The 72,089-nt window shown below is 43.9% G+C and overlaps 1 protein-coding gene across 1 annotated transcript; it reads left to right on the forward strand.

Moving 5' to 3' along the window:
• Positions 1 to 4,505: 4,505 nt before the first annotated feature.
• Positions 4,506 to 56,389, forward strand: PLEKHO2 (pleckstrin homology domain containing O2). The gene is given in 7 exon segments (XM_070763476.1): positions 4,506 to 4,589; positions 28,526 to 28,678; positions 32,843 to 32,920; positions 32,922 to 32,960; positions 41,713 to 41,817; positions 51,840 to 51,938; positions 52,940 to 56,389. Coding segments are annotated over 7 exon segments (1,599 nt in total). The 5' UTR covers positions 4,506 to 4,580; the 3' UTR covers positions 54,056 to 56,389.
• The last annotated feature ends 15,700 nt before the right edge of the window (positions 56,390 to 72,089 follow it).

A 72,089-nucleotide genomic window follows, 5' to 3' on the forward strand; every position in this document is an offset into this window, starting at 1 on the left:
CACCCCGAGTCTTCGGAGAGGGGCGGCATACAAATCTAATAAATACAAATACAAATACAAATAATAGTAATGCAGCCTTAATGAATAGTTTGACAGTAGTGAGGGAATTACTTGTTTAGCAGAGTGATGGTGTTCGAGGGGAAAACTGTGTCTAGTTGTTTTGGTGTGCAGTGTTGCTGCAAAGATGGCAGGACACCTGAAGTCTTGGAGAAAGCAATATACTAATGGCTATCATCCCTTCAATAGATATATTTTTAATTTTAAAAACTTGTCAAACTGGTTTGAAACAGATATAGGCTCATCCTTCTTGGCAAAGAAGAACATCAAGGTTTTGTACGTGGGCAGGTGTGCGGTTTTTCTCTCCCATGGTATTCAAAACGTCATAACGTTAAAACAACACAGCTGGAAAACACAATGGTTTAGTGCTGGCTCCATGCCTTGCTTGGCACATAAGCATATTTTTAATAGTATAAACATGGTTGGCATGTTTGATACTAGAGATTAACAAGATGTCCTTAAACAAATTTCCTCCACTGGACGAGTGTTAAAGGACAGAAACTGTACAAATCTTCAGTTTTTGACATCTTCATACAGTGCCAAGTCACAGTTTCCTTAATTGTGATTTAATAACTGTTGGCACAACCCATACCACATGCCATATCATCTAATTATAATTTACCTACGTTGGCTGGCTGGATGTAAGATGACGATGTTATCCATTCAGCCATGTCCGGATCGTGACAATTCTATGAAGCCCAAATTTAACCATAGTTTACATCCTGGTTCATGCGGTGGGCAAAGGTATAAGTTATGGCGGACGGGTCAAGTTCACGACATGTAGGATGGCAAGGCAGCATTTAAACCTAGGGGGCTGAATGAACTCAACTGCATAAGCCGGGGTGGCGCAGTGGTTAGAGTGCAGCACTGCAGGCTACTTCAGCTAACTGCTAGCTGTAGTTCAGCAGTTCGAATCTCACAACCATCTCCAGGTTGACTCATCCTTCCATCCTTCCGAGGTGGGTAAAATGAGACCCCAGACTGTTGGGGGCAAGATGCTGATTCTGTAAACCGCTTAGAGAGGGCTATAAAAGCGCTATTAAGCAGTTTATAGGTCTGAATTCTATTGCTATAATAGGGGATCCAGACCAGTAGTGGGTTCTAAAACCAGTTGCTACTGGTTTATGTGCGGGCTCCCATGTGCAGAAGCATCCTGGGCGGGTGGGAAGAGTCTCCCGCCAACAGCGATACCAGTTCAAAGAATTGAGCTGAACCAGGAGCAAACCGCCACTGATCCAGACCCAGAAAAGTGGGTCAGTTAAATAACCCTGACCCAATCGGGTATCTGTAATTAGATTTTCAGGGATGGGGAGGGCTGAGGATGGCCAAATTCCTGTTTCCAACAATAAAATTAATTCTATGTGATCTGGGTTTCTGCCTCCCCCTCCTTTCCGAATGGCTATCGTATTCTCTAGAACAGAGGTCTTCATAGCCGGCTGGAGAATTCTGGGAGTTGAAATTCACAAGTCTTAAAGTTGCCAGGTTTGGGGACCCCTGCTCTAGAAAAGATATAAAAATAGAAAAGATATATGAAAGGAAGAAAAGATATATGAGATATGAGATAAGGAGAGACAGTTGGACAGGGGACGAAAGGCACACTAGTGCACTTATGTACGCCCCTTACTGACCTCTTAGGAACCTGGAGAGGTCAATTGTAGATAGTCTAAGGCAGTGTTTTTCAACCAGTGTGCAGTGGCACACTAGTGTGCCGTGAGACATGGTCAGGTGTGCCGCGAAGAAGGAAGCTCAGGTTCTGGTCTCGCAACTTTTTGCTGAGAGAGAGAGTGAGAGAGAGAGAGAAAGAAAGAAAGCAAGAGTGAGAGAGAAAGAGAGGAAGAGAGAGAGAGAGAGAAAGAAAGAGAGAAAGAAAGCAAGAGAGATAGAGAAAAGGAGAGGGAGAGAGAGAGAAAGAAAGAGAGAAAGAAAGCAAGAGAGATAGAGAAAAGGAGAGGGAGAGAGAGAGAAAGAAATGTGCAAAAAGGGGAGGAAAAAAGAGAAATGAGAAAATGATTGAGATAGAGAATGAGAGGAAAGAGAGAGAAACAAAAGAGAGAGAGAAGTGAGTCTTGATTTAAAGCATATGATAAAAGGCACCCAAAGGATAAGAGGGGAAAAAAACCCCAGCCCTCACCTGGTTTTGGAAATGGTTCAAGAGTGTGTGTATACACACACACACACACACACACACACACACACACAGAGAGACAAGGGTGGGGAGGAGACAGGGGTGGAAAAAGAGAGGAGAGTGTCTTAGAGTGTCATTTTGTGTCATTTTGGTTGGTGATGTGCCCCAGGATTTTGTAAATGTAAAAAATGTGCCGCGGCTCAAAAAAGGTTGAAAATAACTGGTCTAAGGAAGAAATGTTGTGGGTTAGGGGTTGACACTACTGAGTCCGGTAATGAGTTCAACACTTCGACAACTCGATTGCTAAAGTCATATTTTTTACACTCAAGTTTGGAGTGATTAATATTAAGTTTTAATCTGTTGCGTGCTCTTGTGTTGTTGCGGTTGAAGCTGAAGTAGTCATTGACCGGTAGGACATTGCAGCATATGATCTTGTGGGCAATACTTAGATTGTGTTTTAGGCGCCGTAGTTCTAAGCTTTCTAGACCCAGGATTGTTAGTCTATTTTCGTAGGGTATTCTGTTTCAAGAGGAGCAGTGAAGGGCTCTTCTGGTGAAATATCTTTGGACGTTTTCAAGGGTGTTGATGTCCGAGATGTGGTATGGGTTCCAGACAGATGAGCTGTATTCAAGGATGGGTCTGGCAAAAGTTTTGTAGGCTCTTGTGAGTAGTGTGAGATTGCCGGAGCAGAAGCTACATAGGATCAGGTTAACAACTCTAGAAGCCTTTTTGGCGATATTGTTGCAGTGGGCTTTAGCACTTAGGTCATTTGATATTACTATTCCAAGGTCTTTTACTGAGTGGGGGTAGGCTGTGAGATTTTGTTTATTCAGTTTATATATGAGGTTTGGATTCTTTTTGCCGATGTGGAGGGTAGAGCAACTTTTGCCGATGTGGAGGGTAGACTTTAGCAAGTGTGTCTGGAGGCTGTTGAGGTCTGGATGGGTGTCAACAGACTCAAATTCAACCCTGATAAGACGGAGTGGCTGTGGGTTCTGTCTCCCAAGGACAATTCTATCTGTCCGTCCAGCACCCTGGGGGGGAATCATTGACCCCCTCAGAGAGGGTCTGCAACTTGGGCGCCCTCCTCGATCCACAGCTCACATTAGAGAAACATCTTTCAGCTGTGGCAAGGGGCGCGTTTGCCCAGGTTCGCCTGGTGCACCAGTTGCGGCCTTATTTGGACCAGGAGTCACTGCTCACAGTCACTCATGCCCTCATCACCTCGAGGCTCGACTACTGTAACGCTCAGATCAGATCATGCAGAATGCAGCTGCGAGAGCAATCACGGGCTCTCCTAGGTATGCCCATGTTACACCAACACTCCACAGTCTGCATTGGTTGCCGATCAGTTTCTGGTCACAATTCAAAGTGTTGGTTATGACCTATAAAGCCCTTCATGGCACCGGACTAGAATATCTGCGAGACTGTCTTCTGCCGCACGAATCCCAGCAGCCGGTTAGGTCCCACAGAGTTGGCCTTCTCCGGTCCCGTCGACTAAACAATGTCGGCTGGCGGGGCCCCAGGGGAAGAGACTTCTCCGTGATGGCCCCGACCCTCTGGAACCAGCTCCTCCCAGAGTTTAGGATTGCCCCCACCCTCCTTGCCTTTCATAAACTTCTTAAAACCCACCTCTGCATGGGGAAACTGAGGCATGGGGAAACTGAGACATCTCCCCTTGCCTATGTAGTTTTATGTATGGTATGTTTGTTTGTATGCTTTTTATATAGTAGGGTTTTTAGCTTTCTTATGTAAATTGTTATTTTAGACTTCAATATTAGATTTGTTATGGTATATTGTTTTGTCACTGCTGTGAGCCGCCCCGAGTCTGCGGAGAGGGGCGGCATACAAATCTAATAAATAAAATAAAATAAAATAATAAAATAAAATAATAAATAAAATAAAATAAAATAAAATAACATAACATAACACAACATAACATAAAACAAACAAACAAACTTTCTTGCGCTTTTGCGCAAAGTTGCCCCAAAGGGTTCGAAGGGGGCGCCCCAAGCGGCGGCGTTTCGAACCCAGGACTTCCCTCCCTGCCTGCCTTTTTATAAAGTTACACCCCCTCGGCTCCGCCTTGTGCCTCCGCCTTGCCCTGCCCTGCGCCGGCTTCCTTCGCGGGGAACCCGGGGCGGGAAGAGCGAGCGCGTCCGTGCGGCGATGGAGGAGCCGCCCCGAGGCGCGTGAAAGCGGCAGGAGTGGCGGTGCGGGGCGGGCTGGGGGGGCGGCGGCGGCGCTGCTTCCTTTCATTTTCGGCGTGCCGGGCGAAGAAAAGAAGCCGCCGCCGCCTCCACCGGATCCCTGGGCCTTTTCAAGCCGGCCAAGTGGAGAGTTAGTAGTGGGAGAAGAGGAGAGAAACTGGTCGCCGGGCTCCTTCCCCCTCCCGACCATGGAAGATGTGAGTAATGCGGAGTTTGTGTGTTTGTTTTCCTAAAAGCGTCCGGAGTTGCAACAAAGTTAAGTTGCTAGTCCTTTAGGGCTTGGCTGGCTTTAAAATAAAAGGGGAGGGGGTCCCCAATCCGGGAGAGACCCTCCCCTCTCTCTTCCTCCCCCCCCCCCTCTGTTCCTCTACAGCAGTGTTTCCCAGCCTTGGCAACTTGAAGATATTTGGACTTCAACTCCCAGAATTCCCTGGCTGGGGAATTCTGGGAGTTGAAGTCCAAATATCTTCAAGTTGCCAAGGTTGGGAAACACTGCTCTACAGCTTTTAAAAATATATACTGTATATGTGTTATTTTAAACCCGGACTTCTGTTTTTGCTCCCAAGTTAAAACTTGGGTGAGTTTCAACTGGCCGAGGAGGAGGAGAAAGAGAAAAGGATCTTAAGGAGGCTTTGTGTGTGTGTGTGTCTTGTTGTGTTGCTTCGCGGGTGTGTTTGCAAGAGTTGATGGAGAGGGAGGATGGAGGCCCTTACAGGGCCTGTGCCGTGAGGGGGAGTGGGCGAGGGAGGGAGGGAGGGAGGGGAGAGAAGCGGAGGAAGGCCTTTGCTTTCCTTCCTGCCAAGATTGCAGCTGACACCAAGGAGGGGAGGGGGAAGGCTGGGAAGGGTTGTTTTCCTGCTTTTGTGGGGGGCAATAGTCTGGGCGGTGCAAGCGGGGGAACCATTGAGTAGTCTGATAGTCCCCAAAGTTGATAAAAATGAACCGCAGGAAAAGTTTTGCTTGGTTGGTTGCAAAATGCTCCTAGGTTCCTTATTTTAACTTTATTTATTTGTTTTGTCAAGTACATATTGGTAGTACTGTATACAAAGATATAACAGTGTTGATATACATGATACTAATAAGAGAGAAACATTAGGATAGGGGACGGTAGGCACGCTGGTGCACATATGCACACCCCTTACATTAGGACGTAACAATGTTTATATACATGATACTAGTGAGAGAGAAACCTTAGGACAGGGGACCAAAGTTACTTTGATGCACTTATACACGCCCCTTACTGACCTCTTAGGAATCGGGAGAGGTCAACAGTGGATAGTCTAAGCAGGGTAAAGTTTTGGGGGTTAGGTGATGATACTACAGAGTCAGGTAGTGAGTTCCATGCATCAACTATTCGGTTACTAAAGTGGTATTTCCTGCAGTTCTGAGTTTGGTACGGTTTATTTTAAGTTTGTATTTGTTGTGTGCTCGTGTGTTGTTGTGGTTGAAGCTGAAGTAGTCGTTGACAGGTGGATTTCGGGTTCAAACCCGGCCTGGAATTTGGGCAGGCAAGCCATCAGCAAGTAGCTCTTCACCTTTAATAAGATGGGAAGAGTGTCTGGCATTCGGATAAGAAGTGGCTATGGATTGAACTAGCTCTTGGGAATGCAGTGAACAAGCAGCTATCTATGGTGGTTGGAGAACCCCAAAGCAGAGTCTCTGGCCATTCAACCTGCCTTCCCTCCCAGCAGTTTCTGTCCCATTCAATCCTGTCTTTTTGCATTCTCTTTCGGCCCTTTGGCTACCCTGGCTGTGTTCATTAAGGGCACGTTCACCTGTGTTTAAAATAATCATGGTTTATTCATGGAATCTCATTTCCTGGGTTTGTGCATAAACGATGTACCCAGCAGCCTGATTTGCAAAACAATACAGTAATGATAATAATTATTATCTGGGAGCCAAACTAACTCTCCTTTGGAATGTTGCATAAGTGTAGCCTGCTGGTTTTTCTATTTTCTTTCTTTTTGCACCGATGGGGAAGTGGCGGGGAAGGGTTGGACTAGATGACCTCTTGAGTTACCGTCTAACATTCCAAAGACAGAGAAGAAATATAAGTGTATGGGGGACAGGACTTGGGGTAAGTTATGGAGCACAATCTGCCATCCAGTACTTGACAGCATAGAAACATAGAAAATTGACAGCAGGAAAAGACCTCGTGGTCCATCTAGTCTGCCCTTATACTATTTTCTGTATTTTATCTTAGGATGGATATATGTTTATCCCAGGCATGTTTAAATTCAGTTACTGTGGATTTACCAACCACGTCTGCTGGAAGTTTGTTCCAAGCATCTACTACTCTTTCAGTCAAATAATATTTTCTCATGTTGCTTCTGATCTTTCCCCCAACTAACCTCAGATGGTTCACTTTCCTATTAAAAAAACTTCCCTCCTTAACCTTAACATATTTAAATGTTTCGATCATGTCCCCCCTTTCCCTTCTGTCCTCCAGACTATACAGATGGAGTTCATGAAGTCCTTCCTGATAGGTTTTATGCTTAAGACCTTCCACCATTTTTGTAGCCCGTCTTTGGACCCGTTCAATTTGATCAATCTCTTTTTGTAGGTGAGGTCTCCAGAACTGGACACAATATTCCAAATGTGGTCTCACCAGCGCTCTATACAGCGGGATCACAATCTCCCCCTTCCTGTTTGTTATACCTCTAGCTATGCAGCCAAGCATCCTACTTGCTTTCCCTACCGCCTGACTGCACTCTTCACCCATTTCAAGACTGTCAGAAATCATGACCCCTAAATCCTTCTCTTCTGAAGTTTTTGCTAACACAAAACTGCCAATACAATACTGAAGCATTTCTGTATCCTTTTCTGTAAGATTCTTAGCTGCTTAGGTAGCCCAATAAAATGAAAGTTTGGCATCCTTTCTTTGAACTCCAGATGCCCATGGAGGTTAGGATTACCATAGTAAAATGGCTGTGCCTAAAAACCAAAGGTAAATCAACTTAAAGGGCCCTTTTTGATTGGAATTTCCATCCTTTTTCTCTGCTGAGATCTATAGCCCAGAAACAAAAATGTATGCAAATTTCTCATTTCTGATTTAACCAGTTACTCAACTCAGCACGTGATTTAGAAGATGCCCCTATTCATTCTTCGCCAGTTGCATTAGGAAGCCTGGGCATATAAGGGGAAAAAAAAGATGCATCGATTTAAATTTGCATTTCTGCAAAAAACCCACAAATCTGCAACAATGGTCTTTGCCCAAAACTGGGAAAAAAATGAGGAAACCTGGAAGAAGTGATTAAGAAAATTATGACCAGAGATGGATAGATTGACTTTGGAATTGAAAAATAAAGGAGAGACGGAATATTACGAGATACAGAATAAATTTTATCAATGGTGGGGACGGAAAAGAAGGATGTAAAATATGAAATGACTAGGAGTTATAAAATGGAGAATTCAAGAGATGTATGCATGTAACTACAATAAATTGAGAGTGGGTAAGATAAACTGAATCCGCTAGGAGAAAGGCGGCCTGCAAATTTAATTAATTAATTAATTAATTAAACTTTTAAAAAATAGTGAGAGAAATGTGTTTGTATATATATAAAAAAGAAAGAGTCTTTGGAAAAGGGCAGGATACAAATCTAATTAATAATAATAATAATAATAATAATAATAATAATAATAATAATAATAAAATACTGAATAGACTAAATGTAGATAAGTAGTATATATTAAGTTACATGATATTTTAGTATGCATGGCAAAGATAACACCAGGATGGCAACACTGTGTTCAACATTTTAAATATAATTTTAAAAATTGGAAAAGAAAGAGAAAGAGAAAAAGAAAGAAAGAGAAAAGAGAAAAAGAGAGAAGGAAAGAAAGTGAGAGAGAAAGAAAGAAAGAAATCAGTGTTGCTGTCTTAAAGGAAGTATTTCTTCCTGTGTGCCTAAAAGGAATTGCTTTCTAGAAGGGATTCCAGAGTGAAGCCTAGTCTAGATTCAGCTGAAAGGGAAGATAAGGAAGTCTCTTTTCTCTGAAGCCGATTGATTCTGATGTGACTTGTGGGAAAGTGATGTGAGGAATAATCAGGATTATTAAGGAGAGAGCTTCTGGCTTAACATGTCGTGAGAACCTGGTTGAACATAGTTTATTCAGGAAATATACCAACTGCAACTTAACACAACTTGTGGCACACATTGTTCCCTGTTTCCTGAATTGTAACTGTTGTCTGGCTGGGCTGATGTCGCAAAAAATGGAACTTATAGATGGAAAAACTCCAAAGAGTTTGTTTCGGTCTCATCATTATTATTATTTTTAATCTTTGGCCTGGGAACTTTGTAGAACAGGCAGTGCTTGTCCTGCAAATAGAATGCCATTCCTTTCAAAAGAATTTGCAGTATCTTTTGTGCATCTGAATCTGAATAGGCCCAGATGGGGAGCAAGCCATTCCTATCCTTGACCTTAAAAGAGTTTCAAAGGATTTGTTTGTGCTTCATACTTTTTATTATTATTAATATTTCAGTTCTGCTGTCTCTCCTCTGGTCCCCTGTTTTGTTTTGTCTTTCCTTCTTCCGCTTTACGACTCTTGTCTCTTCAAATAGGGTCTTGCCTTCTTCTGCCAACAACCCGTTTGCATTCGTTCTATCAGAGTGCTTCTATCTTGGCACCACAAGTCTTCTCCTTCTCCTCCTCCTCCTCCTTCTTCTCCTCCTCCTCCTCCTCCTCCTCTTCTTCTTCTTCTTCTTCTTCTTCTTCTTCCTCCTCCTCCTCCTCCTCTTCCTTCCTTCCTTCCTTTCCCCTTCTCTCTTCTTCCATGTATCTTCTTCCTCTTCCTCTTCTTCTTCTTCTTCTTCTTCTTCTTCATCTTCTTCTTCTTCCTCCTCCTCCTCTTCCTTCCTTCCTTTCCCCTTCTCTCTTCTTCCATGTATCTTCTTCTTCTTCTTCTTCTTCTTCCTCCTCCTCCTCTTCCTTCCTTCCCTTCCCCTTCTCTCTTCTTCCATGTATCTTCTTCTCCTCCTCCTCCTCCTCCTCCTCCTCCTCCTCCTCACAAGGGCTGTTTCGCACACAGAAAAAAAAAGGTTTTTCACAAGCCCTTCAGCTGTTCCGCCTTCTCAGAAGAGGAAACTGCCTTTTTAATGCTTTATAAGGATATGGTAATGGTACGGTTTGAATCTGCTGATCTGGCTATCTTGCTTGCTCCCTGCCTGCCTCCTAGAGCAGCAAGGTAGATATGTAAGCTTCACACTTGGAAAGATCTGACATCGCTTGAGAATAGGGAGGTGATCCCAAAAATCTGAAGCTGCAATCAGTAGTCCACAGGCAGCTGTTACAAGAGCTGTCAAGGACAATACACTTAAAGTAGCCTATTGATAAATCAGATTAGAGGGACCTTGGAGGTCTTCTGGCCCAACCCCCTGGTCAGGCAGGAGATCCTATGCCAGTGATGGCGGGACCTTTTTCCCCCACACCAATAATTCAATGCCTGGGGAGGGCGAAAACAGCTTCCCCCACCCCCAGAGGCCCTCTGGAGGCCAAAAACAGCCTGTTTCTCAACTTATGGTGGGCCCAGTAGGCTTGTGTTTCACCCTCCTCAGGCTACAAAGGCTTCCCTGGAGTCAGGGGAAGGTAAAAACGCCCTTCTCCACCCCACAACCCCAGAGGCTCTCTGCAAGCCAAAAACGCCCTCCCAGAGCCCCTGTGTGAGCCAAAAATCAGCTGGCTGGCACACAGATGCACATTGGAGCTGAGCTAGGGCAATGGCTCACATGCCAGCAGATATGGCTCCGCGTGCCCCCGGTTTGCCATCACTGCTCTAGGCCTTCAGTTGTCTTAGTTGCTGTTCTCTGAAAGCAGGTTGCCTTTAAAACCAGGGCAGGGAATTTATTTTCCCTCAAATTACTACGAACAAGGTGCTCCTGGCCTTCTCTCATCAATGGCCAGGAGGATCCAGAGTATCTCTCAACGCTGGTGAGTTAACCAGAAAATTGCAGCTGAGCAACGTCGGCAAGTTTCCATTCCAAGCTTGACCCAACTAGATCCATTATCTGTCCAGCCCAGGATTGGCTTATGGTAGCTGGTAATGATTTTCCCACTAGAAAATGAGCTGGTGATGAAGCACCGTTCCTGGTTCCCCTAACCACCCTTTGCTCAATTAATAAACCAATTCCCTGAATTCAGGCAACGTGGAAGCTAAAACATTGCTACCTGGAACTGCACAATTCATTTGCCTAAAACATGGCTGGCTACTTTGTGGTGCAAATCCACTCATTTCATGCAAATTATTCCTTTCAACCGTTCTGCTGCTAGGGAGTGACCAGAGGGAGATTTCCTTCCTGTAATTTCTGTTGGTAAAAACCAGGAGATTGTAACTTGTGGCATTTGGCCCCCAAATGAATTAACATCCAGAGTAAAAATCTGGCCACTACTCCTGTATTTTGAACTTATGTCCTTGAGGACTTAAGGTATATAATACAGTGGTACCTCTACCTACAAACGCCTCTACTTACAAACTTTTCTAGATAAGAACCGGGTGTTCAAGATTGTTTTGCCTCTTCTCAAGAACTATTTTCCACTTACAAACCCAAGCCTCCGAAACTGTAACCGGAAAAGGCAGGGAGAAGCCTCGGTGGGGCCTCTCTAGGAATCTCCTGGGAGGAAACAGGGCCAGAAAAGGCAGGGAGAAGCCTCGGTGGGGCCTCTCTAGGAATCTCCTGGGAGGAAACAGGGCCAGAAAAGGCAGGGAGAAGCCTCCGTGGGGCCTCTTTAGGAATCTCCTGGGAGGAAACAGGGCCGGAAAAGGTGGGGAGAAGCCTCTGTGGGTCTCTCTAGGAATCTCCTGGGAGGAAACAGGGCTGAGAAAAGCGGGGAGAAGCCTCTGTGGGGCCTCTCTAGGAATCTCCTGGGAGGAAACAGGGCCGGGAAAGGAGGGAAGAAGCCTCCGTGGTGCTTCTCCAAGAATCTCCTAGGAGGAAACAGGGCCGGAAAAGGTGGGGAGAAGCCTCTGTGGGTCTCTCTAGGAATCTCCTGGGAGGAAACAGGGCTGAGAAAGGCAGGGAGAAGCCTCTGTGGGGCCTCTCTAGGAATTTCCTGGGAGGAAACTGGGCCGGAAAAGGAGGGAGAAGCCTCTGTGGGGCCTCTCTAGGAATCTCCTGGGAGGAAACAGGGCCTCCACCCTCCCTGTGGTTTCCCCAATCACACACATTATTTGCTTTTACATTGATTCCTATGGGAAAAATTGCTTCTTCTTACAAACTTTTCTACTTAAGAACCTGGTCACCGAACGAATTAAGTTCGTAAGTAGAGGTACCACTGTAGTTACCTTGCTAGATCATTTGATACAATTTTATGGGTTACGCCCTCCCCCCCTTCCAAATAACTGGACAGTCCGATGCTTCTGAACATGTTCATAATGTTCTCGTCCTTATGTTATTGTTTCCTTTCGGCATCTGGAATATTTTTTTTTAATTGCCAAAGGAATGCAGAATATACGGATCGGTTGTACGTATTTTTAAAACCTTTGTGGCTCAGCCCGCGCCTCTTCATTTCCTTTTTAGACAGGCTTTCTTTACTCAAAACAATTTCTTCCTTATTTCATAATGCTGTTTTTATGAGGTGTGACAACTTCGTTCTGGCTGCGGAGTCCTCAGCCTGCCAAACAGCGTGAAGAAATAGGACATCGTAACAATTCTTTTATGGGCATTCTGTAACTCTGCAAGTTGTGCTACTTGGAGCCCAACTGTTCGTGCACAAAGGGGGGTTTTTTTGTCTCAAAAGGGTTTTTTTGTGGAGGTGATATTGGAAAAAACAACAATAACAAAAACCTAGAGCTGCCACTTTCAGTTTGTGGGTGGCCTTAAGCTAATGTGCAATCCTGGGTGTTCCCCCTTCTTCATACTGACATCCTTCGTCTTCACTTCTCCGGGTGTCATGGAAACCATACAAACAAACCCCAGCCTCTATTTTAACTTAATGGTTAGAATGGGAAGGGATGGTTCTGCATACTGACCTGGCTTATACAGCAGTCTAAGCCAGTAGGTTCTCAACATAAATACCTAAGCAATCCTAAATTTCAGTAACAGAGGGATATAATCTAGGACAGTGATGGCGAACCTTTTTTTCCTTGGGTGCCGAAATAGTGCATGTGCGCACAATTGCACTCGTGTGTGCCCGCACCCATATTCAGTGCCCCTCCAAGTGCCCCCATTTCCTGACTTCCAGTGGGCCCAGTAGGCCCATTTTTCAACCTCCCCATGCTCCAGAGATTTTCATGGAGCTTGGGAAGGGCAAAAACGCCCCCTACTGCCTCCTTGGATGTCCTCCGGAGGCCAAAAATGCCCTCCCAGAGCCTCCATGCGAGCCAAAAATCAGCTGGCAGACGCCCACATATGCACTGGAGCTGAGCTAGGGCAACGGCTCGCATGCCAGCAGATTACCTCTGGAATTGCCTGCTACCGCACGAATCCCAGCGACCGATAAGGTCCCACAGAGTTGGCCTTCTCCAGGTCCCGTCGACTAAACAATGTCGTTTGGTGGGCCCCAGGGGAAGAGCCTTCTCTGTGGCGGCCCCGGCCCTCTGGAACCAACTCCCCCCGGAGATTAGAACTGCCCCCACCCTCCCTGTCTTTCGTAAACTACTCAAGACTCACTTGTACCGCCAGGCATGGGGGAGTTGCGATATTCCTTCCCACTAGGCCATTACAAGTTATGCATGGTATGTTTGTGTGTATGTTTGGTTTTATAATAAGGGGTTTTAGTTGTTTTATTATTGGATTGTTACATGTTGTTTTTATCATTGTTGTTAGACGCCCCGAGTCTACGGAGAGAGGCGGCATACAAATCCAATAAATTATTATTATTATTATTATTATTATTATTATTATTATTATTATTATTATTATTATATGGCTCCGCGTGTCACCTGTGGCACTCGTGCCGTAGGTTCACCATCACGGATCTAGGACTAGGGAGGTACTAATACCACTCTATAAAGCCTTAGTTGGACCACACCTAGAGTACTGCATTTAGTTTTGGTCACCGCTTTACAAAAAAGATATTGAGATTCTAGAGAAATTGCAGAGGAGAGCAACTAGGATGATAAGGGGACTGGAAACTATAACATATGAAGAGCGGTTGCCAGAACTGGGCATGGTGAAGAGAAGGACCAGGGGAGACATGATAACAGTGTTCCAATTCTTGAGGGGCTGCCACAGAGGGGGGGGGGGGGTCAGGCTGTTTTCCAAGGCACCAGATGGCCAGACAATGAATAATGGATGGAAGCTGACCAAGGAGAGATTCAACCTGGAGATAAGAAGGAACTTTCAGATGCTGAGTGCGATCAACCAGTGGAACAGCTTGCCTGCGGAGGTCATGAGAGCTCCAACCCTTGAGACTTTCAAAGGGAGACTGGACTGCTATTTGTCTGAAATGGTGTAGGGACTCCTGCTTGAGCTTGGGGTTGGACTAGATCCGGGTAGGCAAAGTTGGCTCTTCTATGACATGTGGACTTCAACTCCCAGAGTACCTGAGCTAGCATGATTGGATCAGGAATTCTGGGAGTTGAAGCCCACAAGTCACCGAAGAGCCATCTTTGCTTACCCCTGCACTAGATGATCTAGTCCAAGATCCCTTCCAACTCTAATAATAACCTAACCTAACCTTTTGTGGCCATAGGTTACCCTAACCCTAATCCCAAGACTTAACATTTAAATCAGGGATCCTCAAACTTGGCAACTTTAAGACTTGTGGCTGGAGAATTCTGGGAGTTGAAGTCCACAAGTCTTAAAGTTGGCAAGTTTGAAGACCTCTGATTTAAATCAACATTTCTTCAAACATTTGTGAACACCCTGCGTTGACAGGCTGAGAACTATTGTTCTAAACTATTCTGTAGTTTACGGGTAATCCTTGATTTACAAGCTTACCATTTGATGTCATGTCAAAAAAAGGGGGGGGTACTTACGACTCAGATTAAAAGTTCTGACTGCTGTCCCTCCCATAGTTAGGTGGGATGGTTGCATTTTAAACCCTTGGCAAAGGGCCCCCATTTACAGCTGTTTGCAAGGTCCTGTGGTTACAGTCTGATGATTTCCAGGTAACATTCAGATGCCAAGGGAAGAAAGTTTACACTATTTCAATATGTGGTTTACTGTGGCTCAGTCATTATATACACAAGAGATGGAAAGATTCAGCATCACTCACTATGGAGGAATGGTCAGCGAAATTGACAAATCTTGCAGAGCTGGATAAACTAACTTCTCTGATTAGAGACAGCATTTTATTTATTAATTAATTTTAATTTTAATTATCTACACGTATGTGTGACTGGAAGATTCTTAGGGACAGAAATGAAAAACAAAACCTAAACACTAACTTGTGATTTACGGTTCTGAGAATTAGACAGGATGGATTCGGTGATGGTGAAGCTTTTTTGGTTCACAGGCCAAAAAGGGAGTGCAGGGGGGTTATGTACACATGTGCCAAGACCCATAATTCCATGTGGGGGGGCACGCATCCATGCATGACTTCCCCCCCGTTCCTGGCACACGATGGCACACCCATTTTTCGCTCTCCCAGGCTTCAGAGCCTTTTTAGGAGCCTGGGGAGGGTGAAAATGGCCTTCTCCATCCTTCCCAGAGGTCCTACGAAGGCCAGAAATGGGATTTCCCAACTTGAAAGGACCATTTCTGGCATCCGGAGGCCCTCTGTGGGAGAGGCCATTTTGGCCCTCCAGAAGCTCCTAGAAAGCCTGGGGAGAACTAAAAAAATGGGACTTCCGGTCCAACCAGGAGTCGGCAAATGGAATGTTTCTGGCCTCCGGAGGACCTCCAGGAGGAAGGAGGAGGCTGTTTTTGCCCTCCCTAAAAGGCTCTGGAGCTTGTGAAGAGCAAAAAATGGGCCTTCCCCACCCCCTCCGGAGACTGGAAATAGCCTGTTTCCTGTATCCTGGTGGACCCAGAAGGCCCCAAAATCAGCTGGCCAGCGCCTCACGTGCCTGCTGAAATGGCACCACGTGTCATATATTCGCCATCACAGAGATAGATCGTAGAGAAAAATGACACAACTATAGAGAGGTTGCTTAAAATATAATTGTGCTGATGCCTGCTGGGGAGAACGTCAAAAGCCACTGCTTTGTATTTTTTTAGAATTCCTTTCTATTTCTCTTTAATTTCCCCCCCTTTCTTGCATTTTCTTTCCTTTCTTTTTCTCTTCCTTATTCAGGTAGTGCTCAACTTTTGGGACCGTCTTCTGACGCACGAAACCCAGCGTCCGATAAGGTCCCACAGAGTCGGACTGCTCTGGGTTCTGTCGACTAAACAATGTCGTTTGGCGGTACCCAGGGGAAGAGCCTTCTCTGTGGCGGCCCTCTGGAATCAACTCCCCCTGGAGATTAGAACCGCCCCCACCCTCCTTACCTTTTGTAATCTACTCAAAACCCACCTATCTCACCAGGCATGGGGTAACTGAGTTGCCCCTAGGTTATACTAAGGCTATGGTAGAATTGTGTATGGTCTGTCTGAGTTGTATGGTTTTAATAACGGGTTTTTAATGAGTTTTTAATATATTGGATTTGTGACATTGTATTTTGTTGTGAGCCGCTCCAAGTCCTTGGAGAGGGGCGGCATATAAATCTAATAAATAATAATAATAATAATAATAATAATAATAATAATAATAATAACTTTCAACCATTAATTTAGTGGCTGTTCAGTTACAGCAGTGCTGGAAAAAAGGGACTTATAATAATTATAATGCAGTACTGCAGGCTACTTCTGCTGCCTGCCAGCTGCCTGCAATTTGACAGTTCAAATCCCACCAGGCTCAAGTTTGACTCAGCCTTCCATCCTTCCGAGGTGGATAAAACGAGGACCTCAAATTGTGGTGGGCAAGATACTGAGTTTGTAAAGTGCTTAGAGAGGACTGTAAAGCACTGTGAAGTGGTACATAAGTCTACGTACTGTTGCTATTCCTATTTTAGTTTTGCCTTTTGTGTGAATTTAGTCCATTGGGTTTAATGCATCATGAAAATCAGATTAGAAACATAGAAACATAGAAGACTGATGGCAGAAAAAGACCTCATGGTCCATCTAGTCTGCCCTTATACTATTTCCTGTATTTTATCTTACAATGGGTATATGTTTATCCCAGGCATGTTTAAATTCAGTTACTGTGGATTTATCAACCACGTGTTGCTTTTGATCTTTCCCCCAACTAACTTCAGATTGTGTCCCCTTGTTCTTGTGTTCACTTTCCTATTAAAAACACTTCCCTCCTGGACCTTATTTAACCCTTTAACGTATTTAAATGATTCGATCATGTCCTCCCTTTTCTTTCTGTCCTCCAGACTATACAAATTGAGTTCATGAAGTCTTTCCTGATACGTTTTATGCTTAAGACCTTCCACCATTCTTGTAGCCCGTCTTTGGACCCGTTCAATTTTATCAATATCTTTTTGTAGGTGAGGTCTCCAGAACTGAACACAGTATTCCAAATGTGGTCTCACCAGCGCTCTATATAAGGGGATCACAATCTCCCTCTTCCTGCTTGTTATACCTCTAGCTATGCAGCCAAGCATCCTACTTGCTTTCCCTACCGCCCGACCACACTGCTCACCCATTTTGAGACTGTCAGAAATCACTACCCCTAAATCCTTCTCTTCTGAAGTTTTTGCTAACACAGAACTGCCAATACAATACTCAGATTGAGGATTCCTTTTCCCCAAGTGCATTATTTTACATTTGGAAACACTAATGGCTAATTCAATAATTAGGGAGCATGCTGGTTATGAAATGTGGGAGACAGTATAACATGGGGGTTAAAGTATTGCAATATGATTAGAGATCCAGGTTTAGGTTTCAAGAGAGATGGTGGTGCAGTGGTTAGAATGCAGTAGTGCAGGCTACTTCTGCTGACTGCCGGAGTCTGTGGAGAGGGGCGGCATATAAATCTAATCTAATCTCATCTGACTGCAATTTGCCAGTTCAAATCCCACCAGGCTCAAGGGTGATGCAGCCTTCCATCCTTCCGAGGCAGGTAAAATGACAACTCAGAATTAATGGGGGCAAGATGCTGACTTTGTAAACTGCTTAGAGAGGGCTGTAAAGCACTAAAGCAGTATATAAGTCTAAGTCCTATATAAGTCTTAAAAGAGCTGAGGTGGCGCAGTGGGTAGAGTGCAGTACTGCAGGCCACTAAAGCTGACTGCTAGATCTGCAGGTCAGCGGTTCAAGTCTCATCACCAGCTGAAGGTTGACTCAGCCTTTCATCTTCTGAAGTGGGTAAAATGAGGACCCAGATTGTGGGGGCAATATGCTGGCTCTGTTAAAAAGTGCTATTGCTAACAAACTCCTGAGTCTATTATTATTATTATTATTATTATTATTATTATTATTATTATTATTATTATTATTATTTATTAGATTTGTATGCCGCCCCTCTCCGCAGACTTGGAGTGGCTCACAACAATGATAAAAAACAATATATATCGACAAATCTAATAATTAAAATCTAAAATAACAATTGTACATTTAAAAATCTAAAAGCAAGGAACCCCAATATAAAAAACATACATACAGTCATATCATGCACTAGAACTACATAGTCTAAGGAGAAGGGCGGGATAAAAAAAATCGAACAAACAAACAAACAAACAAATAAATTTAAAAAGTGCTATTGCTATTATTTTTTTCTCCCCAGAAGTCTTGACATATGCCTGTCAATTGAAGTCTCAAGTTTCACCAACCACACATTTTTTTATTTGCTGCTTGGAAGCTTGGAAGCTTAGACAAGGGAGGAAAGGCTTCATGTAATCTTGACTTGTGGTATTTAGACTTGATTTGCACCCAGCCAGGGGAGGGTCAGAAAGAATTGAGCTAACTCGGCTGCACGTGTACCACGCTCCTGGCTAAAGGGAGTCACATGAATCTCTGTCAAAACATGTGCCAGGTGCATCCCTTTCTGGTTCAATTGGACAAATTACAAAAACATGAATTAGGAGGGACAAAGCTTGCAGATTCCAGCAACTGGAAAGACTTCTTTTCAAAGCTGTTGCGAGCATCTATCAGTGACATATACCTGGGGTCAGTTATGCAGAAAAATGCAATTGCCGTTTTTACTTCAAGCTGAAGTTCTTTGTGACACTTTCATGCAAGCACCCTTGTGCACGGTATCATTTGGGAGCAAAGCAGACGTCAGAATTGCAATGTTTTGTGTAAATTGTTTGCAAGCTGTCTTGGTTGAAAGGTGCAACAGCTTAAAGCCGTGCGTGCAAAAATAAGTGTTAAAAAAACCACCCTGTTTCTAAAAATGGCATCAAAAAAGGCTTCTGTTAGAAGTCCCAGTTATGCCTAAATTTGTACACAGATCTGAAGGTTACAGGAAAGACACAACTTCCTGATATCTACAGTAGATTTTTTTTTAGAGCCCTATCTCTAAACAAGCTCGAAAGCACGAAATTTGATTATATCAAATTGATTTCAAATTACGGGTCCAAGTTCACCTTAGTTTGTTACTAGTCCTCTGGATGTTGTTGTTCTTGTTATCACGGCAGCATAAGAATGATTCTGTTGACCCTCGAAAAGGTTCACATTTCAGGGTGTCTTACAGCGCTCAGTTACGCAGTTCTGCTCAGAAATAAAATCCTATTGCCTTGTAGAACATGCTCCAGGCTAAGACTTGTGATGCGTTTAAAGCCTTAGGTTCTAAAAATACAAACTGAGCAAATGTCACTTGCATCCTGAAACTAGCAAAATAGCAAAGGGATTTTTGTATCCAAAAATTCTTGGCCGTACACAAACCGTATTTATTTACACGGTGGCCATGATGGGGTCTTAATGCTTTATGACCTCAGCACATTGTTTGGCGTGAGTGTATATGAGGATCTGATGGATTTTGTGCTTTGACAGATCGCAATAACAGTTTACATACCGCTTCACAAGTCTTTACATCTCTCTCTAAGCGGTTTACACAGTCAGCCTCTTGCCCCAACAATCTGGGTCCTCATTTTACCCATTTTTGAAGGATGGAAAGCTGAGTCAACCTTGAGCTGGTGGTGAGATTTGAACTGCCAAATTGCAGATAGCAGAAGTAGCTTGCAGTACTTCACTCTAACCACTGTGCCACCACGGCTCAGATAATAAGTTATGTGGTCTTAGACTGCTTTGCCCATTGCACTAAGCCATGGTTTATTTTATAAACCACAATTAGATGAAGTTCTGCAACAAGTAAAACCAACACAAACTATTGGTATTGTTTAGTGGAGTGATGGATACAATATACTAAATGGTGATGAGAGTGCTCCATCATTAGAAGATTTTAAGACGAGATTGGACAGCCATTTGTCCAAAATGGTATAAAATCTCCTGCTTGTAGAGAGGGTTGGACTAGAAGACCTCCAAGGTCCCTTCCAAGTCTGTTAATTCTGTATGATCAGTATGGGAGTGGTCCATGTTCAATTCAATTCAATTCAATTTATTAGATTTGTATGCCGCCCCTCTCCGAAGACTCGGGGCGGCATACATGTTGTTACTTCCTTAATTTATTGCTATCAAAATTAACACGGTATGTGATTCTGATAGGCTAGAAGCTTAAAGAAACTGGTAGCTGAGCTGAATTGATTTCTCTGTTTCATTTCATGTCTCATTTCCCTTCTCCCCTCTCATTTCTGTATATTAATCTCTTTGGTTATTTGTATTCATTTTTAAGATGTTCTTTACAGCCTCGGTCAGTCAGTCTGAATTCCGAACAAGGGGAGGGTTACTGGGTGATTGATAAACTGTCCAGTCTGTTTCCGGTAAATCCAACTTCTCTCGAAAAGCATAAACGTTTGATGTGCGTCCCAAGTGCCTTTGAGAACACATTTAGGGAATCTTCTTTCTTGTCTTCCATTCAATCTTGTTCAATTCTCTTGGACCGCCTGGACAAAACCGTGCAGTTTTCCTGGCCAGGGATTTTCAGAAACCATTGCCTCCTTCCTGGGACCGAAAGAAAGTGACTGGCCCAAGGTCACCTAAGGTCCAGGACCAGAACTCACAGTCTCTCATTTTTTCACTTAATGCTTCAATCACTAGATCAAAACCGAGTCTCGATGTTGCAGCATAGCATAAAAATGTTAGAATAGGATTATATCATAATTATATATATCTGGACCTGTAGCATAAAAATGCTCTGCTCACCCTGATTCTATTATAAGCCAGGATAGGACGGTACTAACTTGCCTAGTCTGTATTTCTGGTAATTACAACAGGGAAACAAAAGGGCTCAATAAACATCTCACTGATAAACAGGTTTACATCACTCCAGACAGGACATTATACGATCAAAGGGGGAGATTTACATTGCCTGAAGCAAACACAGGAGGAGAGGGTGATTAAGGAGATTAGTTGTGATAAGGCAGAAGGCTTCAGAGAAATTAGGTGTGAGAAACATTTGCTCTGAGGAAGTGTTTCTAGGAAATTGGGTTTGTGATATCTGGGGGAAAGGAAGAACTCAAAGATATGTCATGTTTGAAGTTATGTTATTGGATGTTTGTGTATCACTTGACATGTACGTGTAATTATCCCCATTTTGCTTATGCTCCCAAATAAAAAGAGATACACGGCTCCATACTGTGTCACTTCACCCAGAGAGAGAATGTGTCCAAGTCTTCTTTCTAGGATTCGCGTTCGTGAGTGATCCCACACGGCTGGGTTGCTCTTAGCCCCTTTGAAGACATTGTCTTCATCAGGGACTTTGACAGCATCCACATCTCTAAAGCTATGATAGCGAACCTATGGCATGCATGCCACAGGTGGCACGTGGAGCGAGACCTTGCCCTATGTCAGCCAGCGCACTGGCCAGCTGATTTTCGGCCTTGAGAAAGGCCGTTTCGCCCTCTGGACGCTTCAGGGAAACTTCCTTGAAGCCCCGGAGTGCCAAAAAGTCACCGAACAGACAAACCGGAAGTTCGGACAACAGACTTCCTGTTTGCCTGTTGTGCTGTTTTTTGCACTCTGGAGGGTTCAGGGAAGCTTCTTGAAGTCCCAGAATGTAAAAAGCAGCACAATGGGCAAACAGGAAGTACATTTTCTGAACTTCCGGTTTTCTTGTTTGGCTGCTTGTTCACATTCTAGGCTTCAGTGAGGCCTGCGCGTGGGGGCAGCGCGGAGTGTGGGTGAGTGTCTGCGCATGAGTGGGGAAGAGGAAAGGGGTGTGGGCAGGTGCACGCATGCTAGCATAGACACACAGACCCTTTTGGTACGTGAACCAAAAATGTTTGCCATCATTGGTCTAAAGCAGTGTTTCCCAATCTTGGTAACATAAAGATGTCTGGACTTCAATTCCTAGAATTCCCCAGCCAGCATTGTTGGCTGGGGAATTCTGGGAGTTGAAGTCCAGATGCCAAGATTGGGAAACACTGCTCTAGAGTCATGTCTGCCACCTTAAAAACCCTCAATGAAAGCTTTGAGGTTCTGGAAAAGAATATTAGTTTTAGCACAGATCAAAATCAACTTCTTCAATATTGCACTTTTCAAACTTCGTGCCTTTCCTATAATCTTGAATTCCTTAACAAGCTTCTTCTAGGATACGAGAGTCAAACTCAAGGCCTGGGGCCTGGATCCAGCCCGCAGAGTACTTAGAAATGGCCCGCAGGGCTGCTCTGGAAACAGTGAAGGACTGGTCTGTGGCAGGGTCAGTTTCCTCTTCCTTCTACACATGCTCAGAGAGCAAAAAAATCACCTAAAATTAGGGAGGGGGAAGTGGCAGCACGCATAGACAGCACTGGAGCTATCGCGTCCAAATTGCACAATTGGCAGGCCACTATTGGAGCAGCGCAACAGACTGCACCGGAAGGAACCCACCTCTGGTCTGCAGGGCTTCTATCGTTGAAAACGGAGCTTGGAAGGGCTGCATGCGGCCCACCAAGCTCCATTTTCATTGGCAGGTGGTTGCAGGAGGTCGTCGCAGCAAAAAATAATAATAATAATAATAATTTATTAGATTTGTATGCCGCCCCTCTCCGAGGAGGTTGGGAGCCTATTTTAGCTGGCAGTGCGCTCGGGCCACCACAGCCGCCCCAGAAGGTGTGACGATGAGCTGGTCACACCCACCCTGGCCACGCCCACCCTGGCCATGCCCACTCTGGCCTCCCAAAGTCAAACAATCCTGATGTGGCCCTCAAGGAAATTGAGTTTGACACCCCTGTTCTAGGGGTGTAGTGCGGTTGGAGAATGATGGCTCTTTTATAACTTGTGGACTTCAGTTCCTGAACCAGGAATTTTGGGAATTGAAGTCCACAAATCATTAAAGGGGCCACAGTTCTCCACCTCTTTTGTAGGTGCTCAATTCATAGCGTTGAACTTGAAAACATCCAGTAGTCCTTTAAGAAGATGGGTTAGTTAGGATGTGCAGATGGTCTTTTCAGCAAAATAATTTCTCATACTAAACATCTTGGTAAGAAGCCACAGGTAGAACCAACATTTTGTGTGGCAGATCTGTGGCTCACTCCTCTAAGTTTTCCACCTCTATTTTCCACCTCTGTTTTAAACCACAGTAGAGAAATGAAAACTCCACCAGATGTCTTGAACTTCAGCCTTCGTAATTCCTAGTTATTATAAGCCGAAAATGCATTGGGCTTTATTCTCATCTTCATTTACAGAGAAGTCATCTCCTGAATTTTGTGTGTTATCTTCTTCTCCACCTTTCCATCAACACAAGCTCATCCATATCTAACCTTCCCTTCCTGCCCACCTTCCCTTTATCCAGTAAATGGCCAGGAAGGAAGGAAGGGTTTTCCACAGATCTGAACAGATTTACTGGCAGAGGGCTTTTGAAGAATGCTGAATAGTGTTTCATGCTAGTTGGTAAATCCTGAATCCTAAAGGTTGTCCACTTTATTCTAAGAAAAATAATTGGTGGTAGTTCTGTCTGGTATAATGAGGACTTATGGTAACTCATTACCTTTTAGCTTGATTAAACTTCCTTTGCAACCATCCGATTCCAAATAGGTCTTTATTTCCAACATATCATGTCCTTTTCAGTTCCTCTCTATGCATCAACATCTTTGAATACATAAACTAATTATTACGATTATTTCTTTCCCTCCCTCAAGGGATTTGCCCTTTTTAAAAAAAAAAAAAAGTCTGGATGCAAAACAATGTAAAGCATTATTCAGGAAGTTCTAATTTTGGAAATCTGATCAAGAAGGGATAGCCAAGTCTCTTCTCTCTTCAGCATCAATGTAGACGTCGTGAAATAGAACAGAGCGATGCTTGGCTTGGACAATGGAAACCTCTTGCCTTTAGGAAGCTGGGAGGAAATCACACGGAGCATAAAGCATAAAGATTCTGATGAAGTGAGGTATTCAAGCATGGTCCTTTGTTAACACTTAAAAGTGGCTGTTGGACAGCGTGGCACAATTACTCAGCTGCCCAGGTATAGCTCAATGGCCAATAAGAAGACACAGATGAGGTCACTGTCATGGACTACATTACCCAGAGTGCAATCTGTTACTACAGTCGCCTAATGCAGGGGTAGGCAAAGATGGCTCTTTTGTGACATGTGGACTTCAACTCCCAGAATTCCTGAGCTAGCATGATCGGCCCAGGAATTCTGGGAGTTGAAGTCATAGAAGAGCCAACTTTGACTACACCTGTCCTAATGCAATCTCTTAAAGAAACAGCTCTTAAACTGAGCTAAATATCCCTTTAATCTATCAGCACAACCGGGACCCTGCAGTGGTCATAAGTGTGAAAAACGATCCTAAGTCACTTTTTTTTCAGGGGTGTTGCAACTTCCAAGGTGTCCAGGGAAATCAGGGAATTATCAGGGAATTCATGAAAAAAAACCTGGACTAAATCCGGGGGGAAATCCAAACTATTAAAATGTTTAAAAGCCAGGGGAAAATTATGTGAAAAAAAACCAAAGGATCACGTTGCTTGGCAGATTCAAGCAAAATTGAGCATCACTGTCCTATTGTCTCTCCTATATCTCATAACTCTTTTCTTTTATTCCTATATCCTTTCTCTATTCTTTCATTGATATATTTTATTCCTATATCTTCTCTTCTCTTCTTTCTCTGATATATTTTACTACAAATATATCCTCTATAACCTTCATTGCATATTGGACTAAATAATTAAATCAAATAAATAAACAACTTGCTTCCTCAGCTACCGATATTTCTCCATGGCTTAGCCGTTTGGTGTGACATTATCTATGACTGCACCTTAACAAAATCGCAAGTTGCAGGGAAATGTCAGGGAATTTCAAAATGCTTTCCCCCTGGACACCCTGAACTTCGAACAGTCTCTGTTGGAAGTTGAGAACTAACTCTATTCCTCCTTGCCCAGGAATAAACATTGGCAAAAGTGGAACAAAGTTTTTTTTCTGGTTACAGAAATGTTACCTTTCGCAGCTTGCAAGCAAGCACGGCTCATTTTTGTACCTCTCTGGTGCTATGGGACAATGTCTAAAATCAGATTTTAATCTGATTTGAGTCTTTAAAATCAGATTCAGCAGTGTGTGTGGGAGGGGGGGATGGACTAGAAGACCTCCAGGGTCTCTTCTAGCTCATTCATACTATTCCAAATTTAGAAACAGATTTGCCCATGTGTGAAGTTTCCCAATCAGCTTGAGTCAGAAGAGGAAGTCTTGGATCTAATTATTTAGGTGAGTGGCCCAGTGTTCGGAAACTTCAGGTCGTGCAGAATGCAGCTGTGAGAGCAATCATGGGCTTTCCCAAATATGCCCATGTTACATCAACACTCTGCACTCTGCATTGGTTGCCGATCAGTTTCCGGTCACAATTCAAATTGTTTCGTTATGACCTATAAAGCCCTTCATCGCACTGGACCAGATTATCTCAGGGACGGTCTTCTGCTGCACGAATCCCAGTGACCAGTTAGGTCCCACAGAGTTGGCCTTCTCCGGGTCCTGTCAACTAAACAATGCCGCTTGGCGGGACCCAGGGGAAGAGCCTTATCTGTGGCGGCCCCGGCCCTCTGGAACCAACTCCCTCCAGAGATTAGAATTGCCCCCACCCTCCTTGCCTTTCGTAAGCTTCTTAAAACCCACCTCTGCCGCCAGGCATGGGGGAACTGAGACACCCTTTCCACCTAGGCCTTTACAATTTTATGCATGTTATGTCTGTATCTATGTTTGGTTTTATAATAAGGGTTTTCAACTGTTTTAATATTGGATTGTTATATGCTTTTTTAAATTACTGTTGTTAGCCGCCCCAAGTCTATGGAAAGGGGCGGCATACAAATCCAATAAGTAAGTAAGTAAGTAAGTAAGTAAGTAAGTAAGTAAGTAAGTAAGTAAGTAAGTAAGTAAGTCAGAGGCCTTATATTTCTGCCCCGCCAAGAAGCCAAACTAGTATATTAGACTTTCATTCCTTTTCCCCCCATATAATTCATACTAATGAGGAGGAATCTTTTAATTTTTGGTTTTGTTTTTCCAAAGGAGGAGAAGAAAAACTCAGCAATGTCCTCTTGGCTTCAGAGTACTACTACTTGCATTGATTTCATTATAAATTGGCCAAGGGGACTTTGTCTATGGACATCTTGTCCTGCAATGTATAATTATCTTTCCAGTATTCCAACAACCCCCCCCCCTTCCTTCTTTGGCTTCTCACCCTCCATTCAAGCTCAAGGGGAGACTTGGGATAAGTAAACACAGAGAGCTACTGACTTCTTGTCCTGATATTCCTGTTGGTACTGCCTCTGGTGGGAAGAGTTAGTAAAATAGAAGAGGGTTTCCACATTGCAATAAGAGAGGCATTCAGGGCCAGCCCTACCACGGGGCAATGTGAAATTGTGGTTGCAAATGGTAGAGGTTGCAAACACTCCTTTGTGGAGGAGGAGGGCACAATTGCCTGAGCCTCGCAGCTTGTCCCAAATCGACTTTTTGGTTCTCAGATGTGTTGGTGGACCTTTTAACAGTAGTTCTCAGCCTTTCTAATGCCGCAACCCCTTAGTACAGTTCCTCGTGTTGTGGTGACCCCCAACCATAAGTCTAGCGCCAATTCTCCCAACAGAGTTTTAAGCTGATTGGCAGGGAGGTCAGACAAACACCCCCAGTGTAAACGCCTGATTGGTCAGATTGTAAAAATACATTCCAAGGCGCCAGAATAGAAGCTTTAGTTCCTAACACCATGAGAAATTTGTCTTTTTCTCTGGTCTTAGGCAACCCCTGTGAAATGGTCATTCAACCCCCAAAGGGGTCCCGGCCTTATACCATCAATCTTCACCTGTTTGGTTGGTATCTGGACCTAGAACTGATGGAAAGGGCACCATAATACTTTGACACAGGCCCCCTAAACTTTTCTTGGGCAAGTTTAGATTAGATTAGATTATTATTAGAGTTGGAAGGGACCTTGTGGGTTATCTAGTACAACCCTGTGATCAAGCAGGAGTCCCTACTCTATTTTGGACAAATGACAGTCCAAACTCCCTTTAAAAGTCTCAAGTGTTGGAGAGCTCACAACCTCTGCTGGCAAGCTGTTCCACTGGTTGATCGCTCTCACCATTAGAAACTTCCTCCTCACTTCCAGGTTGAATCTCTCCTTGGTCAGCTTCCATCTGTTGCTCCTTGTCTGGTGCTTTGGAAAACGGTTCGACCCCCTCCTCTCTGTGGCAACCCCTCAAATATTGGAACACTCCTGGTTGCATGCCCAACAAATACTTTCTGTTAAGTCAGTAATGACACCGAATCCGTTGTAGCTTAACTTGTATTTATTGAACAAGAGCTGTAACGATACCCGGTAACTAACACTACAAAAAAAACCACAACCCGTGCCGACAAACTGTTCCTCTATTTATACCTTTCAAAGCGGCGGGAAATGATTGAGACAGCCATTTATTTTTGGCGGCAATTATCTCGACCAATTAGCGGCTGCTGCTGGTGGCTGCTTGGGACCAATCAGATGAATAGATTGTTTAACTGTCAGACATAACACCTTCCTTTTCACCTTCGACAGGTGAATGTCAAAGTTGAGGCATCTTTTGAGAAAGTCAGATGTTTTATTTATATTTTAGCAATGTATCGGGATACTAGAATGGCTCTGAATTCAGCTATTATTTAAACCACAACAGTCTTGTTTAGAAACATAGAAACATAGAAGACTGACGGCAGAAAAAGACCTCATGGTCCATCTAGTCTGCCCTTATACTATTTCCTGTATTTTATCTTACACTGGATATATGTTTATCCCAGGCATGTTTAAATTCAGTTACTGTGGATTTACCAACCACGTCTGCTGGAAGTTTGTTCCAAGGATCTACTACTCTTTCAGTAAAATAATATTTTCTCATGTTGCTTTTGATCTTTCCCCCAACTAACTTCAGATTGTGTCCCCTTGTTCTTGTGTTCACTTTCCTATTAAAAACACTTCCCTCCTGAACCTTATTTAACCCTTTAACATATTTAAATATGTTTCGATCATGTCCCCCCTTTTCCTTCTGTCCTCCAGACTATACAGATTGAGTTCATGAAGTCTTTCCTGATACGTTTTATGCTTAAGACCTTCCACCATTCTTGTAGCCCGTCTTTGGACTCCTTCAATTTTATCAATATCTTTTTGTAGGTGAGGTCTCCAGAACTGAACACAGTATTCCAAATGTGGTCTCATCAGTGCTCTATATAATGGGGTCACAATCTCCCTCTTCCTGCTTGTTATACCTCTAGCTATGCAACCAAGCATCCTTCTTGCTTTCCCTACTGCCCGACCACACTGCTCACCCATTTTGAGACTGTCAGAAATCACTACCCCTAAATCCTTCTTTTGATCATGCATATTGGGTGAATTTTGCTTATTGAATCATAGCTCAAGAGCCAGGCTGGCACAGTGGCTAGAGTGCAGCACTGCAGGCTACCTCAGCTAACTGCTAGCTGTAGTTCAGCAGTTCAAATCTCACCACCGGCTCAAGGTTGATTCATCCTTCCATCCTTCTGAGGTGGGTGAAATGAGGACGCAGATTGTTAGAAGAAATAGGCTGATTCTGTAAACCGCTTAGAGAGGAATGTAAAAGCTCTATGAAGCGGTATATAAGTCTAAATGCTAATACTATTGCTGTAGTTACAGAGATTCTCCATCAGCCTTGAAGTTGAGAGGGAAGACTTAGAAAATCAGGACTTTTGGAAAAGCATCTTCTGAATCCTTAGTAATACCTTTCTCTTTTTTTTCCTGTTTTGATTCTAGGGTTTGAAACAGGAAAATTCGGAGAAGCCAAAGAGTTCCACTTCAGGAGATAAAGTTGGCTGGATCAAGAAGAGTAGCGCGGGGCTTCTGAGTCTTTGGAAAGAGCGTTACATCCGGCTCCACAAAAACCAGCTCTTGGTATATGAAGATGAGGTAAGGCATCACTGCATGAGCTGCACTGCCTGCCAATTGGCCTTCGGCGCAATTCAAAGTGCTGGTTAGGACCTACAAAGCCCTGCAAGGCTTAGGACCAGATTACAGTGTTCCCTTGATTTCCGCGGGGGATGCGTTCCAAGACCGCCCGCGAAAGTCGAATTTCCGCGAAGTAGAGATGCGGAAGTAAATACACCATGTTTGGCTATGGACAGTATCACAAGCCGTCCCTTAATGCTTTAAACCCCTAAATTACCATTTCCCATTCCCTTAACAACCATTTACTCACCATTATTACTGGTACTCACCATTGAATAAGACACTTAGTAATCCTGATATTTATAAATATAATTATTTATTAACAATCATTATTTTTTTTGTTATTTATTTGCAAAAATTATTAGTTTGGCGATGACATATGATGTCATTGGGTGGGGAAAACCATGGTATAGGAAAAAAACCGTGAAGTATTTTTTAATTAATATTTTTTGAAAAACCGTGGTATAGGCTATTCGCGAAGTTCGAACCCGCGAAAATTGAGGGAACACTGTATCTTCAGGACCGTCTTCTGCCTCAGGCATCCCAGTGGCTGGATAGATCCCACAGAGTCGGTCTTCTCCTGGTCCCATCGGCCTGATGATGTCATCTGGCGGGACCTAGGGGAAGAGCCTTCTCTGTGGCAGCCCCAGCCCTCTGGAACGAACTCCCTCCAGAGATACGTACCACCCTCTCCCTCCTGGTCTTTCGTAAAGCTCTGAAGACCCACCTCTGCCGGCGGGCATGGGGGTGCGTGAGCAACGAGATTGTCTCCGGACGATGTTGTGAATGATTGAATGGGATGAATATGTATGGACTATACATGGGGTTTGTAACACTTTTAGTAATTTGTATAATTCTTTTAAAAGTAATTTAGGTTTCTTTTATATATTGTTGCATTTATAATGTTGTACGCCCCTCTGAGTCGCCTTGAGAAGGGCGGCATAGAAATATAAACAAACAACTAAATAAATAAGTAAATAAATAAGTAAATAAGAAAGGAAGGAAGAAGGAAGGAAGGAAGGAAGAAGGAAAGAAAGAAAAGGCTCAACAAACTCCAAACACAAAAACGCTCTTCTTTGGTTGTTGCTTAAATTTGGTTCCTTATCTGTCTCATCGGGAATGTCTTCTTCGTCTGTTAAAAGTTTTAGGTCCAACAGATCATCCATTAAAGCATTGGATAGATAAAAAAAGAAGTACAGGTAGTCCTCACATAGTGACCACCACTGGGGCCGGCAAAGCTCCATGCAATTGTGAAAGGTTTATAATCTCACTTTTACTGTGATCGTTAAGCAGATCACCGTGGGTCATTAAGGGAGACATTGTAAAATGGTGACTTGTGTTTTCACTGCTGGCTTTTTTCCTGGCACCTCCTTGTTGGGCGCCAGTTGTGAAACAAGAGAAGGGTGATTGTATGAATGTGGGACCTTGCAGGAGTTGTCCACCAGACAGGAATTGCCCAAATGTTGACCGTGCGATTGTGAGGTTTTAAGTGTGAGGACTGATTCACCAAAGAGAGAGAGAGAGAGAGGTGATAGATGGGTGGGTGGGTGGATAGATGGATGGATGATAGACAGACAGACAGACAGATTAGAGATAGATAGATGGATGGATGGATGGATAGATAGATAGATAAGATAGAAAAAAGAAAGAAAGAAAGATAGACAGACAGAGATAGATAGAAAATAGATAGATAGATAGATAGATAGATAGATAGATAGATAGATAGATAGATAGATAGAAAGATAAGATAAGATAAGATAAGGTAGATAGATTTTAATTGTGAAGGATAACCTTTAAGGCTTGCTCTGTTCCCCTATTTTGCATACCGTAAAGATCAGAAAAAAATGATTTGGAAGGGAAACACATCTTAAAATGAAGAAAATGAACAGAATTCTTGGAAATTGCCACTCATCAGCCAAGAAGCCAACTGAGCAGAGAGATGAATCAGCTAGTTAGTTTTTTGGCCTACTGTGATGAAATGGATTGCGTTTTATTTATCGCCACTATTTTTAAACAGTCCTCTCCGGGTATACTGTACACTTACGATTTTAGATTATTTTTACACTCTCTTTGTTGTTGTCCCCTTCCTTCCTTCCTTCCTTCCTTCCTTCCTTCCTTCCTTCCTTCCTTCCTTCCTTCCTTCCCTCCCTCCCTCCCTCCCTTCCATCCTTCTTCGCACTTCCTCTTTTCTTGTTGAGTAGCAGATGCCAATCACGGTGAAAGGTGCCAAGCAGAAAGTTAACCCATCATCTCGGAATCAGAAATCTGCCTCCAATCTTTTCTATCCCTTGCTGCAGGTTCTTTTGAGTAAGCACAATAGATAGACAAGATCTTCTTGGATTAACCTAAATAATCGGGTCCATTTGGAAGAGGATACACTTCACTCTGTTGCTGTAGTTCATTATTTCAATGGATAGCTTTGGTTGATAATGGTTCTTCTAAGTCTGGGATGTTTTAGTAATGTGTTTATTCCCCTCTGTTGGGATGGCTGGAAGTGAGATTTAGCAGCTAACATTGCATCCATAGATGCCTGGGACTCGTTATTATTTCCTGCCCTTCTTTTCACCTATAATTACGTGCAAAATATATTTATGGTTTAGCCAAGAAAGCGTTACATTGCATACATGTGAGGAACGAGATTTCAGAACATAAAATGCTTCTGCCACAGGATCTCTGCTGGCTGTTGATGTGACCTGAAACATTTTGTTATAATTTATGCAAGATACCACCAGATAGGACTCCGCGTGCCACCTGTGGCACCCGTGCCATAGCTTTGCCATCACTCTCCTATGTCATTTCAGACAAGTGACTGTCCAATCTCTTCTTTTAAAAAAAACCCAAGTAACAAAGCACTCACAATTTCTGTAGGCAAGTTGTTCCACCAGTTAATTGTCCTCACGGTTAGGAAGTTTCTCCTTTAATTCTAGGTTGTTTCTCAACTTGATTAGTTTCCATCCATTGTTTCTTATCTTGCTTTCTGGTGCTTTGGAAAATAAATTGACCCCCTTCTCTTTGTAGCAGCCTCTTAAATACTGGGATACTGCTATCATGTCCCCCCAGCCCACCAGTCCTTTTGGAAGTTGTTGAGATCTCAGAAATACAAACCTGTGTGTGAAATTTGGCAAAATCACACCCCAAGAATGTAAGACAAACCTTACCATATGCCTGTTTACTCTCCAATATATAGACCCATTAAAGTGGACCATAATACAAGTTTGGATTTATGTTTTGGATATTTATTTATTTATTTATTGGATTTGTATACCGCCCCTCTCCGGAGACTCGGGGTGGCTAACAGCGACAATAACACAGTGTACAATAGCAATTTGGTATTAGAAATGATTAAAAGTCCATTAATATAAAAACCAAACATACATACACACATACCATGCATAGAATTGTAAAGGCCTAGGGGGAAAGAGGATCTCAATTCCCCCATGCTGGCGGCAGAGTTGGGTTTTAAGTTGTTTACGAAAGGCAAGGAGGGTGGGAGCAGTTCTAATCTCTGGGGGGAGTTGGTTCCAGAGGGCCGGGGCCGCCACAGAGAAGGCTCTTCCCCTGGGTCCCGCCTGGCGACATTGCTTAGTTGACGGGACCTGGATATGGTCGCCTCTGTGTGTGTGTGGGTGTGAGCGTGTGGGTGTATAATGGCATTCATTAGTGTCAATCCAAGCCTTCAGCTTCCAAATGTTTGGGTGGTTTATCAGCCTCCTCTTTTCTTGGCCAAATTAGTTGTGTCTGTGAAGGCACATTCCTTGTTGCCTTCTAGAATAGGTCCGGATGGTCAGCTTGGACAACTTTTGAGAAGTATCGGAAAGATTTGGTTCTACCAAACTAGCAAAGATCATGATAGATGGAAGCTGCTTGTACCAGAAAGGCAGACGTTTTTAGCAGGCTAATGCAGAGGAAAATGAAAGGCCAATTGAAGTATCTTAAATTGGCCTTTCATTTTGGGAGTTGAAGTCCACAAGTCCTAAAAGTGGCCAAGGTTGGTGACTCCAGATATTGAGGTGAGGTGCAGCATAGAATCCCCTAATGTAGGATCATTAGTGCCGGTCATGCGGTGGGGTGTCACATCTCATGCTTTACAGTGGAAAGAGAAAAATGTAGTGTTGTCTGTTACAGGAGGAGCAGAAATGTGTTGAGAGCCTTGAACTGGAGCATTATGAACGATGCCAAGATTTGCGAGCCCTCCTGAAACGGAAAAAACAGATTCATTTTGATCCGTTCTCCAGGATGCAAGGTAAGAAGTCCTTTCTGTTCGATATGAACATCCTTCCTCTTCCCATCTCCTCCTTCCTTCCTTCCTTCCTTCCTTCCTTCCTTCCTTCCTTCCTTCCTTCCCTCCCTCCCTCTCTTCCTTCCCCCCTTTCCCCTCCCTTCCTCCTCCCCTCCCTTCCCCCCCTTTCTTCCCTTCCCATCCCTTCCCTCCCTTTCCCCTCCTCCCCTCCCCTCCCCTCCCTTCCCCTCCTTTCCCCTGCCTCTCTCCTTCCCTTCCTTTTTGCTTCCTTTTTTCCTTCCTTTCTTCCTTCCTGCCTTCCTTCTTTCCCTCCCTCTCTTCCTCCCTCCTTCCTGCCTGCAGTATTGCAGGCTAATTCTGCTGACTCCAGGAGTTCGATCCTGACCAGCTCAAGGTTGACTCAGCCTTTCATCTTTCCGAAATCGGTAAAATGAAGACTCCGATTATTTGTGGGCAAGTTGCTAATTTTGTAAATCTTTTGGAAGTGGTTGTAAAGCACTGTGAAGTGGTATATAAGTCTAAGTGTTCTACCTCCCTCTCTCCGAATGGTTAGAATACAACCAGAGTTTTATAGCGTTGGCTTGATCTTTGGATTTTTAATTTTTTTTATTTTGCAATTTGCTGTGATTAATTCCCTGTGAAGATCGGTATCTGCAGTAAATCTAATTGTGATAGACCTCAACTCTGAAGGATTTGTTCCTTAAATACTGTGTGGACGCTCCCTAATCTTGTTCTTAGGATGATCACTTATAACTGTGATGGTGAACCTCTGCCCCGTGTTCCACAGGTGGCACGCAGAGCCATATCGGAGGGCATGCCAGACTTTGCCCTGTGTCAAAGTTTAAATTCAGTTAAATATGTTAAATGGTTAAATAAGGTTCAGGAGGGAAGTGTTTTTAATAGGAAAGTGAACACAAGAACAAGGGGACACAATCTGAAGTTAGTTGGGGGAAAGACCAAAAGCAACATGAGAAAATATTATTTTACTGAAAGAGTAGTAGATGCTTGGAACAAACTTCCAGTAGATGTGGTTGGTAAATCCACAGTAACTGAATTTAAACATGCCTGGGATAAGCATAGATCCATCCTAAGATTAAATACAGGAAATAATATAAAGGCAGACTAGATGGACCATGAGGTCTTTTTCTGCCGTCAATCTTCTATGTTTCTATGTGTCAACTCTTGGGAAAATCCATTTTATTTATTTTTATTTATTAGATTTGTATGCCGCCCCTCTCTGTAGACTCGGGGCGGCTAACAACAATAATAAAACAGCATATGACAAATCTAATCTTAAAATAAATAAGAAACCCTTATTAAAAACCAAACATACACACAAATATACCATACATAACTTGCACAGGCCTGGGCGTAAAGGAATATCTCAATTCCCCCATGCCTGACGACAGAGGTGGATTTTAGGCTTACGAAAGGCAAGGGGGGGGGGGGCAATTCTGATCTCCGGGGGGGAGCTGGTTCCAGAGGGTCGGGGCCGCCACAGAGAAGGCTCTTCCCCTGGGTCCCGCCAAACGACATTGTTTAGTCGACAGGACCCGGACAAGGCCAAATTTTGTCCTCCGGATGCTTCAGGGAAACTTTCCTGAAGTCCAGGAGGCAAAAAAAACCCCTCAACGGACACACCGGAAGTTTGGAAAAATGCACTTCTGGTTTGCCATTGTGCTGTTTTTTGCATTCCAGAGGGTTCAGGGAAGCTTCTTGAAGCCCCGGAGTGCAAAAAGCAGCTCAATGGGCAAACCGGAAGTACGTTTTCCCGACTTCCGGTTTGTCCATTTGCACATTTTTTTACCCACTAGGCTTCAGAAAGGCCTGTGCGTATGTGCGGGGGGCAGCGCTGGGAGGGTGTGCATGTGTGTAGGGGTCAGGGAAAGGGATGTGGGCATGCGCACGCATGCTAGCACACCCACACAACCCCCTTTTTGACACATGAGCCAAAAAAGGTTAAGACTAAACGACAGGAATTGTGTCTTCCAAACTTCTGTTCAGGGACGGCTCTGAGTCACATCCAGAAGATCATCTCCATCTTCAGATGTGGCCTTCTCCAGGGAAGACAGATCTTGGAGGCCTTTTCTGAAGTTCTTCTTTCTTTGGACATCTCAGTTACTTCTCTTTCCTCTCCTGGCAGGCTCTGCTTCTGGCAGCTGTCTCCCAGGGTTGTATAACCACATTCAACCAAGGCAGCCAAGGACAGATAATCCAATAATGGGAAATCATCCTAGAATGAGCCGGTGACACAACTCTTTCGCCATCAGAGTCTACAATGGGGGCAATGATCATCCAGGCAGATTCATTCCTCATTAAGGAGAGAGAGAATATGCCACTCTTGACTTCATGGAGAAAGCATGCCTGCTTGGGAAGGAACCAAGATCTGCCTGCCTGCCTGCCTGCCTGCCTGCCTGCCTGCCTGCCTGCCTGCCTGCCTGCCTGCCTGCCTGCCTGCCTGCCTGCCTATCTATTGGATTTATATTTCTTTTTTTCTTTCTTTTTCTTTCTTTTTATCTTTCTTTTTTGTTTTTCTTTCTATCTGTCTTTCTTTATCTCTTTTTCTTTTTCCCTTTCTTTCTCTCTCCTTTTCTTTCTTTGTTTCTCTCTCTCTCTTTCTCCCTTTCTTTCTCCCTTCCTTCCTTCCTTCCATTATTATTATTATTATTATTATTATTATTATTATTATTATTATTATTAATTAGATTTGTATGCCGCCCCTCTCCGAAGACTCAGGGTGGCTAACAACAATATAAAAAGACAATGTAAACAAATCTAATATTAAAAACAATCTAAAAAACCCCAATTTAAAAAACCACTCATACATACAAGCATACCAGGTAAAAATTCTATAAGCCTAGGGGGAAGAGAAATTTCAATTCCCCCATGCCTGGCGACAGTGGTGGGTTTTAAGGAGCTTGCTTCCTTCCTTCCTTCCTTCCTTCCTTCCTTCCTTCCTTCCTTCCTTCCTTCCTTCCTTCCTCCCTCCCTCCCTCCCTCCCTTCCCTCCCTTCCCTCCCTCTATCCCCCTCACACACATAATCTCTCTCTCCTGCCTCCACTCCTCTCTCTCTTTTCTAATTTCTCCAAACCAGCTGAGCCTGACCCTCCCATTTCCCTTCCTCCCCTTTTGCCCTGCTTCCTAGCCAGCAACTTCTTGTGGCAGAAATGAAGTTTGACCAACGCGGATTGTGCTTAGAGTTTAAATGACTGTTTAAAAAGCAAACCCTCCTGCCTTTTGCGTGTTGGGTAGAGGCGCTATTGTAAGCGACTTTTTGTTAATGAGGGTGATTCCAATTCAGTTGTTTGTTGGGAGCTCGGATAGAAGCAGATGCTCATCCAACAAGTTTGGCTTCTCCCCTTTCCAGCAAGGGCTGCTTGCTAACTCCTCCCTTGCAGCAGCTGCAGCGAAAAAATTAAAAGCATAAAATAAAAATTTGAGGGAGGAGAGGAATTGTTTTTACTCCGTTCTAATGGTTGGTGTGCCTGGCTCTGCCTTCTGCAAACTCAAGGTTGGGTTGTATAACTTGTTCCAACTCTTTGAGTGCAGGTGGACAGCTTTCCTCCAAAACCTGGGTTGGGCTACATAGCGGTGTGTGTGTGTGTGTGTGTGTGTGTGTGAAACTCAAGGCCCAAGGGCTGACTCTGGCCCGTGGGATGCCTGGACACAGCAAAGAACTGGTCTGCAGTGCCTCTGCCAGCAAAAATGGAGCTTGGGAGGGCTGTGGGCAGAACTCCTGAGCTCCATTTTAACTGGCAGAAGGTTGCAGGATGCCGGCACAGGCGAAAATGGAGTTTAGTTTGGTTTTAGTTTTATTGGATTTATAGCCACCCAACTCCAAACGGACTCTGAGCGGCATACAATATTATTATTATTATTATTATTATTATTATTATTATTATTATTATTATTTATTATTTATTATTTATTATTTATTATTTATTATTTATTATTTATTATTTATTATTTATTATTTATTATTTATTATTTATTATTTATAGGATTTGTATGCCGCCCCTCTCCGCAGACTCGGGGCGGCTAACAACAATGATAAAAAACAACATGTAACAATCCAATTTAATAAAACAACTAAAAACCCATATTATAAAAAACCAAACATACACACAAACACACCATGCAAAACTTATAATGGCCTAGGGGAAGGAATATCTTAACTCCCCCATGCCTAGCGACAAAGGTGGGTCTTGAGTAATTTGTGAAAGACAAGGAGGGTGGGGGCCATTCTAATCTCTGGGGGGAGTTGATTCCAGAGGGCCGGGGCCGCCACAGAGAAGGCTTTTCCCCTGGGGCCCGCCAAACGACATTGTTTGGTCAACGGGACCCGGAGAAGGCCAACTCTGTGGGACCTTATTGGCCGCTGGGATTCGTGCGGTAGAAAGCGGTTCCGGATGTATTCTGGCCAATGCCATGTAGGGCTTTAAAGATCATTACCAACACTTTGAATTGTGACCGGAAACCGATCGGCAGCCAGTGCCTAAAAAGTATACAACAATTTAAATCCCAATAAAACAATCAATAAAAACTAATCATCACTTCTGGGCCAGAGCACATGTTTTTAAGGCTTTCCGGAAGGCCAGGTGGGTGGGGGCTGTGTGGATCTCTGGGGGCAGTTGGTTCCAGAGCGACGGGGCTGCCACAGAGAAGGCCCTCCACTGCGGCCCCACCAGTCGGCACTGTTTTGCTGATGGGACCTAGAGAAGACCGACACTGTGGGCTCTAATTGGCCTCTGGGAAGTGAGAGGCAGAAGACGGTCCCGTAAATAATCTGGTCCTAAACACAACATACAAAAATGAACTATTACTTTATAATACATATATTAGTGGCCACCAAGTTAGTACTTGCACAAACATGGAAGAATGAAAAAACCCCACTACAGAGACAATAGTTATACAGAAAATGGTGGATTGTGCAGAAGTGAGAAGGCAGGGTCTTATTTTCGGGGAAATGCGGTACTGACCTTTACATCGCCAACCAAAGCACAGCTGATCAATTCCTCAGCTGTGTTTTTGGCTAAATCCACCTTCTGAGCATGTGCAGAAGTGAAATTGCCCAAGGGAACGGGATGCAAGATGGTGGCGAAGTAAGTGGAACCCATCCCTGAGTTCAAATGAAGATGTGTTTCCTTGACATATTTTGTTTGATTTATATGCCGCCCCTCTCCGAGAACTCGGGGTAGCTCACAACATATAAAAGAACAATGCAAAACAAATCCAAATCCAATTAATATGAGCCCACTAATCTAAACTAAAATGCCCATTATTAACAATCAATCATACCCACTCAACAACAACATACATGTCATTTGTTGGCCAGGGGGCTAGGGTCTAATGGCCCCAAGCCTGGTGGCATAAATGAGTCTTTAGACTCTTACGGAAGGTGAGGAGGGTGGAATCTCCAGGGAGAGCTGATTCCAGAGGGCCGGGCCCCCCCCACAGAGAAGGCTCTTCCCCTAGGCCCCATCAAGTGACCTTGTCTAGTTGACAGGACCTGGAGAAGGCCCGACTCTGTGCGACCTGACCGGTCGCTGGGACTCATGCACCAGAATTTTGGTTTGATTCCCTTGTGATGATGACAAAAATGGTGATGATGACGATGACAACAACATTATCAGTCAATGATGCATGGTTGCCAGCGTCGTTGCTGTTCTGGAACTTCTATTCCCTGAGTGATTTTTGCAAGATCAGGTGTATTTGCATTGCTTGGATCAGTGATTAAAGTCCTTGATCTTCCATGGATGAGTTTGTGCCTTTTGATTATTGGGCTGAATCCGAGGGAGTTTGCTTCTCCTGAAACGCCTTGTCCCACATCCTGCGCCATCCTTACAACTACGAAAACCTTTCCCCCCCCCCCTCGAAACATCATCACTAGAGGTTTAGAGGAAGTGGTGAGAAAGAAAACCCCATTCCCTTGTCCTCTTCTTCATTCACAGAGCCTTCTCTGTGGCGGCCCCGACCCTCTGGAATCAACTCCCCCCCGGAGATTAGGATTGCCCCCACCCTCCTTGCCTTTCGCAAACTCCTTAAAACCCACCTCTGTCGCCAGGCATGGGGAAATTGATTCCCGTGGGCCGTTTCCGCTTTACGTATGGTTTGTATGAGATGTATGACTGTTTTTTATATTAAGGGTTTTAAATTGTTTTAACCATTGGATTTGTACTGTTTTGTTGTTGTGAGCCGCTCTGAGTCTCCGGAGAGGAGCGGCATACAAATCTAATTAATAATAATAATAATAATAATAATAATAATAATAATAATAACAACAACAACAACAATAACAACAACAACAACAACAATAATAATAACAACAACAACAACAACAACAACAATAATAATAATAATAATAATAATACAAACATTGATTTTAACAGCTGTTAATGGCCTTTGACTTTCCTTTTAGCAGAAAAGCTAGCCTGGGACCCTGCAGATGTGGAGGAGGGCGAAAACACACACACACCCCAGGCCATGGTGCAGGAGGTTGAGTAGGTCACAACCCTATGGCCATGCCTATCTAGCAACCGGGCAGAGAACTGGTTGCTAAATTTTTTCAATCCCACCCCTGACCTTAAACTATATAAAACCCAGGAAGAAAACGGTGCTTACAAATTGTGACACTCTCTTGGCCACTATTGGCTTGTTCATTGCAGGCCTCTCCTCTGGCAGTAAATAATGTGAAGACAGTGGTTCTCAACCTGGGGGTCGGGACCCCTTTGGGGGGGGGTGTCGAAGGACTGTTTTTCAGGGGTTGCCTAAGACCATGGGAAAAGACAAATTTCCCATGGTGTTAGGAATTAAAGCTTCTATTCTGGAGCCTTGGAACATATTTTTACAATCCGACCAACCAAGCGTTTACAGTGGGGGTGTCCCTCTGACCTTCCTGTCAATCAGCTTAAAGCTCTATCGGGAGAATTGGTGCTAGACTTATGGTTGGGGGTCAGCACAACACGAGGAACTGTATTGAGGGGTCGCGGCACTGTGTTATGAGGTCCATTCCTATTTGTCTAGTTATTTGTCTGGACAAGCTTTTGCAGCTGAAAACCACAATGGCTGGAGCAATGACCCAAGCAAGCATGGTCAAGATTTTATTTTTTATAATTCCAGGTTTGTGGAGCCTTGACACTTTTTTTAAAAAAAGCTTTCAGCCTGAGCCTGGTTTGGTGGTAACCCCACCGTTCTTACATATTTCTTGGATTATAATGACAAAACCTATGCTACATATCTTAGCTTTTATCTGCTTTCATCAGGGGTGACATGAGGAAGGAACACAAGCCTTCCATTCCTGCTAGATAGGAAGGCAGATCATTGGTCCATCAAACCATCCCCTTTATCCTGCATCTGGGCCATTTCAGGTCCATTCTCCAGCCATGATAAAAATAAAAAATCATAGGGAAAGTGTATAGCACCAGCTGGTATTGCAAGGAATTAATAATCTTTTTTTTGGTAGTTAAATTTATTTATTTATTTATTTATTTATTTATTTATTTATTTATTTATTTATTATTTAGATTTGTATGCCGCCCCTTTCCGCAGACTCGGGGCAGCTCACAACAAGACACAGCGAATCATAACAAATCCAAATAGATTTAAAATATTTAAAAAGATTTAAAAAGAACCCCATTTACTAACAAACACACACACAAACATACCATGTATAAATTGAACATGCCCGGGGGAGGTGTTTCAGTTCCCCCATGCCTAACGGCAAAGGTGGGTTTTAAGGAGTTTACGGAAGGCAGGGAGAGTAGAGGCAGTCCTAATCTCTGGGGGGAGTTGGTTCCAGAGAGTCGGGGCCGCCACAGAGAAGGCTCTTCCCCTGGGGCCCGCCAACCGACATTGTTTAGTTGACGGGACCCGGAGAAGGCCCACTCTGTGGGACCTAATCGGTCGCTGGGATTCGTGCGGCAGAAGGCAGTCTCGGAGATATTCTGGTCCAGATTATTATTATTATTATTATTATTATTATTATTATTATTATTATTATTATAGTGCAACACAGCAAACGAGATCACTATGCTGGCTTTCGTATTTCATCACCAGTCGGGCGCTTCCCAAGCACCTAGGACTGCGTGATGTAGCGGCGAATTATGTTTGCCGATCCCAGTAAAGCGGCCTTTTGCAATTGACAGATGGAGATTTTGTCAATTCCAATGGTTTTCAAATGTCTGCTGAGATCCTTTGGCACTACGCCCAGCGTGCCAAGTACCACTGGGACCACTTTCACTGGCTTATGCCAGAGTCGTTGCAGCTCGATTTTTAGATCTTCGTATTTCACTAATTTCTCTAGCTGCTTCTCCTCAATTCTGCTGTCTCCTGGGATTGTGATGTCGATGATCCATACTTTCTTTTTCTCCACAATCACAATGTCTGGTGTGTTATGCTTCAGAATTTGGTCAGTCGGAACTCGGAAATCCCACAGTAGTTTTGCTTGCTCATTTTCGACCTCTTTTTCGGGCTTATGATCCCACCAGTTCTTTGCCACTGGTAAATGGGAGTTCCGGCACAAGTTCCAGTGGATCATCTGTGCCACAGCATCATGTCTATTATTATTATTATTATTATTATTATTATTATTATTATTATTATTATTATTACTACTACTACTACTACTACTACTACTACTACTACTACTACTACTATTTAGATTTATAGGCTGCCCTTCTTGTAGACTCAGGGAAACAGAATAAAATATGAATTGCTTTCATGTAAACTCTCCTCTTGTTTTTTCTTTCTGCTCAGGTGCAAGACATCAAATTCCAGGCCTCGACCCCAGAAGAAAAGGAACTGTGGATGAAAGCGCTCAACGGCGGCATCAACCTAGCCAAGAATAAGATATTTGATGAGGTCAGTTGCGGTTGCAGCCAATGCAATCCTAAATTGCATTAACCAAGGGATAGAATCAAGGTCACGGGAGGTACTAATATCACTCTATACAGCCTTAGTATTTCAATTCAATTCAATTTATTAGATTTGTATGCCGCCCCTCTCCGAAGTCTTGGGGTGGCTCACAACAATAATAAAAACAATATTCCAGCGAAAACAAATCTAATATTAAAAAGCACATAAAACCCTATCATATTTAAAAAAGCAAACAACATATACATACCCAAACATAAATATAAAAAAGCCTGGGGGAAAGGTGTCTCAGTTCCCCCATGCCTGGCGGTATAGATGGGTCTTGAGTAATTTACGAAAGACAAGGTGTGTGGGGACAGTTCTAATCTCCGGGGGGAGTTGATTCCAGAGGGCCGGGGCCACCACAGAGAAGGCTCTTCCCCTAGGGCCCACCAAATGACATTGTTTGGTCGACAGGACCCAGAGAAGGCCAACTCTGTGGGACCTTATCGGTCGCTGGGATTCGTGCGGTACCAGACAGTTCCGGAGGTACTCTGGTTCAATGCCATGCAGGGCTTTAAAGATCATAACCAACACTTTGAATTGTGACCGGAAACTGATCGGCAGCCAATGCAGGCCACGGAGTGTTGTAGAAACGTGGGCAAATCTAGGAACCCCACGATGGCTCTTGCAGCCGCGTTCTGCACAATCTGAAGTTTCCAAACACTTTTCAGAGGTAGCCCCACGTAGAGAGCGTTGCAGTAATCCCACTCCTAGGACACTGCATCCAGCTTTGGTCACCACTCCATAAAAAAAGATGTTGAGACTCTAGAAAAAGTGCAGAGAAGGGCAACCAAAATGAAACACAAGGCATGCAGTCCAATCAACACACGTGCATACTACTCATGCACAATTCAGCCATGAGAAATGTAATATTCACAGCCCCCAAAGTCTCCACAACCTTTTTGAAAGCCAGTTGGGTGGGAGCAGTACAGACATTGTATTAAAAGTACGGACAACGTACGGAAAGAAATGAGAGCTAAAAAAGAGAAACCATTGGTGACTGTAAAAAAGAACCACAGTTGTAGCTTGTTGGAGGAGGCTGAATTGAAACTGTGCTTCTGTGGCTTTTCAGACTTCCTGGCTTCAGAGAACTACCTTCCTGCATTGACTTGCTGAAAAACTCTGTTGTGCATTTGCTGCAGAACCCAAAATAGGTTACCGAGGACTCGATATGAAAGCCGTGAGGTTTCTAGAGCAGTCACCCTCCATCTTGGTGCCTCTCAGTTGTTCTGGACTTCAGCTCTTGAAGTTCAGGGGCAGGCTGAAATATCCAAGGCATCAGAAGAGCATTAGCAATAGCACTTAGACTTCTATACTGCTTCATAGGGCTTTTACAACCCTCTCTAAGCTGTTTACAGAGTCAGCCTCTTGCTCCCAACCATCTGGGCCCTCGTTTTACCGACCTTGGAAAGATGGAAGGCTGAGTCAACCTTGAGCTGGTCAGGAATTAAATTTCTGACAATGTGAGCAGATTTAGCTTGCAATATTGCATTGTAACCATAAGGGGAGGGGAGGGGAGGGAGGGAGGAAGGAAGGGGAGGAAGGAAGGAAGGAAGGAAGGAAGGAAGGAAGGAAGGAAGGAAGGAAGGAAGAGCACTTATATACTGCTTCACATTGCTTTACAGCCCTCTTCCTTTGCAGAGGGAGGAAGGAAGAGCACTTAAACTTATATACTACTTTATAGTGTTTTACAGCCCTCTAAGTGGCTTACAGAGTCAGCATATTGCCCCCAACCATCTGGGTCCTCATTTACCCACCTCGGAAGGCTGAAAGGCTGCGTCAACCTTCAGCCTGGTGAGATTCAAACTGCCAAATTACAGCCGCTCGGCAGTCAGCAGAAGTAGCCTGCACAGTACCACATTTTAACCACTGCAGCACTGTGGCTCAAAATTAGAATAGGAAAAGGGAAGAACATTGTCAAAGTGGGGGAAGTGGCAGAGATCTGGTAGGCCCTCTGGGCAAGTGTGTCTTGCACACTCCTGGATTTTCTAGATGGATGCTGTCCAGACTGTGAAGAATCAATTATTTTTTTTCTTCGTTCATAAACATTCCTTAAGTTCTGGATAGCACCACATGCATCCGAGTCCACGGAGAGGGGCGTCATACAAATCCAATTAATAATAATCATCATCATCATCATCATCATCATCATCATCATCATCATCCCCTGGAGGGTTACTGCCACTGCTAAAAATAATCGCTGCAGTTTCTCGCAATTTTAAATACGGGCAGCACCAAAAACTGTAGAGTCTGCTTTAGTGACCTTTTGAAGTTGTAACGGCACTACCAAAAGTAAGCATTTTTCCATCCTTATTTTTTTATTTAATTTTTAATTGATTTTTATAATCAATAAAACATTCACGCAACACATAACAGTGTGCTCAATGCAATGCTCAAAGTGCCCACCATCAAATAGCATTCATACCCCGCTACCAAGATGGCATATTTTCTATATACCATTTTAATTCAAGAGCAATATATCTATTTACATATTATAAAGTAATTCTAATTTATTCTTTATACCTTGGTCTCGAATTCTACTGACCGCATGTCCTCTGACCTTGTCCCATCGTCCTGTCAGTTCCTACAGATCGGTTTCATTGGCCGAATTCATCCTCTTATCCATAATCTCAAACTGAATATGATCCACCATGTACCGATACCAGTTTTGTATTGTCCATTTTGTCGCATCCTTCCAGCCTAGGACTATTACCGCCTGAGCACTTTCCCACCCTTTTGACAATCAGCAGGGTCACCTGATCAAAATTCGGTTATCTGGCAACTCCTCTTTGTGATGGTTGCAGTGTCCCGGGTTCAAGTGATCAATTTTTTGTGATCTGCCGGTAAGCGAAGTCAATTGCGGAAGCCAGATTTCACTCCAAAGCCGCAATTGCGGGATTCGCTGAATGGGTGCAGTAAGCAAGGTTGTAAAATGAGGGAAAACTCCCATAACAAATCAAGCCTCACTTAGCGACAGAACTTTGGGGGTTCTGTTGCGGTCGTAAGTCGACGACCAGCCATAAATTGAAACATTGCACGAGAAACGTTGCCTTAATCCCCCTGCCCAAAAGCAGGAGACCTAGAACGGTGATGGCGAACCTTTCTTGGTTCACGTGCCAAAAGTGTGTGGGTGTGTTAGCATGCATGTATGTGCCCACACCCCTTCCCTCCCCCCACACATGCGCACCCCACCCACATTGCCACCCACGCACGTGCACAGGCCTTTTTGAAGCCTGGGAGGTGAAAAAAATGCCCAACAGGCAAACCAGAGGTTTGGGGAAATGCCCCAGCAGTTTGCCCTTGTGCTGTTCTTTTACACTGCAAAAACAGCACAACGGCAAATCAGAAGTTTGGAAAGTGCACTTCTGGTTTGCCCATTGTGCTATTTTTTGCACTCCAGGGCTCAGGAAGCTTCCCTGGACCCTCCAGAGAGCAAAAAACAGCACAATGGCAAACCGGAAATGTGTTTTTTCAAATGTTTGGTTTGTCTGTTGGAGGATTTTTTTTGTCTCCGGGGCTTCAGAGACGCTTCTCTGAAACATCTGGAGGACGAAACAGCTTTTCCCAAGACCGAAAATCAGCTGGAGCTGAAAGATTGGCAAAGTCCTGCGTGCCCTCCGATACGGCTCCACGTGCCATAAGTGGCAGGTATGCCACATGTTCGCCATCATGGACCTAGAACATCCCAGCCACAAGAGTTGTCCACAGCAGTGTTTGCCTCCTGATTAAGCAGACTCCCTGGATTGAAAGCCAGCCGTCGCATCAAGCGAGGAGAGTTTTGTTTTGCATGTTCGTGGTATCCAAGGGAGATGGTGTATTTTGGCCAGAGGAACATTTGATTTTCATTGGGTCCTTCATGGCCCGGACTGCAAATGATTTTGGCAAAGGAACGTCAACTCCGAATGAACTTTCTGCTTCCTTTCCTCTCTCCCTTCCTTGGGTTCTTTCCATTATTTGGCCTCTCCGTTTAAACCCAACGATGTCTGAAAAGCCGTAGACTTTCAAAACGTCCTGCCAGGAATATAAATCTTTCTTCTCCCCACTATCCTATCTACTTACCTTCCCTAACGGTTCTGATCGCGATGGAAGCTCGTGCGCACCCCTCCGTCATGTCGCGTGAAACACTTGGAAATGACCCTCTGCACATTCGCAGAAGTCTTTGTGCATGCACAGAAGGAGGTTGCATGGGACCCTACATGGCATGGGACCAGATTACCTCCGGAACCACCTGCTACCGCACGAATCCCAGCGACCGATAAGGTCCCACAGAGTAGACCTTCTCCAGGTCCCGTTGACTAAACAATGTCGTTTGGCGGGCCCCAGGGGAAGAGCCTTCTCTGTGGCGTCCCCGGCCCTCTGGAACCAACTCCCCCCGGAGATCAGAACTGCCCCCACCCTCCCTGTCTTTCATAAACTACTCAAGACTCATTTATGCAGCCAGGCATGGGGGAGTTAAGATATTCCTTCCCCCTAGGCCATTACAAGTTATGCATGATATGTTTGTGTGTATGTTTGGTTTTATTATAAGGGTTTTTAGTTGTTTTATTAATTGGATTTCTACATGCTGTTTTTATCATTGTTGTTAGCCGCCCCGAGTCTGCGGAGAGGGGCGGCATACAAATCCAATAGATAGATAGATAGATAGATAGATAGATAGATAGATAGATAGATAGATAGATAGATAGATAGATAGATAGATAGATAGATAGGTTGTCCGGGCCGTAGCAACTGGAGGATCAATTCAGGAGTGGTGGACCACCGATCATCGCTACTGGTTCACCGAGCAGCGGTAAATTTCCACTGCAGGTTCTAAACAACCGGTACGAACTACCAGCAACCCACCACTGCTAATCAGAGCTGAAGAACCTTCTTGGATGAGAAGCAACATGTCTTCAAAGGAAAAAGTGCTAGAGGCCACTGTAACAGCATTGCCAAAAAAGCATTAAGAATTGTAAACCTCATCTTACGTAGCTTCTTCTCTAGAAACACTGATTTATTAACCAGAGCATACAAAACATTCCTCAGACCTATTCTAGAATATAGCTCAACTGTATGGAATCCACACTGCATATCAGATATTAATACAATCGAATACTTCACAAGAAGAGTCCTTCACTCCTCGTCACGTAACAAATTACCCTACTCCTCCAGACTTCAAATACTAAATCTAGACAATTTACAACTACATCGTCTCCTGCTGTTCATAAAATCATACATCATAATGTACTCCCTCTCAGTGACTACTTCACCTCTAACAACAACACAAGAGCACGTAATAGATATAAACTGAATGTACATCGCTCCAAACTTGACTGCAGAAAATACGATTTCAGCAATAGAGTGGTCACCGCTTGGAACTCATTTCCTGACTCTGTTGTTGCTTCGCCCAACCCCAAAATCTTCAACTTTACATTATCAACAATTGACCTCTCTCCTTTTCTAAGAGGTTTGTAAGGGGCGTGCATAAGTGCACTTATTTGCCTAATATCCCTGTCCTACTGTCTTATTATCCTTTCTATTACTACGTTCTACTTACGTTATGTTAATATGTACTATAATACTATAGTTGTTTGACAAATAAATAATTAAAATAAATAAATTTTAAAAAACAAGGAAGCTCAGTGGCCTCCTGGGGGGGGGGAAAGCATTTTGGGCCAAGGATGCCTGAGAAAAGCATTCTGGGGTCTTCCTTTGCCCGCTGAGAGGTGAAGCGTGGCTTATCAAAGTGACCTGACTTGGCTATCTGCTTGCTCTCCTGATATTTTTTTTTTTATAAGGTCTGCGAGACGGTTGCTTGTTCGAGCTTCTTCTATAACTGGATTGTCATTGAGTGTCGCATTATGGAAAGATTGCTGTCTTTCACACTGAGCTCTGCAGACAGTGTGCCAAATTGTACATGGGGGGTTGCGGGGTGTGTGTGGAGGGCAGACGGGAACAACAAACTAATTGCATTTCCCTTGCAAATCTTAAACCGGAGAAAAGAGGAAGGCAGAATTTGAGCCCTTCGTGCGCTCATGTTACGCAAACAGGAAACATTGGAAGAGTCGTGTCATTGGATGATCTTGGCAGCCTTAAGAGAATAACAAGAGTTGGAAGGGACCTTGGAGGTCTTCTAGTCCAACCCCCTGCTTAGGCAGGAAACCCTACACCAATTCAGACAAAAGGTTATTCAACATCTTCTTAAAAACTTCCAGTGTTGGAGCATTCACAACTTCTGGAGGCAAGCTGTTTCACAGGTTAATTGTCCTAACTGTCATGAAATTTCTCCTTGGTTCTAAATTGCTTCGTGATTAGTTTCCATCCATTGCTTCTTGTCCTGCCTTCCGGTGTTTTGGAGTTGAGGGTGCACTGACTTACCACATACGTCTTCAACATACAACCACAATTTGGGCACAACATTTCTTTTTATTTTTTTTTACATTTTTTAAATTGGATTTTTGAAAGGTAAAGGATAAACAAACAGATAAAAAAAGTAGACACGCCATACAAATACACCATACAAAAAGTTTACGGAAACTGGTGCATTTTGAAATAAAGTTGTTTTTTACATTGCCTTTTCTACATTGTCCTCTTTTATTTTGTCCAGTTATTTTATTTCCGTTTTTTCCCCTCTATCCATTTGTATAATTTTCCCCATACGGTATAATATTCATTTCCCTGTTTAGTCTGCAATTCTGTCATAGTTTTATTCATTTTTGCTCATTCTAGTATCTTTTTAAAAAATGTTTTAAAATTATTAGATTTGTCTTGAATTGTTTTATTGTTATTGTGAGCCACCCCGAGTCTACGGAGAGGGGCGGCATACAAATCTAATTAATTAATTAAAGCAATGTGATTTATTTTATTTTATTTTATTTTATTTTATTTTATTTTATTTTATTAATAAATAAATAAAATAAAATAAAATAAAATAAAATAAAATAAAATAAAATAAATCAAATAATCAAATCAAATCAAATCAAATCTGTTCTGTTGGTATATTTTCTTTTTTCCAATTTTGGGCAAAACTCAATCTTACCACTGTAAGTACATGGATTATTAGGTATAAATTTGCCCCTTTATGATGCCCACTGATAATGCCTGGTACAGTGATGGTGAATCTTTTTTCCCTTGAGTGCTGAGAGAGCGTGCACACATGCTATTGCGCATGCACAAGTGCCCACACCCATAATTCAATGTTTGGGGAGGGCGAATACAGTTTTTCCCGCCCCCTGGGGGCCCTCTGGAGCTGAAAATGGCCTGCTTCTCAACTTCCGGTGGGCCCAGTAGGTTCGTGTTTTGCTCTCCAAAGGCTTCCCTGGAGCTGGAAGAGGGTAAAAACGCCCTCCCCAACCCCCTTGGAGGCTCTCTGGAAGCCAAAAACGTCCTGTGGGCCAAAAATCAGCTGGCCGGCACACACATGCCTATTGGAGCTGAGCTAGGGCAACGGCTCACATGCCAGCAGATATGGCTTCATGTGCCACCTATGGCACCCGTGCCATAGGTTCGTCATCACTGGCCTAGTAGGTACAACTCTGCCTTGTTTTACAACCTTTCTTGCCATACCTACTAAGCCGATCGCTCCAGTTGTAAACCTTAGTTGCACAGTTCTTGTAAATCCGCCGTCCCTCATTGTCTTCACCTTCGCTGCCATAATGATAAATACGTGTTGGCTGCCAAGCATTTGAATTTTGATCACGTGACTGTGAGGACGCTGCAACAGTCGTTAAGGGTGAAAAATGGTCGCAAGTCTGTTTTCTTCAGTGCCGTTGTAACTTTGAGCAGTCACTAAGTGAGCTATTGTAAATCAAGGACTAGCTGTATCAAGTCTGGACCTCTTGTTCTTGCTGGTAGGTGCACTAATGAATATGACCTTGTTAACCTATGAGCGGAGTTATTTATTTTTATTTATTTATTTATTCGATTTTTATGCCGCCCTTCTCCTTAGACTCAGTGCGGCTTACAACATTTATTTATTTATTTATTTATTTATTTATTTATTTATTTATTTTTGGATTTGTATGCCGCCCCTCTCCAAAGACTCAGGGCGGCTAACAGCAATAATAAGACAGTGTACAATAATAATCCAATACTAAAAATGATTAAAAACCCATTAATATAAAAATCAAACATACATACAGACATACCATGCATAAAATTGTAAAGGCCTAGGGGGAAAGAGTATCTCAATTCCCCCATGCCTGATGGCAGAGGTGGGTTTTAAGTAGCTTACGAAAGGCAAGGAGGGTGGGGGCAATTCTAATTTCTGGGGGGAGTTGGTTCCAGAGGGCTGGGGACGCCACAGAGAAGGCTCTTCCCCTGGGTCCTGCCAAGCGGCATTGTTTAGTTGATGGGACCCGGAGAAGACCCACTCTGTGGGACCTAACTGGTTGCTGGGATTCGTGCAGCAGAAGGCGGTTCCAGAGATAATCTGGTCCGGTGCCATGAAGGGCTTTACAACACTTTGAATTGTGACCAGAAACTGATCGGCAACATGTTAGCAATAGCACTTCTTTTAACAAAGCTAGGCTATTGCCCCCACAATCCGGGTCCTCATTTGACCCACCTTGGAAGGATGGAAGGCTGAGTCAACCTTGAGCTGGTGATGAGATTTGAACCGCTGACCTTCAGATCTACAAGTCAGCTTCAGTTATCCTTGATTTACCAAGGTTGTGCACACATAGAAGCGTTTAGATTGAGATTAGTTGTGAATAACTATTCAGCCACACACAGCTACTCTAACTTGAATTAAAGTTTACTTTGAGAAATAACATATTCCGATATACATTTTTTATTTTTTTCTCCACCCTAAATTAAAACAATACATAATTACAAACACAATAACAATGTTTATAATCATTCACATATAAAACTTTTCTTGTTACTCACTCATGGAGGCTCCTATCTCTCCTCATCTTAAAAAAATTCTATTTTATGGAAAATCTTTTTCTCCGCCTTACTATAAAATGTTACACTACAAATAACATATTCCGATAAACAGCCTAAAACCATGCACATAATAACTCAGAATAACAATCCAAATATTTAGAGATAGGGAGAATTTAGAGAAATAAAAGAAGCAGTGATAGAATTCCCTGAAGTGATACATTTCCTGAAGCCTCCCGAGGACAAAATGGCCTTCCCTAAGGCCGAAAATAAGCTGGTTAATGCGGGTCCGCATGCTGTATCTGACATAGGGCAATGCCTCATGTGCCCTCTGATATGGCTCCATGTGGCACGTGTGCCATAGGTTCGCCATCACAGGTATAGGGTCTCCTGATTGGACAGGGGGTTGGTCGAGAAGAGTTTTTCCCAACCTTGGGAAGAATATCTCCGGGACCGCCTTCTGCCGCACGAATCCCAACGACCGGTTAGGTCCTACAGAGTTGGCCTTCTCCAGGTCCCGTCAACTAAACAATGTCGTCTGGCAGGACCCAGGGGAAGAGCCTTCTCTGTGGTGGCTCCGACCCTCTGGAACCACCTCCCCCCAGAGATTAGGATTGCCCCCACCCTCCTTGCCTTTCGGAAACTCCTTAAAACCCACCTCTGCCGTCAGGCATGGGGGAATTGAAACATCTCCCCCTTTGCCCATGTCGTTTTTGTGTATGATCCGATTGTGTGCTTGTTTTTTATATATTGGGGCTCTTTTGGATTTCTTAACTTAAAACTGTAATTTAGATTGCGAAATATTAGGTTTGTTACTGTGTTTTGTTTACCATTGTTGTGAGCCGCCCCGAGTCTACAGGGAGGGGTGGCATATAAATCCAATAAATCTAATCTAATCTTGGCAACTTGAAGATATTTGGACTTCAACTCCCAGAATTCCCTAGCCAGCGAATGCTGGCTGGGGAATTCTGGGAGTTGAAGTCCAGATATCTTCAATTTGCCAAGGTTGGGAAACACTGCTGTAGAAGACCCCCTAGGTCTCTCCCCACTGTTATTCCTGTATTCTGATCTCAGCCTTTTTCTATTTTCTCTTCCGCTTAAAGGTAAAAGTCGATGAGACCCTTTCTCTGGATCATGTAACTCGAGGCAGAGCCAAGTTAGCCAAAGGTCGCCGTCCACCCACCAGGAGCCATTTGAAAGAGGTAATAATTGGGGTTACCACCAACCAGTGTTGCTTTATTATTATTTAATCAGAATACTCCTTTTAGCATTTTAACCAGCAACATCCCTGTCTGCTTTTTGTGCTCTTTAAGTTTTGCTGTTTCTCATCACTGGAGCCAAGGGTCGCACTACCCAGCTAATTTTGATCTTTATGACATATATGATTATTTGAAATGATCCCACATGCATCTGGACATGTCCATGAATCATTTCAATTGAGGTTGCATCCTAAATATAAATAATTTGGTCTTTACTCACATTTGGTATTTCTTGGCTGTTTTTTTTTAAACATAAGCTTCTTGTCTTAAAAGCCACAATCCTTGAAGATCCTAAAGAAAATCATGATTAAATATTAAAACACAGAACAAACAAGTAGGCTGGGAAGAGAAAATTAAATATTAAACCCAGAACAAGCAGAAGGCTGGGACAAGATTGTTAAACACTGGTTCCTCTCTAAGAGAGAAACTGAATGGTTTTGTTTGTTGTTGTGTGATCAGCAGGTTAAATTCTTTAAATTAAAAAAAAAACTTTTTCTCTTCTTCTAACAAGCTCCTTTTTCCTTTATTGCTTCCATTACTTCATTTATTTGCTTCACATTATATGTATTGTTTAAAGCAGTGTTTCCCAACCTTGGCAACTTGAAGATTTTTGGACTTCAACTCCCAGAATTCCCCAGCCAGCATTTGCTGGCTGGGGAATTCTGGGAATTGAAGTCCAGATATCTTCAAGTTGACAAGGTTGGGAAACTGGTTTAAAGAAATACAATTTTTTTTTAAATTTTTCAATATGCTTCAAACTATGCAAAATTTATGACTTTTCTTTATTGTGTACCCTCGTTTCCTTTTTTTTCTCCCCGCCCTTTTTTGTTTTCTAATTTTTAATATTCAATAAAAAAAATTTTTTTTAAAGCAGCTTAAATTCTTTAAAAGTTATGGACTCGAGCGTTGATTCTAAGATCTCTCTCATTTTCTTCCCTACTTAGGTGGCTAGCTCAACGTCAGATGGGATCTTGAGACTGGACTTAGATGTGTCAGACGGTGGACCTCCAATCAGCCTTCTAGAGACCAGTGAAACTGCTGAAACGCCTCCCCCCAAGGAGACTCATAAGCCTCCGATGCCCCCTGCAAAAGTGCCCATGCCTCCTAAGGAGAACCTAAGTGCCAATCTTGCCCCGGAAGATCCAGAGCTCAAGAAGCCACCAATGCCTCCAGCTAAGCCTCTGAAGGAAGTAGCAGCATCCAGCGAAAATGTGAACTCTGTAGAAGTAAGCGACGCGGAAGAGGAGAAATGTGAAGACTCTGAAGAAGTCGAAGGAGATTTGGTGGAAACCAAACCCCCGGTTCCTCCTCCGAAGATTTTATCCGACAAAATGAAGGTGGGGTGGGATCATCCGAGTTCTGGACCTCCTGATGTTGAAACTGAGGATGCCCCTGGATTAAACAAGGAAGCAGTCAAACCACCGACGCCTCCTCCTAAAGTTTTTAGAGCCAGCTTGATCTCCAAGGAGGACAATGCCCAGATAGATGTTTCTGAAGATGATCGGCAGCCTAACGGAGACTCAAACATCGACATCAATGGAATTGATGACAACGCAACGACTCAACCTGCTCTCCAAAACGGGGAGGAGCATGGTGACCATTCCTCGGAGCCAGAAGCAAAGGAAGAGGCCTTGAATCTGCCTTCTGAAGACCAAGTTGACATAGTGGAGCCTGTGGGAGGTTCTCCAGCCACCAAGCCTCGCAGCTCCTCTCTAGGGGCCTTGCTTTCGGAATCGCCCCCAAAGCCTCCTCGGCCAGTTTCCAAGAAGCCGCCTATCGTCCACTTGGTGAGGATGGAGAAGAAAATTGCGGACGAAAAGGAACGGACTGAAAAACTCCTGCAGAAAGTTCAAAGCGAAGAGCTGGAGCAAGCCCTGGAGGAGAAGGAAACCTCGGCGGGTGCAAAGGATCTGCTCAACGAAGCCACCGAACAACTCCAGCAAGCCACCAGGGTCTTGCAAGAGGTCAAAGATTTAAGGGAACTGAGAAAGGAACCTATCAGTTTACGGAAAGGAGTCTCGAAAGACCTCGTGACTGTTTACAGGAGAAGCGCTCCTTAAGAGGGAACTGAATCCTGAATTGGGACTTAAGACGAAAGGTAGCCGGGCGGCACCGTTTTCTCCCGGGCTACTAGATCAGTGTTTTAAAAGACGGATGGAGAGGGCAGCAGCTTGAGTCTTATGGAGTGTTGCTTATTTTTCACACGCAGAATATGGACTGAATCCTGCCAGGCGGGCCGTTCTAGAGAGGGATCTGGTTGGGGGACCTCAGGGAAAGATCTTGGGTTTTGGGAAGACAAGCAGTAACTGGAAGCCGGAAGGGACTTCCTACCAGGGGTGCCTGAAACATTTCAAATGCACAAGAGCTTCTGAGTTTGCGACCACCCTTCGTGGAGCCTTTCCAGCTTTAGCGGAAGCTTCTTGCATGTTGAGAGCGAGGCCTTTGTGGTTCAGGGGGTGCCCTTGTGAGCTGGGAGCATGTCAGGTTGGAGCAGGGAGGTTGGATTTCCTGTGCAGCCGGGAATATTTCGGGTTAGAAAAGGTTTTGCACAGTCCTGGTTCCTGTTCTTCTGCTTTATTCTCTCTCCCTCTCTGTCTCTCCCTTCCTCCCCCTCCCCTCTCTCTTCCCTCCCGCTCACTCCCCTCTTCCTCCCTCTCTCTCTCTCTCTCTTCCTACCCCTACCCCTTCCTCCCTCTCACTACACTCCCTCCCTCTTTCCCTCCCTCCCTTTCTATCCCTACCCCTTCTTCCCTCTCTCTCTGCACTCCCTCTTTCTCCCTCCATCTCTCCCTCCCCCTCTCTTTCTCCCCATCCCCCTGCCCTTCCCCCTTCCCCCCTTCCCCCCTTCCCCTCCCTCCTCTCTTCCCTCACCCTCCCTCCCTCTCTCCCCTTTTCCTCCCTTCCTCCCTCTCCCTCTCTTTCTACCCCTACCCCTTCCTCCCTCTCCCTACACTCCCTCCCTCTTTGTCTCCCTCCCTGTCTCTCTCCCCCTCTCCCTCCCTGTCTTTTCCTCCCTCTCCCTCCCTCTCTCCCCTCTTCCTCCCTCCTCCTTTTCTACCCCTACCCCTTCTTCCCTCTCTCTCTGCACTCCCTCTTTCTCCCTCCATCTCTCCCTCCCCCTCTTTACCTCCCTCTCTTCCCTCACCCTCCCTCCCTCTCTCTCCCCTTTTCCTCCCTCCCTCTCCCTTTCTACCCCTCCTCGTTCCTCTCTCTCTTTCTACACTCCCTCCTTCTCTCCCTCTCTTTCTCTCCCTCCCTCTTTCTTTCCTCCTCCTTCTCTCCCTTTCTTTCACTTTCCCACCCCCTCCATCACTCTCCCTCCTTCCCTCCCTCTCATGTGTTTGCAAAAACTGCAGAGATCAGCTGCAGCTGGGCATAGAACGAGGCTGCGGTCCTTTCTACTCCTTTTTGTTTTAACTCAGGGTTAATGTAGTGGGGCACGTGGGAAGTGGGGCTGAAGGAAACGGGGTGGGCTCTTCTTTATGTCCTTTCTTTTCTCTCTCTTTTGTGATGCTTCCTTCTTCCTAACTCTCCTTTTTCTTGAATGTGTCTCTGTTGCAGAAAGCTTTCCACCGGTCCTGCTCTAGCTTTTATTTATCTGTCTCAAACCGCGGGTCCTTGCAAGTGGTGACGCCTTGTGCCTCCTGCAGTTCAAAGCAAAGCCCGCTTACCGCCAAAATAGCCAGTGATGTTTTTTTGGTGCAACTCCCAATATGTAGAATTTATTGACGATGGGCAGAGTCTGTCCCGCCAGGGGTCAAACTGAACTACAGCATCAGATTACAGATCTGAAATCGTCCTAGTTCAGGAGTAGGCAAAGTTGGCTCTTCTATGACTTGTGGACTTCAACTCCCAGAATTCCTGAGCTAATCCTGAGCTAGCTCAGGAATTCTGGGAGTTGAAGTCCACATGTCATAAAAACGCCAACTTTGCCCACCCCTGTCCTAGTTCAGATATCACCCACTCACTTGGGATCGGCTTAGCAGGATGTGCAGTTGAACCAACAATGTTTCTGCAAAGTGTGCCTTACTACCGCGTGGAAACCCGATTAAAGTCTTCAGCAAGTCATAGGGAAGAAGACTCTTCATTGATTTATGAAGATAGACACATCATATGCTGCTCAAAAAAATAAAGGGCACACTCAACACATTCCAGATCTGAATGAATGAAATATTCTCACTGAATACTTTGTTCTGTACAAAGTTGAATGTACTGACAACAAAATGAAATGGATTGTCCATCAGTGTTGCTTCCTAAGTGGACAGTTCGATTCCACAAAAGTTTGATTTACTTGGAGTTATATTCTGTTGTTTAAGTGTCGTCCCCCCTCCTTTTTTTTTTTGAGCAGTGTATATCGGAGAGACCCTGAATAAATCTATCACAGGTTTGGTTCATTGCAAAATCTCATTTGAATAGGGGGGGAAAACACAATGGAACTCACCTTAGCAACGTTATCAACTTTGGGAAAATGAGTTTACAATCATAGGGCAGGTATATATATGCATTCCCCTGTTTCCTTTGGTTTTGGTTGAACGTTGCTTCTTAATTGGCTGATAGACCCAAGGGAACAATCTGTATTTATCAGCAGAATAGACTGTGGCTTAGGGTGAGCTATGAATTCAGCCATAAGCACAATCTCCCGCCATGGATACCTGTACTGTAACTTTTTTGCTTGTGCCATAAATTAGCTTCCTTTCCAAGATCCTCATTTTCACTTGAACCGATGGCTTTTTTCCCCTTCCCGATGGCTTTTAAAACTCTGGCGACGACTGTCTTTTTTACAACCTGGAAAATTAGTTTGATGGCTATTATTTTCCTATCCTTCAGATGTCATATATAAAAAAAAGGACGCACATAAAATCGGTACCCGATGATTAAATAAGCAGCTAAAGGAAGAAACATTTGCGAATCCAGGCAGGATGGAAATAATGGCACTTAAGGGCATTTGTGCACTCTGGGTTGATTTCCTGAAGACGGTGGGTCCTTGGAGACCTTGCAGATTTCATCGCCGGACTCTTCCTGCGAGAAAAAGTAAAAGGAGGAAGACGAGTAAGAGGACCCCAGTTTTCTTCCTGTGATCTAAGGCGGTGCAGTTAGGATGGTGTCGTCCGAGTACATCTTGGAGCCAGTCCACATCGGTCTGGTTTGCACATTGCACGGAGGCATGCAAGGGCTGGTTTGACTTAGCCTGCTTTGTTAACCCTGCCAATGGTGATTTATTCAATAAGCCAGGTTTTACAGTGTTCCCTCGATTTTTGTGGGGGATGCGTTCTGAGACCGCCCGCGAAAGTCGAAGTAGAGATGCGGAAGTAAATACACCATTTTTGGCTATGGACAGTATCACAAGCCATCCCTTAACACTTTAAACCCCTAAATTACCATTTCCCATTCCCTTAACAACCATTTACTCACCATTATTACTGGTACTCACCATTGAATAAGACACTTAGTGATCCTGATATTTATAAACATATTAACAATAATTAATTTTTTTGTTATTTATTTGCAAAAATTGTTAGTTTGGCGATGACATATGACGTCATCAGGTGGGAAAAACCGTGGTATAGGAAAAAAACCACGAAGTATTTTTTTAATTAATATTTTTTGAAAAACCGTGGTATAGGCTATTCGCGAAGTTCGAACCCGCGAAAATCGAGGGAACACTGTATTGCCATTTGGAAGCCTAACCCCATTGCTTACAGCAGACAAATTCAAATTTTGAGGCTAGGCACCATGCCCTTAAATGGACAGATCCAGGACAAAGGATTTGGGAGCAGATGAAATGTTCACATCCAACGGAATCCAATCAGTTGAAGCTACTCCCCTTGTATTTAACATTTCTTTCCTTTACTCCTATTAAGAATTAAAAGTTGGCGAGTTGTGGAAAAGCCCTAGGAATGTTCTCGAGGCCTTTTAAGTGGTGCCTGTTGGGCTTCCTTGATTTATAGCCCTGGCATTAGGCTTTGTTCAGCAAACTCCAATTGAGCAAATGTCAGTTTAATGTGACATAATGTTCCCCCTTTTTTTAAATTGCGGCAAGAGAGGAAGCTTCATATCAGAGGTGGTATTTAGCTAGTTTGGACGGGTTTTCCCGAACCACTAGCGGAAATCATGGGTTGCCCAACCTATCCGGGCCAGCTTTATGGCATCCTATTTAGGGACATTTTTGAGGCTGGGCGCATACACGCACGCTCACATTTGCGAACCAGTAAAAGGAAGATGGGGTGGCGCAGCAGGTAGAGTGCTGTACTGCAGGCCACTGAAGCTGACTGTAGATCTGAAGGTCAGCGGTTCAAATCTCATCACCGGCTCAAGGTTGACTCAGCCTTCCATCCTTCCGAGGTGGGTAAAATGAGGACCCGGATTGTGGGGGCAATATGCTGGCTCTGATAAGAAATGCTATTGCTAATATGTTGTAAGCCGCCCTGAGTCTAAGGAGAAGGGCGGCATAAAAATCGAATAAATAAATAAAATAAATAAATAAGATAGGTCAATACCACCAGGTGGGGGTTACCGCTCCTGCTGCTACTGGTGTGATGTGTGCACAGTTTTGGGTATCTGGCGGTGTGTGCGCGAACCCTAGCGAGATCTTGCCTCACGAAGGGATGCACACGGCATGAAATTTTGGTGAAATGTTTTTCCTTCCGTGCGTGCACAGAAGCACAAAATCACCAAAATCACGCAGCACGCGCATCTTCCCTTGTGACCTTTTGCGTATTGAGCATGCAAGATCTTGCTGGGGTGCACCCGCCCGCCAAACAACCCAAAGCTGCGCACGCAGTTCAATTATCGCTCTTGTGTGGCGTCCTTATCCATACCAGTAGCAACCCAATATTGAAAACCACCCCTGCTTCATATGCAGAATGATTGGGGACCAGTCAAAGACAGCATTGTCCGACATCACCTTAAATAATACACTGCTCAAAAATAATAATAAAGGGAACACTTAAAAAACAGAATATAACTTTAAGTAAATCAAACTTCTGTGAAATCACACTGTCCACTTAGGAAGCAACACTGATCGACAGTCAATTTCCCAGGCTGTTGTGCCAATGGAACAGTTGTGCAAATGAAGTATTCAATGAGAATATTTCATTCATTCAGATCTAGGATGTGTTATTTGAGTGTTCCCTTTATTTTTTTGAGCAGTATGTATTTTCCCCCCTGCAAAAATCGGTCTTTTGAACATCTGAACTAAATTCATCTCTAACTCATCTGTGTTGCTTTCACCATCTCCGCCAACTGAGCCATTGGAAGCCAGCTTCCCCCCTCCCCGCCCCCCCGGAGTTTGTGCTCTGAGTTCTGTCTCCGTATCCTTTCTTGCTCTTTAAACCATGGTTTGCATGCAGGCTGAAATCCTGGCTTCAGGTCCAGTGTTCCCTCTAATTTTTTTGGGGGGTGGGCGGAAAAGTATAGTGTCTGAGCGGCAGTCCCTTCGGGACTGGGCGGCACAGAAATAATAAACAAACAAACAAAAAACCCACCCTGTTTTGCCTCAGAGAATTTCAAAATAAAATACTGTACTGTGTGTCCATAACAGTGAGCTCATAATAGGGCAACTCTATCAATATCAAAATGCCACTTAAATAGTTGAGCTAGTTTCAAACTAGATTTTGATTTTCTTTCTCTCTTCCTTACTCCCATTCTTTTTCTTTCTCTTTTCCTTCCTCTCTTTTTTCTATCTGTTTCTCTCTCTCCCTCTCTTCCTCTCTCTCTCCTTCCCTCTCACTCTTTCCCTCTCGGCTTCTGGGCAGGTTTGGAAAACTCTGAGTTGATGATGATTTTTAAGTGAGCGATTGCTCACTGCTCAGCTTAGAGGGAACTATGTTCAGGTCTCTTCTGAGCATCTGGGACTACGGAACAGTTAACGGTAATAATTGGGTGGCTTTCAACACCGCTGGTGTATTTTCAGGCAGGGCTGCCCTATATTAACTTCCCAACAGACTGTAGCGGAGACTTTTTGCAGATGACTTATAAATTGGCACTGCAGCTGGATTAAAAACTTCATTCCAGGTCTGCTTAGCCAAAACAGAGCTCCCTAGATAGGCTCCTACAAGAGGAACTTCAAAACCACAGCCCTTACTGGTTTGAATAGTTGTTGGGACGATCTCAGAAACAAAAGGCCCATTTCTCTTTTAAAAATGAAGTTGATTACGTCTAAATGCATAGCTGTTTGTTCTTATCTTTCTTTTTTTACAATAGGTTCAGCCAGCTGGGAGTTTTTATTTATGTGAGTGATCATGCCATGATTTGTGGGTGGATGTTTGTTTGTTTGTTTTCAAATAAGGGGCCAAACTGGAGTCCTCTCTCTTTAAAAAAAAAGAGATGTAATTGTTTTGCACTAGCTGTTTACGAGACGGAAATACGAAAATAGCTATTTTGCTCAGAGCTATCGCAGGTTTTTTTCCCCCTATTTAGAGCCGTCCCTGCAACTTCTCCTGCGTTAGCTGCCAAAAAATCGACAACTAGGAACATAACAAACATATTTGCAAAAGAAAAAAGGAGAAGAAAACTTAATTTAATCGTGCCTCTCTCACTCACTAAGGGACGCGGCGACTCGATCAAAAGGTCGGCAGTTCAACGGTTCGAATCCCTAGCGCTGCGTAATGGAGTGAGCTCCCGTTAACTTGTCCCGGCTTTTGCCAAGCACGTAAAAAAGCACGTAAAAAAATGCAAGTAGAAAATTAGGGACCACCTTGGGTGGGAAGGTAAAGCCAGGCGGGCGTTGTACTTACTGGCCGCTACTATTATGCTCTCCGGGACCATCGCGGTGCAAGATTTGGCTTCTGCACATGCGCAGCAAGTGAAATCTCGTATGAGGTTGCTCTTGTGCGTGAGATTTTGCCGATTTTCGGCAATTCCTTTGCTTCCGCATATGCGCAGAAGCAAAAAATGCCAAAAATCGGCAAAATCTCACTAGCGAGTGTCCTTGCGTGAGATTTCACTTGCTGCACATGCACAGAAGCCGAATCGCACACGGGCGCACGTTGGGGGCACGGAGATGCATGGACATCTCAATTTCCACCACTGGAACCCCGATCCCAGTTGTATCGGGTGTAACCGGCTACTGGTAACAGCGTTCTGTGCACCTTTGGTGTTTAGTCATGCCAGCCACAGAGACTTCTCCAGATAGCACTGGCTCTTCGGCTTAGAAACAGAGACGAGCACTGCCCCCTAGTGTTGGGAATGACTAGCACAGAGGTAGGGAAAGTTGGCTCTTCTATGACTTGTGGACTTCAAGTCCCAGAATTCCTGAGCCAATCATGCTAGCTCAGGAATTCTGGGAGTTGAAGTCCGCATGACATAGAAGAGCCAGCTTTGCCTACCCTTGGATTAGTACATATGTGTTACTCACTCAATGAATTCTTCAGTCCTGGGTGACTTTTTCCCTTCTCTGTGTACTGGGCAGTAGTGGCTGCACCCAGTAGGGGCCACACTATCGTGTGATAGCGAACATGGAGATGCGCATGCATCTCTATGCCTCCGGCACATGCACAAGTTTCAGCTTCACATGCGCAGGAAGCAAAACGCCAAAAATCGGTGAAATGTCGCACTTGTGAGCATCCTCGTGTGAGATTTTGCTTCCTGTGCATGCACAGAACCTAAATCTCATGCTGGCCACCAGACACGCCCACCAGACACTCCCACGCCCGCACCAGCCACCGGGAACACCCTGGTATGGTAGCGCCAGCAATGGGGAGCCCTTCACTGGTACTGGGGAATTGTCAATGATAAAATCAGGGAACATTGGCCTTGGCATAAGACAGCACTTGCCCCTTCAACACTTTGCACATTCAATCAGTGTGAAGAGTAGATGCTCTCTGTACCAAAACTGGTGCTCAAAAAAAATAAAGGGAACACTCCAATAACACATCCTAGATCTGAATGAATGAAATATTCTCATTGAATACTTTGTTCTGTACAAAGCTGAATGGGCACAACAGCCTGTGAAATTGATTGTCCATCAGTGTTGCTTCCTAAGTGGACAGTTTGATTTCACAGAATTTGGATTTTCTTGGAGTTATATTGTGTTGTTTAAGTGTTCCCTTTATCCTTTTGAGCAGTGTAGATTGACTCAGGAGAAAGCTAGCCTTCCTTGCCACTATATCCAAGCATATTTTTTTTTGAGGTGCGGACCCAAATTTGCTGCTATGAAATATGTGAATTGGTTGTATTTATCTAGGTAAGCACTGAAGGAAATACTCAGAAGGAACCCTTTTAGGGCAGAGTAGACCAGTATTTCTCAACCTTGGGATAACTGGACTTCAACTCCCAGAATTTCCTCAGTTAGCGTGGGAGAATTCTGAAAGTTGGAATTGGCACATCTTAAAAGTTACCAAGAATGAGGGTGGGCAATCTAGGTTCCTCCTTAGATTGCCTGGATTCAGATTCGTCCCTTCCTGGCCAGTAGAGCCAGTGGTCAAAGCATTATTGGCGTTGTAATCCAGCAGTATCTGTAGATCTGTAAGCTTATCCCTCTATCGCACATATATTTAATGAGCACTGAACACTGATATATTGTCTCAAAAGTGCTTCTCCTAAAACTCTTTTAACAGGACATTGCTATTGATTCTACCTCCCCCCCCCTCAAATCGGAGCAGAATATTGTACAGTCTCTACTAACAGTATTTTGAATCGCTTTTTCTTTTCTACACTGTCTTGTAAATAACTAAAACACTTCTTTCGGTGCGCATTGAGTATTTTGTTGTGAAAAAGCTTTAGCTAGAAAGAAGCTGTGTGTCTTTTTTTTTGTCTTTGAGATGGTCAGCCCACCAGTTGAAAACTGCCCACTCTTGATTTCTTTCAGCCCTGGGAACTTCTTAAAATATAAATATATTTTTAACAAGCTGTCTCAAGCGTCCCAATTCTTTGATTTCGCCTTCAAAGTCCCATTTGTAAGTCCCTTCTCCTTTCCAACCACCTGCAGCTCATGCCAGGTTCCAAAACTGAAAAAGCCATTTTTAAAGACCAGCAAGTGTTGAGTAGTGGGACAGTTTGAAGCCAATGTTGTTATGAGGATCAAAAAATAGGTCAGCAGGAAGGCAAGTGTCTCTGTACAACTCGATGGTGAGACCACCCTTGGAATACTGTGTCCACTTCTGGTCGCCGCACCTCAAGAAGGATATAATGGAACTGGAAAAGGTGCAAAAAAGGGCCACAAGAATGATCAAGGAAATGGAGCCCCTCCCTTATGAAACCAAGTTGCAACGCCTTGGTCTCTTCAGCCTTGAAAGACGGCGTTTAAGGGATGACTTGATTGAAGTGTATAACATCATGCATGGGATAGAAAAGGTGGATAGAGAAAAATCCTTTTCACTATCACACAATACTAGGACGAGGGGGCACTCCTTAAAGCTCAGAGGTAAGAAAGGACAAATAAAGGGAAATATTTTTTCACCCAGAGGGTCGTTGGTTGATGAAATTCACTTCCAGAAGAGGTTGTGACAGCTGTCAGCCTGGATAGCTTCAAGGCAGGATTAGACAGATTCATGGATGCCAAGTGTATCGGTGGTTATTGAAACGGATGTCCATGTGCCGCCTCTATGTTGTTTGAGGCAGGCAGGATTCCCTTGGGTACCATTTGTTGGGGGTCAAGAGAAAGGGAGGGTCTTGCCTTCTCTTTCTGCTCAAGATCCCCATGGACAATTGGTGGGACACAGAATGCTGGACTCGACGGGCTTTGGCCCAATTCAGCATGTCTCTTCTTATGTTCTTATGAGGATGCTTTTTATCAGAGGATGATCAAGGATGGTGGCGGGGTAAGTGTTTTAGTTCCGTTCTAGCAGGTTTCACTTACTGCTGCTACAAGTTTGGAGATGTCTACTCACACCCCGCTTATGCGCATGCGCAGATCACCCGTGATGATGTCCAGGCAGGTGGGCGGAGTTTCCCGCCACCACTACCGTTTCGTCCGAACTAGGGTGAACCGGTAGCAACGCAACGCTGAGTTCTAGCCTCGTGAAGAGGGCTGGATGAAGAGTACAGTGGTATCTCTACTTACGAACTCGTTCCGTGACCAGGTTCTTAAGTAGAAAAGTTTGTATGAAGAAGCAATTTTTCCCATAGGAATCAATGTAAAAGCAAATAATGAGTGCGATTGGGGAAACCACAGGGAGGGTGAAGGCCCTGTTTCCTCCCAGGAGATTCCTAGAGAGGCCCCACGGAGGCTTCTCCCTGCCTTTTCCGGTTACCGTTTCGGAGGCTCGGGTTTGTACGTGGAAAATGGTTCTTGAGAAGAGGCAAAAAAATCTTGAACATCCGGTTCTTATCTAGAAAAGTTCGTAAGTAGAGGCGTTCTTAGGTAGAGGTACCACTGTAGTAACAACCTGAGAACGTAACAACCAATGAATGGGACATCAAGAAAAATAACACTTGCCTAGAGCAGTGATGGCGAACCTTTTTTCCCTTGGGTGCCGAAAGGATGTGGGCGCGCACTATTGCCCATGCGTGAGTGCCCACACCTACAATTCAATCCCTGGGGGGATGAAAACAGCTTCCCCCTGCCCTCCCAGAGGCCCTCTGGAGGACAGAAACAGGCTGTTCCCAATTTTTGTAGGACCCAGTAGATTCGTGTTTTGCCCTTCTCAGGCACCAAAGCCCTCCCTCCTGCCACCAGATTGATTGATTGGTTTGTTTGTTTGTTTATTTATTTATTTATTTATTTATTTATTAGATTTGTATGCCGCCCCTCTCTGTAGATTCGGGGCGTCTCACAATACAATAAAACAGTTCATGATAAATCTAATAATTTACAATTTAAAATATTTTAAAACCCCATTATTAAAAAGACATACATACAAACATACCATACCTAAATTATATAGGCCCGGGGGGGATATCTCAGTTCCCCCATGCCTGACAACAAAGGTGGGTTTTGAGAAGTTTACGAAAGGCAGGGAGGGTAGGGGCAGTTCTAATCTCTGGGGGGAGCTGTTTCCAGAGAGTCGGGGCCGCCACAGAGAAGGCTCTTCCCCTGGGGCCCGCCAACCGACATTGTTTAGTTGACGGGACCTGGAGAAGGCCCACTCTGTGGGACCTAATTGGTCGCTGGGATTCGTGCAGCAGAAGGTGGTCTCGGAGATATTCTGGTCCGATGCCACAAAGGGCTTTATAGGTCATAACCAACACTTTGAATTGTGACCGGAAACTGATCGGCAACCAATGCAGAATGCGGAGTGTTGGTGTAACATGGGCATACCTAGGTAAGCCCATTACTGCTCTCGCAGCTGCATTCTGCATGATCTGAAGTTTCCGAACACTTTTCAAAGGTAGCCCCATGTAGAGAGCGTTACAGTAGTCGAACCTCGAGGTGATGAGGGCGTGAGTGACTGTGAGCAGTGAGTCCCGGTCCAAATAGGGCCGCAACTGGTGCACCAGGTGAACCTGGGCAAACGTCCCCCTCGCCACAGCTGAAAGATGGTTCTCTAATGTGAGCTGTGGATCGAGGAGGACGCCCAAGTTGCGGACCCTCTCCGAGGGGGTCAATAATTTTTCCCCCCCAGGGTAATGGACGGACAGATGGAATTGTCCTTGGGAGGCAAAACCCGCAGCCACTCCGTCTTATCAGGTGCCCTCCAGAAGCCAAAAACGCCCTCCCAGAGCCTCTGTGCGAGCCAAAAATCAGCTGGCCGGCACACACATGCACATTGGAGCTGACCTAGGGTTACAGCTTGCATCTCAGCAGATAAGACTCCATGCACCACCTCTGGCACCTGTACCATGGGTTCACCATCATTGGCCTAGAGGTTCACAGAATGGTTTTCATATCCAAGCTGAACTCCATTCACTCGCCTCCAACCAGAAATGTCAGATACGCTGAAGAACAATTCACAGCATGATTGGCAGGCGCCAACTTTGATGTGGGTTGTACCTAGCTGGGAAATCCAATACAGCACGAGGCAACTGAAGTGTTCACATTGGAGCAGAAAACAACTCCCGTCAGTCAAAGTTAAATTGCCACACATTTCTTTGGAATGTCATAAGAGTTTAGAGGTCTTTCAAGATGAGGAAGGCGCAGGTGAAATCCATGCTACTAGCCAGAGGTACCATTGCCAGCATCTTCAGGCAAAATGCTGGTATCCAAGTTCAGATAAAAGTTGAGTCCTGGACCAAGGATTGAATTGCTTTAATTCACCTGGCTTCTAATAATAATAATAATAATAATAATAATAATAATAATAATAATAATAATAATAATAATTTATTAGATTTGTATGCCGCCCCTTTCCGAAGACTCGGGGCGGCTCACAACAACGATAAAAACAATATTATACTGGCACAAATCTAATATTTAAAAAACCCCTAAAAACCCTATCATAATTAAAAACCAAACAGCACATACATACCAAACATAAATTATAATAAGCCTGGGGGAAAGGTGTCTCAACTCCCCCATTCCTGGCGGTATAGGTGGGTCTTAAGTAGTTTACGGAAGACAAAGAGGGTGGGAGCAGTTCTAATCTCCGGGGGGAGTTGATTCCAGAGGGCCGGGGCCGCCACAGAGAAGGCTCTTCCCCTGGGGCCCGCCAGACAACATTGTTTAGTCGACGGGACCCGGAGAAGGCCAACTCTGTGGGACCTTATCGGCCGCTGGGATTTGTGCAGTAGCAGGCGGTTCCGGAGGTACTCTGGTCCAATGCCATGTAGGGCTTTAAAGGTCATGACCAACACTTTGGTCACTTCTTGTCTTCCAGGCTGTTCTAGTGTATTCAGGCTGCCTTCTGGACTATCTTCCAACATTTTGAACTCAAAACCCCATTGATTATAAAAACAATTTCAATACCGACACTTAAAACAAATAACTAAATAAATAAATAATAAAATAAATTAAAAAAAAACAAAATTTTGACTAGAAACTGATTCCAACAACATTACTCTTTTTACCTGTTTTTTAAACTCAATTAAACAACGATTTTCACTACAATTTCACAATTTAATCATTCATTTTATCTCAGATCAATCAAGCTATGCCATTTTTCTTTTTCAATACTTACTACATAGATATAAATATATATTTATTTTCTTTATTCACCCCTCTTTTCCCCCCATTACTGATATATTACTGATACACTCAATAATATATCAATATACCTTGTCGTATCTCCTGATAACGTCTGCTATTTACGCAGATTCCCCCTTTTACCCTCCCCCATTTATTTAACTTTTCTTTTTTCTTTTCTCACTCCTTATACTTTTCTTTTGCTAAATATTTTATATAATTCTAATCTTATTTTTCTACTTACCTTTCTACAAATACGTCTTTCACTATTCTTACTAACATTTATTATCCTTATTGGTTTCAATTAACATGATAAGATAGAAAAATGAACTATTCTTAGTAATAAGATACAAATGTGAATATTGAATTTTTGTTACATTTTGTTACATATATTATGAAATATATTATCATGTAATAGACTGCCTTCTGGAACTGGTTCTTGCAATCCAGCAAAAGTTGGTTTAGATCAACTAACTTGTGACCATAACTACTTGTATGGCTCTAGTTAGCCTAGACACGGTGGCTTGTACCGGCGGGGGTTGCTACTTACCACTGCTACTGGAAAGTTGCGTGCTCAGCTCTGCGTCTCCAATGTGCACAAACGTGTGCCCTGTTCTGTCTGGGTTCCCCCAGACGTTAACACCAACTAAAAAGAGTATCCAGACACGCTAGTAAAAAGCAAAGTCATTTAATATCTTTGAAAACAAACACAGATAACAAAAACTGTTCTTACAAACTGGAATGCTGTGAAGCTTCACAGAAGAGTCACGACGGCCAGACAATACAACAAGCTTCTTGCTGGCACACACACCACTGTAGATAATAAAACCCACGCCTCCCCCAAGTTTTCAGCATTCGAGGCCACAAGCCAGAATCAGAGACGCCAAGGATCGAAGCCAGGTCACAGGACTCCCAAAAGATAACTCTCCACAATACAGGAAGGGCGGGCCTGCCTTTTCAACCTTTCTGAGGAGAACCACACCCAAACCCAGCTGTTGCCTATTAGGGATGGAAATACCTGGCTAATTGTCCCCTTCTTTGTGCTGCCCTTCTCTGCCTCATATCTATGATAGCTTGTGCATTCTCATCTAATGACTCCAGGCTGCTTGCTGGGGAGAGCTCCCCCCCCCGGGGGTCTCAGGCTGTTCTCCCTCCTCCTCGTTCTGACATTCCTCTTCCCCGTCTGCCTGGTCCTCCTCCTCCTGTTCCTCGTCCTCCCCCTCTGAGCATGGAGCCGGCAGAGTTCCAGCCGTTCCCTGAGGAGCCTCAGACTGAATCACAACATGCCCCAGCAAGATTTTACTTTTGTGCATGCGCAGGAAGTAAAATCTCACGAGAGGACGTGTACACAAATGAGATTTCAGCTATTTTTTTTTGCTTCCGTGCATGCACAGAAGCAAAAAATTGCCAAAATCTCATGCGGGTGCACATCCTCTCGCGAGAGTTTGCTTCTTGTGTGTGCACAGAAGCAAAATCTCGCTGGGGCACGCATGCACACTCGCCAGCATGCAGCTCCATTTTTGCTACTCGTACGCAGTGTGGGCATTACCGGCTAGCAATTCCCATAGGAATCATTGTAAAAGCAAATATTTATTTTAATTTAATTTTATTTATTTGTCAAAACAATTATAGGGTGATAATTTGTAGAAATTAAACATTAGATAAGTAATGATAAAAAGTAACAAAAGAAGACAATAGGACAGGGACAGTAGGCACAATGGTGCGCTTATGCACGCTCCTTATAGTCCTCTTAGAAAGAGGGAGAGGTCAATTGGAGATAGTCTAAGGCTAAAGGTTTTGGGGTTAGGAGTAGAAACCACAAGAGTCAGGTAATGCATTCCAGACGTTGATTACTCTATTGCTGAAGTCGTATTTTTTGCAGTCAAGTTTGGAGCAGTTGACATTTAATTTAAATCGATTTCAGCTCGTGTGTTGTTGCTGTTGAAGGTGAAGTAGTCATTAACAGGTAGGACATTTTGGTATATGATTTTATGAACTATAATTAAGTCGGAACTGAGACGAGAGATATAATGCCAGCAAAACCCATTAGGAAAGAAATAAAAGCTTGGAATTTGGGTGGGAGGAGGAGGAGGAAGAAGAGGAGGAGGACAGTCGCTGCCCAGAGCGAAGGGAGCATTTCTTTTCTCTGGGTAATGGCAGAGGTTTATTCCCTCTCCAAGTGCCCAGAGAAAAGAAAATGCTTTGTTCGCTCTGGACTGCCAAAGCCTCCTTAAGCACCACCGAAAGGCTCCTCTGGCAGCCCAAAAAAGCCAGAGATGGCCGGGATTAAAGGGGGGATGGCAGGAAACTGGCCGGGCCTTCGTGCCACTCTCAAAATTTCCTGGGATATTTTTCTGGGCTCGGGTTCGTGAGTAGAAAATGGTTCTTAAGAAGAGGCAAAAACAATCTTGAACACCTGGTTCTTATCTAGAAAAGTTCTTCAGTAGAGGCGTTCTTAGGTAGAGGTACCACTGTATCTGGAAAGCATCCAGCTCAGCCATAAACCAAGGGCACGATCAATATCCCGCAGGCCAAAATCAACATAGTTTCAGTGAAAGAGGAAATGGCCTTCAAATACCGTTAATAAACAAACAGAACCTAAACATACATCATTTATACATCCCAGACAAAACAGCTAGAGTAAGGAGTTACTCGGCAGAGGAAGGAAGCAGGCTTTGGATTTCAGTAATAGCTCCAATCCCCAAGAGCTCTTTGTCCAGTGATATATTTTGATAGCTGATTAATGTCCGTGTGGTTTGTTAGTGCAAGCTTTGCTACGTATTCCAGACTGGCTGGACGTGAGTGAAGGGATTCCCCCTCCCTAAATTCTTTAACGTCCTGTGCAGTGTTCCCTTTAATTTTTTTTTTTGGGGGGGGGGGCGCGGAAAAGTATTGTGTCTGAGCGGCAGTCCCTTCGGGACTGAGCGGCACAGAAATAATAAATAAATAAACAAACAAACAAACAAATAAAAAACCCACCCTGTTTTGCCTCAGAGAATTTCAAAATAAAATACTGTACTGTGTGTCTATAACAGTGAGCTCATAATAGGGCAACTCTATCAATATCAAAATGCCACTTAAATAGTTGAGCTAGTTTCAAACTAGATTTTGATTTTCTTTCTCTCTTCCTTACTCCCATTCTTTTTCTTTCTCTTTTCCTTCCTCTTTTTTTTCTATCTGTTTCTCTCTCTTCCTCTCTTCCTCTCTCTCTCCTTCCCTCTCACTCTTTCCCTCTCGGCTTCTGGGCAGGTTTAGAAAACTCTGAGTTGATGATGATTTTTAAGTGAGCGATTGCTCACTGCTCAGCTTAGAGGGAACTATGGTCCTGTGTGAAGCAGACAGCAACACTAAACTCAGCTAAGAAGGTAAGGGAAGTTCTCCCAGTTAAGACCGGAGGTCCAGCAGGAGAAGACAACCTGGGCCTCCCGCACATTTTGGATAGTACAACTCCCATAATTCTAAATTGTTTTTTTAAGTTTCTTTTTTTCCAATCTGCATGCACACCTCCATACATGTCCCATAAGTCATATCAAAACACGCATCATTATACATTTCTATCCAATATATCAGTGATGGCGGATCTATGGCACGGGTGCCACAGGTGGCACGCGGAGCCATATCTGCTGGCGCACGAGCTGTGGCCCTAGCTTCAACTTCAGCCGCAACAACACACGAGCACATAACAGACACAAAGTTAAAGTCAACCGCTCCAAACTTGACTGCAGGAAATACGATTTCAGTAACTGAGAAGTTGCATGGTGCTGGAACTCACTACCAGACTCTGTAGTATCATCTCCCAGCCCCCAAAGCTTTACCCTTAGACTGTCCACTGTTGACCTCTCCCGATTCCTAAGAGGTCAGTAAGGGGCGTCCGTTAGTGTCCCCTGTCCCTGGAAATAAGGAAGAACTTCCTGACGGTCAGAGCGATCAACCAATGGAACTGCCTGCCAGGGGAGGTGGTGAACTCCCCAACTCTGGACACCTTCAAGAGGAGATTGGACTTCCATTTGGCTGGGGTGCTGTAGGGTTTCCTGCTCAGGCAGGGGGTTGGACTCGATGACCTAACGGTCCCTTTCAACTCTATTAATAAAATTAAAAATTAAATTAATGTTTCTTTTATTTTTTTACTAATACCTTGCATATGAATATCATTATATCTAATGTTTCTCCTTATTTTTTCTTGTTGCTAGTATCATGTGCATGAATATTAATATATCCTTACATATCTCCAATATATACTTGACAAAACAAATGAATAAAATAAATAAATACAATAGATAAATGAGGGAAATAAGACAGTAAGACAGGGAAGGTAGGAACAATGGTTAGCTTATGCATGCCCCTTACAGACCTCTTATTTATTTTTATTTTTATTTTTATTTGTCATGTACGTATTGGTGGTATAAAAGATATAATAATATTCATATACATGATACTAATAAAAAACAACATTAGGACAGGGGACGGAAGCCACTCTGGTGCACTTATGCACGCCCCTTACTGACCTCTTGGGAATCGGAAGATGTCAACAGTGGATGGTCTAAGGGTAAAGTTTTCGGGGTTAGGTGATGATACTACAGAGTCAGGTAGTGAGTTCCATGCATCAACTACTCGGTTACTAAAGTCGTATTTCTTGCAGTCGAGTTTAGAGCAGTTCACATTAAGTTTGTATCTGTTATGTGCTCGTGCGTTGTTGTGGCTGAAGTTGAAGTAGTCGTTGACAGGAAGGACGTTGTACCTACTAACTTGTACATGCTTGACAAAATAAATAAATAATAGCAATAGCAATAGCATATACTGCTTCAAAGTGCTTTACAGCCCTCCCTAAGCAGTTTACAGAGAGTAAATATATTGTCCCCAACAATTTGGCTCCTCGTTTTACCGACCTTGGAAGGCTGTTTGTAAGCTCAAGAATTACCTATAGAACAAAACTTCTGTAGTCTACAGTCAGAACTGTCGGGGTAATTCATTTGCTTTTCAGTCTAATGGATTCACGATCCAAACAAATTATGTATCCTTCAATAAGGGGGGAAAGATATTGATAATATTGAACAGGTTCAAAGACAGCCTACAAAAAAACCCTCTAGGCTTCTCCC

This window comes from Erythrolamprus reginae, chromosome 10, assembly GCF_031021105.1.
Source record: "Erythrolamprus reginae isolate rEryReg1 chromosome 10, rEryReg1.hap1, whole genome shotgun sequence".
NCBI lineage: Eukaryota > Metazoa > Chordata > Lepidosauria > Squamata > Dipsadidae > Erythrolamprus > Erythrolamprus reginae.